This window comes from Haemaphysalis longicornis, unplaced genomic scaffold, assembly GCF_048455015.1.
Source record: "Haemaphysalis longicornis isolate Haplotype H1 unplaced genomic scaffold, Haemaphysalis longicornis Haplotype H1 scaffold_2, whole genome shotgun sequence".
NCBI lineage: Eukaryota > Metazoa > Arthropoda > Arachnida > Ixodida > Ixodidae > Haemaphysalis > Haemaphysalis longicornis.
This window is the reverse complement of record NW_027526295.1, coordinates 75,601,908-75,673,996: the sequence shown is the minus strand read 5'-3', so window position 1 is coordinate 75,673,996 and position 72,089 is coordinate 75,601,908. Positions and strand designations below refer to the sequence as shown.

General features: G+C 47.5%; 1 long non-coding RNA gene across 1 annotated transcript; it reads right to left on the bottom strand.

Annotated features, from left to right (window-relative positions):
• Positions 1-50,929: 50,929 nt before the first annotated feature.
• LOC144167193 (uncharacterized) lies at positions 50,930-55,750 on the bottom strand. Its single transcript, XR_013321877.1, has 3 exons — positions 55,643-55,750; positions 51,710-51,769; positions 50,930-51,034 (listed from the first exon to the last, which is right to left on the bottom strand). It is a non-coding gene; the product is annotated as an uncharacterized LOC144167193 (long non-coding RNA).
• Positions 55,751-72,089: the final 16,339 nt, after the last annotated feature.

The window sequence follows — 72,089 nt, the reverse complement described above, 5'->3', positions numbered from 1 at the left end:
GCTGATCTGATCTTATCTGTCGATCAGAGGCTGATGTACGGACCTCGCCCCGTGAAAGCATCCCAAGGTCGGCATTTCTTGACTTTCGCTGGCATTCCTTGCTCGGGTCACCAGTTTGAGCTGGGTATCCGGGTAGGTGCTGGCAAAGCAATCCCTCCACATCTCGAAGGTAGTGTTGGGAAGTGGGGGAAAGTCTGCAGTGCGCTGACACGTTGTCAGGTTGGGGACAACGAAATTGACTACAAAAAATTTGCGAAGCTTCAACTAGGTCACGGAAGGCTTGAACCATAGCGACGCTGGACGGTTTCTTTCTAAGTAAGCACTAAGGACATGCCACTACACATTGCATTAGATTTGAAATTGTTTATTTACATGTTACGTCGTCGCTTTTCACTGGGGTAGTAGTTATAGTCACATCCACTTATCGTCGTCTTCCTTATTCATGAATGGCGGGCCCGGGTTGTTTTTCCCGCAGGCTTTTACATATCTATGAAAGTGTAAAGCGTCAGCAAGCTCTATAACCTGCGGCAACCGGCTTCGCGAACTGGCCGTCTATAGGGCGAGCTATCTTGTGCTGCCCTCTTGAGGCGCGGATGCATGTGAACTGGTTTGGGTATTTCTTGGTTTAAACCCACGGACATTATTGTCATGCATTAGGCGCATGCATAATTGTTCCAGATGTAAATACACAGGATTGGTACTAAAGGACAATATTCACGAACCGATGAAGGAATGCGAATTGAGTGGGTTATGTGATTGTTAACTTATTAGTGTGGAGTCATGGGCATAACAGATTTGAATATTTCTGGTAATCCGTAATCCTGCATTCACATGCTCTTGAAGACAAAATAGGAATGGGTGACTGACACGATCCAAAGCCTTTTTCAAACCTACGTGTTCTCCGGCTACTTAAGCAGAAGTACCCGAAGCAAACTCAAGTGTAGACTTTGCAATGCCAATTTCAGTTTTTAATATATCGCCTGTGGATGACTTAACTCTAATGGTTACCGACTAGAATCTGAGTGACATTTTTGAAGGCGGTTGGACAAAATGCTAACAAAAAGTTTGTATTCTACAATACATAAAGAAATGGAACTATATCTTTCTCCTCAAACAGTTTATCGGGATCTTTTGGATTAGAACACTGTGGCCATCGTACAGCGTTGGTGGAATATTTACGGTCTTGTAAGGCTCTTGAAGTAAAAATGGAGCCGCCAAAGAACACAATCTCATGTGAAATTCTGCAGTGAGGCGGTCAGGTCTCATCATCTTGCTCTGCGTGAATGATTCAATTCAAGACAATTATTCTAGCAAGCCACTGTTCTGGTCAGTAGAATTGCAATCTTCCGGGTTTAATTTGTGCACAAACCTGAAGAGTTTGTAAATACACTCTTTATCCGCCACATTATTGTGAGTCTATAATAGGGTCTCACCCTAATTCCGCAGGGCCATCACTACCCCCCTAGCGTCATCGGAAATGTTGTCCTTACTTCATACAGTCCGTGACGGCGCTCATCGCCTAGAGATCGGCTACACGGTTTCACTCCTTCAAAGTGCTTTGATCCTAAGCTCATTTGGCTCCTCGGCATTTTTCAGCATCAAAGGCCTGTAAATTTCATGTTCCGAATGTGATTCATATATTGACCAGGATACCGGCTTTAAAATTCACAAATTTCTCGAAACAATTTATTTAAATTACGTATTTTTTATTTTCAAATGCCCTTACTGTAGCCCCTTCGATAATAGCAGTAGCTTTCACTTCTCGCTTGAATGATTTCCAGTCTGCGGGTATAGCAAGATAACACTGGCTGCTTGCTTGTTGCCTAATACAGGCTCAAGATTTAAACAAGGGTAATTGTATAGTGAAGAGTTTTAAATTTCAATAATTTACAGTGGAAGTGACGACTCGGACATCGCTGGCTACAATACATGGCGGAAACAAGGAAATGGTTACCGAAAAATACCGGATGCCCACAGTAGCTTTGAACAAATAGTACGTCAACTGAGGAAACATAATTAACATCTAGGCTAACAACCTAAGCTAGCCCGAAAATCAGTGAAACAATTTGGCAGTCGGGCGTTTTCCTGAATATTAAAAATGAAAGTACCAAGAGATATTATTCACTGCTATTGCAGTGTTGGACAAAGGTTGGGCTCGTCGTTGTTGTTCGTTTCTTTGCGGCTCATACTAGCTTGGGGGATTGGCAAGGAAACAGCCCTGAGAGGCAATGTGTCGGCTTTACAATATTCACAAGACAATAAATTTAAAATGACCAGTTGTAGAATAATGCGTGCCGCGTGAGACCTGAGTGTCATGGCACGGTTGTAGAACAAATGCACCCCAGCCGACCAAACACTGATTTCACGGAAACTGTGGTGTGTTTAGGTTTGCGCACTCAACATTTGCGCCAAAAGACGAAGACAGGAGAGCGAAGAATGAGACGCACACAGTTTGTAAAAGAAAGAAAGATGGTTGAAGCAGTTCGCGCAAGAAAACAAGAAACAAAGGCGGAGAAAGCGATCGAAATGTGGCATTGTCGCAATGAAGTTGTAATACGTATCACCAGATTATCACCTTGAAGGCACGTAAGCAAACATGAGTTCCCAGAGGAATTCTAGTTTAAAGCAAAGCTTTGTACCTCACCAGCCAATGGTTTCCTGTGGCGTGCGCCACAAGAAACTCCCAACACGGCTGGGGAGGTGTAGGGCGCTTTTTGAAGGCGATCAGGTAGTAAGATGAAGAGGGGTACCAACTTCACTCTCTCCGACAGGCCACTAGGTCCCTCACTCATTAAACACAGTGTAAATGGCGCAGCAAATGGCCCTATTTCCCAGCGTTCCCCGTGTGCCGGACCCCGCTAACCCCTGCGGGCGTGACGACGGGTCCAATTCCGTCGGCTTTGCCGCCTTCTTTAGCGATGGTTGTTTTGGGCCTATTCAGGCGCAGCTTCGCGTTCATTATGCGCTTCCTTCGTATGGCTTGATTGGCTTGTTTGACAACACCTCCTGGAAACCGGACCACACGGAACTAAGTGGTCGTACGGCAAAGATAGGTTAGCAATTGGTTTGCAGCGTGGAAAAACAAAATGTACAGACAACATACGGAACCCTGGCCGCTAGAGAAGCGCTACCTTTTGCGCACTGCTTACCACGAATGGGATTGCGTTTCCATAATTCGTGACTTAGAAGTCGGTTGCGTTTTAACAGGTATTACGAAATGTGAAAAGTGCAACTGGTTCTGACATAAAGTTAGGGTATAAAAGTTTCTACATAAAAGTTCTCATACACTCTTTCTGGTATAAAAGTTCCGGCAGCTTTCTGGAAATTCTCAAAGTTACTAAACTAACTAGCTTCAGTCTGTATAAATGGGATTCACTAAGCTCACATGCCGGATTGTTTCGGTGTCTGCGCTTGTGTGGCGTGGTGGTGCTGACCCGATCGAGCACATCAGGATGGGTAGGGTCCGCGGCCTCACCCTTGGAAAGACGCTCCGCTCCATTTTTGTTATGCCGACGCATGGCCCAGCTACAGCGGGGGCGTCCACCGCGCTGGAGCGGCCGTGACCGACGCCCAGGTAACGGCTGCCAGAAGCTCTGGTTTCACTCTTTGTTGAACCACGTGCGTGAATTCAAGTGGCGTCGCACGGACAATTGTTGGGGGTGTCGTTTATAGCTTTGCTTTATAACCACCTTCAGAGCGTGCATTGAAGCCAATTTTTTTAGGGCTGTAAATATCGCTATGTTTATAAGGCATGCACGCAATGTTCGCAGTTTATTTTTTAAATTAGGAGGTGTATATTGGTATGAAAAGCATTATTTTTAGATATTTCTGGTTGGCATGACTTTGCACATTATTAATATATATTTCGTTTTCTTGTTTTTTCTGATCTAGTTTCCTTTATGAGCGCAGCTCTTAAGCGTACGCTTTGTTGTTTCGCCGTGTTCTTCGCCGTCGGCATCGTAACCGTGGGAACAAAGACGACCCAGAAGATACTGCGAGGAGGAAAGCGGTTGACAAGAACATGGCGAAAGTGTGGCACGGAAGATTCTATGCGTAGGGTTGCGCGCGATACATGCCCAGCGGCGGAGACACCTTACAAGATAACGGCAGAGTAGCCGGCGCAATCTTGCCTTCGCTGATAACGCGATGACTTTCTGACACTAGGAAAGTGCTGCCCCAGCCGAGGAACAATACCGCAAACGCCAGAATCCAGATGTGCGCTGCGGAAAGAACAGTTGTACGCCGTCGCACGGCCGACTCTGCACTTTTCGCTGCTCTCAAATATCCCATAAGGGCTATCTTGATTGGCATCCAATTTGTATGCCCTTTTTGGAAAACTTAGTTTCACAGCTAACTACAACCGTAGGACGATCAATTTTTTATGGCTGGATATTCCCCTAATTTGGGTATGTACCCATCGCTATAGTGTATGCTTTAACATTAGAGGTAAGCGTTATATAGGGTACATGAGAGTCAGTGGGTTAATGTACAGTCAGCATCAATTTGAAGGTTGTCGCGGGAGCACCGACCAAGCCAGACGACAGCGCCGTTCCGTGGCACTTTTTTTCATTCGGGTATACGTGATTATGACACCCTCTCACACTCCTTGGCTGTTCCATACAATTTGCTCACCCTCTTCTGCAAGGGCCGACTGCCAGAGTTTTTTTTTATTCCTTTTTGGATGACGTACCCACGTTTAGTTCCTCGGCAATTTGATAACTCCGAAGTTAACGCCACAATGCGGCATTGCGGAAGAAACTTACAAATTTGTTTAGACTACAATGCCCCTGCATGCCGACGTAGTTGCTCTGAGAAAGCTGCGTGTCAGTGTGAAGTATATCGCTGATGGGAGAAAAGCATGAAGAAAACAAAGAAACGAGCGCGGCCGTTATCGTTCCTGACGGCTGTGCGCGCAGTACAGGGAACAGCCAATGGGGAAGCAAACATAGCATAATCTCGCTGTGGCTGATGCTAAGAAGCGTCACGCAAAGGCGCTGTTGTCGCGATCGGTCGGCGCTCCCGCGATAACCTTCAAATTGATCCCGACTGTACAGCCGCGTCCTCGGAAAAGCGGTGACACGCTTGCTTTTCCATTCGAAAATCAGTAAATCTGTACCTCCTGTCATGTTAGCTGCCTATGGCAAAAAACTGCATTAATAATTCCGCAGCCCCGGTTATCAAGAGAAACAGCCCCTTCAACCAAACGAAACAGCTGGAAGTAGGAATGGTATAATCGGGCCGTTCTTAAGCTCGTTCTCCTGGCTTCTCACGCACTCCGTTGAACCGTTTCATGGCCGGTCCAAACTCCGGCTGCCCCCAGTTCTTACAAAAATACGCGGGACGTACAACTCGTAGTACCCGGCCTTTGCGAGGGTAGAAAACAACCTATATTCATATTCTTTACAACACCTTTAAGTGGAAGAAGTGGGGGAGCGGATGAGAACCAAATGAAGGAAGGGTGGATGGGCATTGAGTTTATAGGCACCAAGTGTTGCATTGGGCCCTACGATCAAGCCAGTCGCTCAGCTGTGACCATACTCATCTCTATGGAGGAAAATGTCTCACTTGGAGAGTTGGTTCGTGTAGCAGGGTTTGAAGGACAAAAATCAGTGCCCTTTGACTCTGCGAAGAAGGATGATCAGCGAAGGTGGACGCAGTATAAGAAGTGCACGAAACAAAACAAACTTGTTTGCAATTTACGATTCAGAATAATTCCTACACAATTAGTTTATTCCTTTTTGCATTGATTGATTGATTGATTGATTTATTGATGTTAGGGTTTCACGCGCCGACGCAACGCAGGCGATGAGGCGCGCCGTAGTGGAGGGCTCCGGATTAATTTTGACCACCTGGGGATCTTTAACGTGCGCCGAAATCTCGTACACACGGGCGTTTTTGCTTTTCGCCTCCATCAGAAAAGCGGCCGCCGCGGCCGGGAATCGAACCCGCAACCTTGTGCTCAGCAGCGCAACGCCTTAGCCACTGAGCCACCGCGGCGGGTTATTCCTTCTTGCAAGAGCTACAGCTTCACTCTAGAGGACAATGGTGGGCCTGTCTATTTTCTTCCCGCATCGTAAGCGTCTTACTGTCTGTGCAAGACACCGTCCCAAGCCGCTGGACCACGGAGGACAACAGTCGTGTCGCATGGGGCAATGAGGCATTCACATTTAAATCTCGCACCCGCACAATTACATGTGAATAACGCGAGCAAGTAGCCTTTGTGCTCGTGCTCGCCTCCTCCCGCCAGCCACCTATGCACGCAATAAATGGATACCGGTGATATGCACGGGCGAAGACACGAAACACACCAGCGGGAAATGTGCTTGCGAAAGGCACTCAGGCAGAAAAATAATGATTGGCTCACGTTGGCGTTTCAATCGGGCAAATTGCTTTTCTTTCGGGGGGGATTCACAGCTCCTCGACGTGGTAGAACTACAGACGAACGCGCCAGCTGCACGTCGTCGGGCAGCGGCATTCCACTGTTGTCGTTTACATTTGCGGTTCTTAGCGTGCCGTTCTTCCTGACAACGACACGCATCTATACCATAGGCAGTTAAAAGTGCAACTGCTCATAAACGCGCTAACGGCCCTATCAGCCGCTTTCGCAACTTGCGAAAGAGGAATTGGTGGTGGCCAAGAGAATTAAATTTGTGCAAAGAGAGTCGGCGGTGGGAAGGCGGGAAACAGAAGCCGTGCAAGTAAACCGGTTCCACCAGAATAAGATTTGGATATAGAGGGTTAGACATACCAAGGTTCACTTTAAACATGCCTAATGAAGCCCATAATAGACAAACGAGAATTGAGGTGAGCGTTATCTGTCCATTGCCCACAACAAACGTATAGGCCAGAAGGGCTTGTACAGAGAAAGAAAAATAAAACGAAGAAGAGCAATTTACCAACCTGTTTTTTTTAATCATCGTGCCAGCACAACCAGAAGCGCGGCTGCGTACGCAGAATCTAGGCAAAAAACCAGCCACATGCACTGCTGCAGTTTATAGCCTAATAGCTTTAAATCCTATAGCTACGAAAACACGGTCAACTGACCCGATTTGTGTCCCTCTATTCTACGTTAAAAGCGTCCACTACTTTTCGTAACAAAGTTTGTCTGCTATGGACTACCACCTTTAATCCAAAAAACACAGCAAGTAGTTACATGCCACGATTCTACATGAGCACTGCAACCAGACAAGACAGGAAAACACGCGCAATGCAGTTTGACTGATTGATATTACAACCGAACACATATATAGATAGTCTCTGCCTCATGACTAAAAAAATATACGTGCGCAGGGAAATCCTGTGCTTAAATGTTACACGTTCGACAATAAGTAATAATTTGTTGGCGCGTGTTACATTTGTTGGTTGCAGTTCTAGAAACCGGCTCTAGAAAATTCTTTGTTCGCATGAGCTCTACAGCATTTATCTGAAAAGCTAGAACCAGAAAAATATACTATTCTTCTCTTTGGCGACTTTAATGCCCCCGGTTCTTGGTGGGACCCTGCAGAAAATGTCGGTTGGAATTCGAAAGCATGATGATGATGGTTGGATGTTTATGGCGCAAGGGCAACTGTGGCAAAGAGCGCCAAAACAATAGTCAAATATGAGGGGTGAAACCTTAAACACTAAGTAAAGTCAGCAAAAACAAAAGTAAAATCACAAAACGAGAATGAGCATGGCTTGTGTATAGGGCCAGTTTTGATTATGCGTGATAAGAAATGAGGTTTAAAAACTTAATGTCTGACAAATACTCAAAGACACGTTTCAGAGAAACCATGGCATCGTCACGTAGAAAAAACGATGGATGTAGGGGAATATGTTGTCTGTAGAGTTCTCTGAAGTGTTTGTGTCGTGTTGTGTGAAGTGCCTTGCATGTGATTAGTATGTGCACTACGGATAGGGCCTCTCCGCACCTGCTGCATTGGGGTCTAGATGATCCCGTCAGCAGATACGAGTGCGTCGCATGGGTGTGCCCTATCCGCAGCCTACCCAAGGCGACTTCCGTGTGTCTGTTGTGTGAGTCAGTTGTGTATCGTCCCAAGTGTGGCTTTATTACGTTTAGTTTGTTATCTGTCTGTTCATTCCACTGTGCTTGCCATTTCCTAGGAAGGTGTTGTCGAATTTGTGGCTTAAGGTCCCTCTGTGGTAGTATTGTTATATCTACTGTGTTCCTGAGTGCAGCAACTGCGGCCTTCTGATCCGCAATCTCATTGCCAGCAATCCCAGCATGGCCTGGAACCCAGCACAACACCAGAACAAGTTTTTGGGCATATATTGACATGATAGTGTTGAAAATCATATGGACAATTATGTTTTTGCATGGCTTGTATGATGCCAATGCGCGCACAACGCTCAAGGAATCTGTATATATGATGGACTTCGAGATTTTGTGTTCAAGAATGTGTTGTGCAATGAGTAAGATGCCATATGCTTCAGCTGAGTAAATTGTGGTGTATGTGCTCATGGTTCTGCATGCATCAAAGTTTGGTCCATGAGCAGCGCAAGACACTATGGTTGCAGTTCTTGATGCGTCAGTATAAAACTCTGCGTATTGATACTTGTACTGCAGGAACAAGAAGTGCTGCAAAATTGCAGTTTGTGGTACCCTAGTTTTATCAATATTCGTGAAATACAAGTCACAACAAACAGGTTGAAGCTGCCAGGGTGGTAAAACGTCAGTAAAAGAAGATGTGTAAATGTCTGAAAACGAGATGTTGAAATCCGAAGCTTCCTGTCTCACTCTAAGTGAGAATGGCAAAGGAATAGACGGGCGATTTACAAACACAGGTGATGTGGATGCATCATTAAAAAAAGGTATAAAACGATGGTTGTTCATCGATTAAATTTTGAAAGCGTAGAGCAAGTCCATGTACGTTCGTTGGTCCTCAAGGCACCATTTGTTACATTCAACGTATAGACTCTTTGCCGGGCTAGTGCGGAACGCACCCGACGCAAGGCGGAAGCCTAAGTGGAGTACTGGGTCAAGCATTTTTAGTGCAGTTTTTGATGCCGACACATACACAACGCTGCCGTAGTCTAACTGAGACCCGACTAAGGCGGTAAAGACCCGGAGAAGTAGTTCTTTGTCTACACCTTAGGATTGGTGGGAGAGGACCTTGAGAATGTTTAGTGTTTTGAGGAATTTATGTTTAAGTGCTTTGACGTGAGGTATGAACGTGAGCGTGTCATAAAATATGACACCTAAAAACTTGTGCTCCCTTTTAACAGGAATAGATGCACGGCCAAGAGCAATCTCAGGGTCCGCGTTAAGCCCGCGCTTACGGGAGAACAGAACACAAGTACTTTTGCCCGGGTTCAGTTTAAAACCATTAAGGTCCGCCCATCCAGCAAGCTTCTTAACACCGAGCTGCCCTTGACGTTCGCAAATTGACAGGTTACAGGATTTAAAGGATATCTGAACATCGTCTACATAGATAGAACAGGAAATGGTTGGTGGCAATGCCTTTCGGAGGGAGTTCATCTTCACTATAAACAAGGTGCAGCTAAGATTTTCTCCTTGCGGCACACCATTTTTCTGCACATGTACCCCGGACAGGGATGACCCAACCTTAACACGAAATGTCCTCGTGGACATGTAGCTAGAAATGGTATTTAACATGTTACCTGACACACCAAAGGACTTGAGGTCGCTAAGGATGCCATATCGCCAGGCTGTGTCGTAAGCCTTTTCAAGATCAAAGAATACCGTAAGGCAGAATTGCTTATGAGCAAATGCATCTTTTATGAATGATTCCAACGCAACAAGTTGATCGTTGGCCCCGCACGGGGCACCTTGAGCAATCTTGGTGACGGTACTGGCGATACCGCGGACCCCGAGCCCCCAAACATAAGCTGGATCCAACCGTGGCGATGTGTTTATAGGTGTAGGGTTAGAAACCACGAACGGTGGCCGTCGGAGCCCAGGTCAAGCTCCGGCGGATGGGCTCCCTGTCTGTTCACCAGGCAGGGAGCTCCGGGACCTCTTTGACTACCAGGGTAAGGTCAAGGAAGAAAGTACCCCCGTCTCCCTGCTTTTTCCTATGCTATATGGATAAATCAAACCCCCCCCCCCCCAGACGTGATCGGCCCCCTAAAAGGGGCCGCACCGAAGTATCTTTTCCTTCTTTGCCTTCTATCTCGCTCCCAAAGCAAGATAACTACCCTCGTTTTTTGATCATGGAATCTGTGGACAAATCGAAGCCGGTTTCTTCTCAATCGGTGTTTCTTGTTTCTAAATACCTTGAAGGTATCATCGGCAAAACATATGACGCCAAAAAACTCAGAACTGGTGAAGTGCTAGTTGAAGTTAAAACCAAGCAGCAATCCACAATCCTCCTGAAAAAAACCCGCATGGCAGATCTGGAGATCAGGGTCACAACCCGCCGCAGCCTCAACAGTTGTCAAGGTGTGATCTCTGAGGCAGATCTCCTAACCGAGACAGAGACTGATCTGCTCGAAGGCCTAAAAGAACAAGGCGTGACAGCAGTAAGGGGCATCGTCATCAGGAGAGAGAACAAAGAAATACCCACCAAACATCTGATTCTGACTTTCGACCGCTGCACAGTGCCCGAGCATATCAACGCAGGTTTCATCCGTTGTTCTGTCCGGCCATACATCCCGAACCCGCGGCGCTGTTTCAAGTGCCAGAGGTTCGGGCATGGTACCAACTCCTGTCGTGGCAGAACAACATGTGCCAAATGTGGCCAGCATGATCATCTATCTGACAACTGCACTGCAACCAACCTTACCTGCCCGAATTGCCAGGGTCCACATGCAGCATACTCTCGCGCCTGTGAAAAGTTTCAACAAGAGGAAAAAATCATTAACATAAAGGTAACAGAAAACATCACCTTCCCCGAGACGCGAAAGAGGTTCGCCTCTTTTCCCCTGGGTAGGTACGCCGACGCAGCTCGCCGGGGGGCGGAGCGGCGTCTGGTTTCGGCGGGGACCCAGTACCGCGAGTCGGACTTGGTCCCGCGCCCGCCCCCCCCTGGGTTGCCTCTGGCGGCTCAACCCGCCACCGCACCGCCTGCTAAGTCAGCAGCGGCTGTGATGGCATCCACGTCCATTGGGGATGCCGCTGCACCCTCTGTTTCCTCCTCTCCACCGGCCCAAAGCACACGCAAGGGCACGGAGATGGACACGGAGGCAGTCGCAGCGACCCCCTCCGCCGCCTCACTGCCTGTGCCACCTGTGGTGCTCCCCACGCCTTCGGCACTGGCAGCGCAGGCAAAGAACACCCGAAAGGGTACCACGTCAAGGGGGCCCAGTCCGCTGGCCACCCCTTGCCATCAGATGACGACATGGACGTCGAGCCCTTCCGGCTTTCATCGCAGCGGAAGGAACGGGCTGCGACATCCAGGTCAGTAGAGAAGGTCAGAAAACCCCTTCCAAGAGTGCAAGCCCCGAAAGACCCTACATAAATAATCACACTCCAGTAGCTCTAACACATCATAATGGGAAGAGAAAACATTGTTCAATGGAACTGCAGAGGCCTTCTGAATAATCTTGACGACGTGCATGAGATTCTGCATGCCAATCAGCCAAGTTTAATGTGTGTCCAGGAAACACATCTTAATTCGAAACACACAAATTTCTTGGATAGTTACCTGGTATACAGGAAAGACCGGGATGGCTGCACACACTCTTCTGGCGGTGTGGCCATAATTGCCCGCAAATCCTTAGCATGCCACCCTGCCACCTTGAACACTGTCCTTGAGGCTGTAGCAATTCGAACAATAATATTTAATAGGTTGATAACGGTATGCTCCATATACATTCCTCCTGATGTCTCACTCTCGAGCTCTGACTTCGAGGCGCTGGTTGACCAACTGCCCGAACCATACATCCTTACAGGCGACCTTAATGCTCACAACTCTCTTTGGGGCTCTTCCAGAACGGATGCCCGAGGTCGCCTGATAGAGAAATTCCTTACATCTTCTGGAGCATGCCTTTTCAACAATAAACAGCCTACATACCATAACATAGGACATAACACATACTCATGTCTTGACTTGGCTATTGGTTCTGCAATGCTCTTTCCATGTCTTGAATGGGGCGTGGGCACAGACCCATATGGTAGTGACCATTTCCCCACTTCATTAACGCATATAGGTACAGGCCCGAGCAGTCCATCTTCCCATAAAAGGTTTAATGAAGCAAGAGCTAACTGGAATACATTTACAGAGACATCCAAACTACACCACACATCCATAGGACACCTACACGTTGAAGAAGCTACCCAACTGCTCACGGCGCACATCCTCGACGCCGCCGAAAGGTCCATTCCCCACACCTCTGGTGCCCCGCGCAACCAGCGGAGGCCGTGGTGGAATGAGAACTGTAGGCGGGCGCGAGAGGCCCAGAACAAGGCGTGGGGTATCTTTCGTCGGTACCCCACGTCGAGTAACCTCCTCTTGTTCAAACGGGCCAAGGCATTCGGAAAACGTGTGCGCCGTGAGGCAAAACGCGATAGTTGGCGTACATTCATAACATCAATTAACTCCTACACAGACACACGGAAAGTATGGACGAGAATACGTAAACTCAAAGGACAACAAACACACAGCCTGCCTCTGGTCAGCACAACAGGGGACACACTCGTAGACCAGGCTGACACACTCGCACAACACTTCCAACACGTGTCCAGTTCAGCACACTACACAAACACTTTCATGAAACACAAACAAACGGTCGAAAAGAAGCCTATACTAGATAACAATAGGTCAACATCTTCTTATAACTCAGAGTTTTCACTGTATGAGCTGACGGCTGCTCTGAGCACGTGTAAACCCTCAGCTCCAGGCCCAGACAACATCACATATACAATGATACAATACCTGCACGCAGACACTCTTCTAACACTCTTACACCTATATAACAAGATATGGCTTTCGGGGCACATTCCAAACTCTTGGAAGGAGGCTATAGTTGTAGCTTTCCTGAAGGAGGGAAAGGACCCGTCGTCTCCCTCAAGTTACCGTCCTATTGCCCTGACGAGCTGCCTGTGCAAGCTTCTCGAGAAGATGATCAATCGCAGGCTCGTGTACTTCCTCGAGTACAATGGTCTTCTCGAGAGCTGCCAGGCAGGCTTCAGGGCGGGGCGATCCATGAACGATCAACTCGTATCTCTTGAATCGTATATAAAGGATGCCTTCGTTCATAAACAGTATTGTGTAACTGTGTTTTTCGACCTCGAGAAGGCCTACGACACCGCTTGGCGGTACGGGATCCTCAGTGACCTAAAGTCATTCGGTGTCTCAGGTAACATGTTAAACACTCTTGTCAGTTACCTGTCAGAAAGAACGTTTCGAGTGAGAGTCGGTGGTGCACTCTCAAGGGTTCACGTGCAAGAAAATGGCGTGCCACAAGGTGGTGTGTTAAGCTGCACTCTCTTCATAGTAAAAATGAACTCTCTTGGTAAGGCACTGCCACCCACAATCTTATTCCATGTGTGTAGATGACGTCCAGATATCCTATAAATCATGTAATATGTCAATCTGCGAACGTCAAGTCCAGCTTGGTGTAAAGAAACTTGCCGGCTGGGCAGACAAGAATGGTTTTAAATTGAATCCTGCAAAAAGCTCCTGCGTTGTGTACTCCAGGAAGCGCGGGGTCCATCCGGACCCAGACATTACTCTTAATGGCGTGTCGCTTCCTGTGAATAAGGAGCACAAGTTCTTAGGTGTGGTGTTTGATCACAAACTCTCATTTATTCCCCACATCAAGGAACTTAAAAATAAATGTCTCAAAACAATGAATATACTTAAGGTTCTCTCCCGCCAATCCTATGGTTCCGACAAAGAACTCTTGCTTCGCTTGTATACTGCTTTGGTTGGGTCTCGTTTGGACTATGGCAGTGTGGTGTATGGGTCGGCGACTAAGACAGCCTTGCGAATTCTTGACCCAGTGCTACACTTGGGCCTTCGTCTTTCGGCGGGTGCTTTCCGCACTAGCCCTGCTGAGAGTCTGTATGCCGAGTGTAAAGTGGAGCCTTGAGAACCAACGGACGTACATGGACTTACTTTATGCTTTTAAAATTTCATCGCTGAATAATCATCCTTTTTATCCTGTCTTTAACGATACATCCACATGTCTGCTCTTTGTAAATCGCCCATCCGTTCCTCTGCCCTTTTCACTTAGAGTGAAAGAGCGAGCCTCGGATCTGAGCGCTTCGTTTTTAGACGTGTACAGGTCATCCTCTTTAAACATTTTAACGCCTTGGCAAGTTCGCCCTGTGTCCTGTGACCTTTCTTTTATGAAACTTGACAAAAATCGGGTACCGCGAGCTGCAATACTTCAGCACTTTCTTTCTTTGCAGTTCAAATACCCACGTGCTGAATTCTACAGTGACGCTTCTAAACCCTCCACTATGGTGTCGTGCGCTGCTCATGGTCCGGATTTCAGTGCATCCAGAACCATGAGCGTGCACACAACAATTTTTTCAGCAGAAGCGTACGGAATTTTACTGATTGTACGACATATCCTTGAAAATCAAATTCCCAATTCTATCATCTACACAGATTCCTTGAGTGTTGTTCGCGCACTGTCATCGCATACACCCCCCAAAAACCACATAGTGAATCTTGTATTCAAATCTATCATGTCTGTGTATGCGCAGAAGCATCAGCTGCTCCTCTGCTGGGTCCCAGGACACGCTGGGATCGCTGGAAACGAGTTGGCAGACGAGAGGGCAGCTGCTGCTGCACTCAGGAACACTGTAGACATAACAACCGTACCGTATACAGACCTCAAGCCACACATAAGACAACACTTGCGTAGAACATGGCAAACACACTGGAGTGAACAGACAGATAACAAGTTACACGCTATAAAACCACGCTTGGGACCATACATCACTGACACACGCAACAGACACACAGAAGTCGCCGTGGGTAAGCTGCGGATAGGGCACACCCATGCGACGCACTCGTATCTACTGACGGGATCTTCTAGACCCCAGTGCAGCAGGTGCGGAGAGGCCCTATCCGTAGTGCACATATTAATCACATGCAAGGCACTTCACACAACACGACACAAACACTTCAGAGAACTCTACAGACAACATATTCCCCTACATCCATCGTTTTTCCTAGGTGATGATGCCATTGTTTCCGTGAAACGTGTGTTTGAGTATTTGTCCGACGTCAAGTTTTTAAACCTCATTTCCTATCACGCATCATGAAATCTGGCCCTATACACCAGCCATGCTCATTGTAGTTTTGTGACTTTACTTTTGTTTTGGCTGATTTTACTTAGTGTATAAGGTTTCACCCCTATCATCGACTATTTTTTTGGCGCTCTTTGCCCCAGTTGGCCTTGTGCCATAAACATCCAACGATCAAGTTGATCGTTGGTAGATCGCCCCACCCTAAAGCCTGCCTGGCAGCTCTCGAGAAGACCGTTGTACTCAAGGAATTACATGAGCCTGCGATTTATCATCTTCTCGAGCAGCTTGTCAAAGCGATGGGACGATAACTGGGGGGAGAGGAAGGGTCCTTCCCTTCCTTCAGGAACGCCACTACTATGGCCTCCCTCCAAGAGTGTGGAATCTGCCCCGAAAGCCATATTTTATTGTATAGGTGTAGGAGTGTTTCAAGAGTGTCTGGGTGTAGGTGTTGTATCATGGTGTATGTAATCTTATCTGCCCCTGGAGCTGAAGGTTTACATGTGCTCAGGGCAACCCTCAACTCATAGAGTGTAAATTCAGAATTGTAACCAGATTTTGACCTGTTATTGTCATATAGGGACTTTTTTTCACAAGCGGTTTTATATTTCAGGAAAGTGTTTGTGTAGTGTGCAGAGCTGGAAACGTGTTGGAAGTGTTGTGCAAATGTGTTAGCCTGGTCTTCTAGTATGTCCGCTGTTGGACTGACCAGGGGCAGGCTGTGTGTCTGTTGTCCTTTTAGTTTTCGTATTCGTGTCCAGACTTTGTGTGTGTCTGTGTAAGAGTTTAGGGATGTCAAGAAGGTGTGCCAACTCTCTCGTTTTGCCTCACGGCGCACACGTGGAATTCGAAAGCAGTCCATTTGTTTAATTTCTTTTCTTTCAATGACATCCAGCCAGCTTTTTTGCATCAAAACCCTGCTGGAAATGTTTACGAATATTTACGAACTTCACCTCAGTCGTTGTTGAAAATTTCCCCTATCCTGTTGTTGCCGTTGATGCGTGGCACCCTCCTTTTGCAGTTACAGCTCACGTATGCGTGGCACGCGACAGGAGTGGGACCATTCCAAGGCACTCCTTTGCTCGAGGCGATTACACGTGTCTTTAGCAATCCCTTGACAATGCTGATTGGTCCTCTGTGTACAACGCGCCCTGTGCTGATGCAGCTGTCCGTGAGCTAACCAAAATTGTGCAAAACGCTATGGACCAACACATCCCAAAGCAGCGAAATCGCTCCAGTAAGTTTCCTTTTTGGTTCAGTCACGAGCTGCGTGACGCGCTTCGAAAAAAACGTCATTTCCACCGCTTGTTTAAGGCTCACAATGACCTGTCTGCTCTGGCAAACTTCAAGGAATGGCGGTCCTTAGCGAAGAAGTTACTTGCCCAGGACAAAAAGAACTTTAGTGACTACACCAAAACTTCTCTAACCCACTCCCCTCGTGAGTTCTGGCGGTATATTAAGTTCCGTACACGTCATGTACGCGATAGCTTAACCATTCATGATGGCGACAAGTTTGTGTCTGACCCGGAAGGCATATGCGAACTCCTTTAACGTCATTTTTCTTCTACCTACTCGACGTCGTCTGACAGCGGCAACGAACTACGCTTCCAGTCTCATGGGCCACTATTGCAAATCCCGAACATTATTGAGAGTGATGTCGTGCGCGCTATCCGCAAACTCCCCTCAAAAAAGTCGGCGGGCTGCGACTGCAATCCATGCTTTATTGTGAAAGGCTGTTGCGTCGTCTTTGCACCTCTGCTCTGCCACATCATACGCATGTCACTTCTAGAGCAACATTTTCCGTCACACTGGAAATTAGGCGCTATCGTCCCTTTGCACAAGTCTGGCAGAGCCACTGTCCCCGGAAACTACAGGCCTATCTCTCTATTGCCTTCCTTTGCTAAAGTCTCCGAAACAGTCATGCATGCATGGTTACCTTCTAGCAGCAATGCGTTCATTAATTCATCCCAACCAACATGGCTTTATACCCGGTAGGTCAGTAGAATCAAATCTCGCATGTTTCCTAAACGACATCGGCCCCCCAGTGCTCTCTCGTCAACAGATAGATACCGTATATTTCGACTGCAGCAAAGCCTTCGATGCTGTTAATCACGAGCTACTGCTTCGCAAATTCTCCGCATACGGCTTATCCAGTGAGTTCTTTCAGTGGTTCGGCAGTTACTTAAAAGGCAGGTCTAATTGCGTCTGTTATGAAGGCGTCACCTCCCAGCCTTTCGCCATGATATCTGAGGTACCTCAAGGGTCTACACTGGGGCCTCTCCTCTTCAACATTTTTGTTAATGACATCCACTCTGTCATTAGACACTGTTCGCTCTCTCAGTATGCCGATGATATGAAGCTGTATCGCCCGGTTTCCTCACCGGATGATCGCGTCCTGCAGCAAAATGACATCAATGCAGTTTCGGCATGGTGCGACAGCAACTACTTAAAGCTTAATCTCTCCAAAACTGTTGTGATATCTTACACTCCTAAAACTGCCCCGCTCACCATCCTGTACTCTTTGCTCGGTTTTGCCATAAAACGCGCCACTGTAGCGCGCGATTTGGGTGTATTGGCGGACGCAAAACTACTCTTCAACTCGCACGTGAACCATCTGACGAACTCCTGTCTCCGAACACTTGGCATGATTTCTTGAGCCACCAGTGAATTCACGAACCCATCATGCTTCGCATCCCTTTACCGCGCCCTAATTTTGCCGAAGCTAGACTTTGCAAGCCCAATTTGGAATTGTTTAAGTCCTTCTCCGTCTCTTCGACTAGAAAGGATTCAGAAGCGCTTCACCACAACCGTATTTTATCGATACTCACCAGTGAGCAACTATCTGCACGTTGAGGTTCTCAAGCTCCTGAACCTTGATGAGCTATGTATCAGGCGTTCCAGGCGTGACCTGATTTTTCTTTTCAAGTGCATTCATTATAAGTTTGACTGCCCTTGCCTTGTGAGCTCTGTTCTCCTGCGAGTGCCAAGCAGGCCACTGCGGCCGCATGGCTGCTTTCATGTTGACAAAATTCTGAGCTTGGTACCAGCTAACCAATGCCAACATGCCTTTAACTGTCTTTTTTACCTGCCATTGACATTTTTTGCAACGACATGGTTCTTTTTAAACGCTCTTTGAAAGATTTTTTATCTTGAATGCACATGTTCTACAGCGCGGTCGCACATGCACTTCTCCCTCTGTTCTTGTGTGTCGGAGCGACGAGAATCATCACGATTGTGCTTGTATTTGTCGTTTAGTATAAACACAATCTCCGTGCTCTTGTTGCTCAGAAAATGTCTCTGTCTCTTTGATAACTCGCCTTCTTTGTGTATATATACCCATGTAATTGTACTGTTACTTCCCTTTTCATATTTCTTTTGTCTTTTGTATTTTGTATGCCTTATATGTCTGTATTCTATGCATCACCCAAGACGGCCATTGCGCTGTTGGTGAGCATTTCAAATAAATAAATAAATAATGTCAGAGTAGAACACGCAAAAGTCATGTACGTATATACACACGTCATGTACTTTATTCCCGAAATAAGAACAACGAATGTAGGTCTCCAGATACGAAGACAATACGTGAAACGTAAGCAAGAGGATCTTTGCCATGTTGGGGATTGTTGCGGTTCTGGCGGTTTTCCAGACGTTTTGCATGAAGTTTCTTTAACTAGCTGGCGGAAGACGTCTCTTAGCACGTTATCCTTCTTCCTAAGGGTACTAGCAGTTTTTTCTTTGCAGCCTATTTTGTGATAATCCCGGGCCTACAGGGCTTATAACCCAAACAATATTTCGTACACATTTTGTGCCGCAAAATTCCGCTAAATCGAATTCTCAAAGCAGGCGACTGCCTCGCTATCGGTAAAATCAGAAAAGAGAAATCTCACTGCCGCATAGCTCCACGTAACCTTTATAAAGAAATAAATGGGGTGTGGGTATCATAGAAATCGGCTACCATTCGTCGTAAGCTACCAAAAGCGTCGTAAGCAGGTACACCTTTTGCATACGCAGTAGTGCGGACCTATTTTAGCTTCATGGCTTTGCTGAGCCCAATGCAGTCCACAAATTAACAAAAGAAAGCCAGATTCTTCCGGGAACATGTGTTAATGGTGCTGTTTTGACTACGCCATTGAACTCCAACGACCTGCCTGCAGCCGGCCCACTGTTTTTGTCGGCGCTGTGGTGGGCGTGCCGCAAGTCTACGCAGTAGAGTCCGACGAAAAAAATGGGCGTCATAGGAAACGCCATAAGAAGCCGGCAGGGAGGATGCAGAGAGGGGCAGAGCAATTTCTAATTGATTTTTCTACGAAAAAAGGGCTAACATACACACACTACGACTGGTGAAAGCGTGGCATCAACTGCATAATTTTTAGTCTCCATTGTAATCTCGCACATTTGCGAATCAATGCAGTGTCTCTTTTGGCCAATTGGATGCTACAGCATAATTTCTCATTCAAAAGCTTCTGCTGCCACCAGAATTCCCGCTAGCACACGTCGACTGCCTGCTTGCTTGCTCGGCCAAACCAGTTGATGCACTGTACGTGTGTATGTGTGTGCTTAAGGCACAAGACCATCGAGGCTACAGACCGCCATGTCAGAGTGAGTAGTGTTTATTTCAATAAAACCAATTTCAAAGGACGTGAGGAGGATAAACATTATTAGTATGGGGGTATAAAAGGCCTTCAGTTTAAAACGTTGTCAGAAATTCTCGTAGTCAACAAACACTTGGCAGACAAACACGTGAACATCTAAGCACACCTTATGAAGCAGTTTGGCGAAAGGACAAGTGTCGCATTGCGTAACGTCCGCACGTCCGCACGATGCCTTGATAGACCCGTGGACAATGCTTCTTGAAAAGGCCTCGAACAGCTCACTAATTAGAGGAATAAAGAAGAAAGACGGTCTTTCTTCCATGTGTCCTCGTATTGCTCTTTTTATTCCCATTGAAGTGTGAACTTGCCGTCTAAACATTATCACCATCCGTTATCCGGTGTGTTTCATTTCTTTCGGTTACTATAACTCAGCAAACGCCGGCAATCGCTTCGCCAATCAAACATGCTATTTGATTGAATGGTATTGGCCAATACCCTTCTACGCGTCCAATTCTAACATGTAATTATAATTCCCGCCTGAATTTCCGCTACGTTGCAGGCCACCCACCCTTTATCCGTTTTAACATGCAGCGTGCACGGTCTCGCGAACGTCGCTCACCGGGCGAGAGCGGTTCGCGCATCATTTGGCGCGAACAGTTCTCGCCCGGGTACTGTTCGCGACTGTGGTGCCCTAACTAAGCGGCATTCCCCGAGCGAATTCCTTGCAACCAACCGTGGCCTATTTTGTCCTGAGGAAAACTTGCTTCCTGAATCCTCTCCATTTGTTTATTGACGTGTCAGGCTACGGAAGGAGATATTTTGCCTTTTACCGGAAAATTTGATGCGTATACTTATCGGGTTCCATCCGCATGTGGCGAGTACTTTCCAATGCCTATTTACTTCTTTCTTATTCTTTAATGCGATTGCGGGGGTATTGTCTACACACCGACATTCGCGCCGGTGGGGGAGGCTAATTCTGTGAACGATAGATACAAGCCCGGCGCTTGCAGTACGCATACAGCGCCATTACTGGTTCGCTTGGAACACTGCTTTTATTCTGCCGAGTAACTGAGGACTGCCGCATAGCCAAAAATATCATCGCGTGCTCTACAGCGAACGACTGTGAATCCAGGCCCATCAATGCTACAATTGTTTTTTACGAACATTGATTTCTTTTTAGTATAGAACCTTCCCCCACGACTCACAGGCATTGTTTTCGCAAATAAGGCTGGCTTGACATCTTATAGGTCAGTATGTGGACGCAGCGGGACACATCAACACTGTTATAAGATGTTCTGCATCGCAAACGGATGTTCCTAACTTGTACCTATTTAGACACAATATCGGCGTTGGGTGAAAGGATAAAGGCTTACCGATGTGAAAGCAGCGATCAAAACAGCAATCTAGCATGCGGAATACTTAACGCCACAAGCAGCATGCAGAGATCCAACTGCAACCAATCCGTTAAACAGTCCGTTACCATTTGTTTCTCTCTAACTCATTGTTTCTGAAGAATAAAACACGAATAAAACACAGAATCGTTTATTTCCTAAACACTCGACATGCTTTATAACAATTTAAATGCCTAAATAAATCGTTGTGTTATGTTGCTAACGCACTTTTCAAATTTGCCTGTCCAACTGGACAGTTCCCAGAGCATTTCCAGAAGAGGCATCTCTCGGCAGGATTCATTGGCTTGCCTTCCGCACAGTTGTAAGCAGCTGCGAACTCTGGCATATTCATCAAAGGCACGTTCACCCTGTAAACATGGGCACAAAAAGAGCCGAATGCCATTTACTGGGGGATTGCAGGGATACTGGGCGATAAGATGTCACAATCCCTACTGGGAAAAAGGCCACCGCCATAATGGGTTTTTGTTGGCACTAAAAGTCCCCTAAAAACGCCACAGCAGTTTATTCACCCTGAATAAATTAGAAATAACCCATACACACCGTATACGCTACCATATAATAGCTAACCCGTGCGGCTGGGTCCCTTTATTTTCCAAATCTTCCCCCTACAACATGGCGAGCTTGTCTGACCTCAGAACAGCTGACGAACGAATTCGCGTTGGTAAACTTGGCCCAAGGTATGTTCCTCCTCCGTACAGCTGAGCAAGTAAGTAATTGATTCTGATTTTTACGTTTCTTTTCCTCTATAAAGGACTGTATAGTGCCCTCTTTTCTGGCATGCACCAGTATATTTAAAAAAATTTTAACGAGCCGTTATCTACAGATTTATCTACATATCTAGCCTCCGTTACTGTCCTTTCTTTAGTGTTTATGGGGGTATATTTATGCCTTAAACAGTCCAACATGCATTTTGCACACTGTGAATAACAAAATAAACCAGCCAGCCTACCGAACCAATCTTTGCCCCTATCGCAAAAATGAAATGTGAGAGTGGCAAAGCGGTGTTTCCAAAATTGCCGGCAGGCCAAGAAGAATAAAACCAATGAAAGCCAATTGGCGGCATTGGGGTGTGGAATTCGAACTCAGGAATCCTAACTGATGCAGTGAATACGTGTCGGCTTTTACTTAGAAGCGCACGGCACAAACGCGTAGTGCTGCCTACAAGAGTAATCGAGCATGTTATCTACAGATATAGCAAAGATGGTTTACACGCAAAGCATTTATGTAGGGCTTCAGGAGCGAATTTGAAGAAAGGCATTGAGACGGGGATAGTGGTGGAACGGAAAAACCCCACTGAGGACGCCAATGAGGCGACGGAGTGGCATATGTGGAGGCATTCAGGAATAATTTGTGTATGTGCTAGCTGCACTACAAGCCAAAAACATCTCGTTCCATAGCGCGTATGAGCCTAAAACAATGTGAATGACGAAGCCTAATGGTCATAAAAAATTTGCAAGTGACATGTACCTTTGAGTCTTACGATGTAAGAGGGTATAGCATTCGGCTGCCAGAGAGCGTTTTTGAACGCAGTTTCTGTATTTGCAATCTATGCTTCATGAGCACTGAAGGTAAGCAAAGAGACAAAGACTAGCAGCGAGAGTTTATATGCTCCGTATCCCGGGATACACAAAGGCCCTCTGCGCTTCTGTGGCTTGAGATCTTAGCGTCAAAGATTGCAGTTGTGGGATGTTGGTCAGTTTGGATGAGAAGCTGTCAATGTCTGTGTCGCATAGTGTTCACTATCTCATGTGCATAGTGGACTGCTCCTTTTCGCCTTTTGCGAAGAGAGAAAGAGAGGGGGACAGAAAGAGGTGTCTGCTACAGAATAAATTGCTGGAGTTTAGAAAAAGGGGGTAAAGCCATGGTTGAAGCACAAGGGTGGAAACTGAAGTCTAGGGCGCCGTATTCAGCAGCTCCTTCTCTAGCCCTCTCACCAGTTGGGGTTTATTTTGAGGCAACGAGTTGGCAAAAGCTGCCTCAACACATCGAGAAAAGTGGAATAGTAATGTTTGAGTTGTTCTTCTTTCAGAATCAGAATCAGAATCAGAAAAGGATTCTATTAGGAAATCGATAGATTACAAAATTTTTGTATACAAAAGGAGTTCCCATAGTCAGGGGCTGAAACGGGACCTCCTATAATAGTGAACATAAGAAATATATTTGAAGCAGCAAACAGTAGTAGCGAAAAACCAATAAAATACATCGCAGGCAACACAAGATATTCTACAACAGAACAGCAAAAAAAAGCAAGAATTATACAGGAAAACAAACAAGGGTAATTCAACATTCCAAATTGTGAGATCGATACACACAACAGAACAGCAAAAAAAGAAAAGAAAGAAAGCAGCAAAAATTACTCAGGAAAAAAATAAGAGTAATCAACATTCCAATTGTGATAGCGACACAAGTTGAAAAATTGCAAAAATGATGGCGCAAAAAGAAATCACACTTATTTGCAGCGATACACAACAACCACCAATGAGGTGATTCAGTGGCAGAAGGTTGTGGGAAGGTTGCCATGAAAAAGGGACGGACAGAAAGTAGAAATGTAAAGAACACGAAGAAAAGTAAAAACTATTTAAAATTATGGTGATTGTGGCATGGAAGCATTTACTTGCACATGGCAAGGTTGCGTGGAAGAGGGCAGATGTTTCCACAATTTTAGAAGAATTTTAGGTTAATGCGAGATGTTTCCACCGAACATCTTCGCCCACAGATTGCTGGATGCTTGTGTGGGTTTATACTCCACAAAGTTCGCGATTCTTTGGCATTGAGACCCCATTAAAACAAGGGTAAAAATCGTGTTCCTAGGCGTAGGATGAGGAGATGTTCTTGGCGCTTTTCTTGGAGGGGAGTGCAATGCTCGTGGTCGCAAGAGGCACGGTATGTGGGTTCATATTTGTCTTGGTCGGTGTGTCTTCTATGCTAGGCTCTTGTGTCCGCGTGTCCAGGAGACGTTAACTTTCTGAATTGTGTAAGCGAGTATCTTACGGAAGCGTTTAGGCGTATTCTGCTGGCACAGAACACTCCTTTTGAGTCTGTAATGATGTTCAAGCTTCTATTTGATACTTGCACTATTCGAATTGTCAAGAAGATGTCTCAAACTTCCGTTTCTTTGTTCCATTGCGTTGTACGGCCATGAACGTAGAAAGCCTAAGTGGTCAACTACGACTATTGCTGCCTCGTAGCAATTTTGTATATGCTGGAGTAGGTGCATATTGTGGTCTCATTTTTCAGAACTTCCCTCAAATTAACTTGATCCTGCCATATTGGCTGTTGTTGTGTAGGTTGCAACCCCTGTGTTTGATAAAGGAGAGTTATTATGTAGAGTCGCTGGATCAGGGACATGTCTTTCATGGCACGCAGTCGTTTTTTTTTCAGGAGGACAGCCCCTCCCGATTTTCTTTTACCAGTTCCTCCGTTGGTGCTAGGAGAGTGGTTTCTCTGATTTCTTCAAAAGCGTTATAAATACAAAATTTGAGGGCCTGTTCATCGTCATCATCATCAACATCATATTTAGGTCGACTGCCGGAGAAACGCCTCTCCCATTGACCTTCACCACTTTTGCCCGGCGCTGCCCGAGTCCACTCTTGGTGTCCGAATGTTTTCTATCCCTCCATTGGGGTAATGGGCGTCCCCTGCGTCTAGATCCGTCTCTGGTTGTCCATTTTGTTCCTTTCGTGGTCCCCCTATTGTCAGTTCGTCTCACGGTCAGAATTGCGAGGTTTAGGACTGCCTGATATGCGGCCCTGATGAAGATGATTCTTTAATTTTCTTCCGTGCGATTAAAATTATGGTAGGTAGAGATCAGTAATATCCAGCTTTTGATCAGCGCCTCTATGGATCTTACCGTTTCTTCTTCTTTTTTCCCTGCTCTTCTCTAGGTTAGGCGTCTTATGATGGGGCCAATTGATTAAATGATTTCTCTTTTTTGGCGATTGTTAATTCGGTTCAGCCGCTTGACTCTAGAGCCACGCCGAGCATTCATGGTTGTCCTCTGGTAGGACATCCTCACATGTTTTAGGGTTATTTTTAACTTTGCCGCATGGAGCCCCCTGCGTTTACCAGACGGTGCTTGCAGAGGAGCTACAACCACGGGAGCACTGAAAAGTAGTTTCAAAATTCGTGTGATTACACCTTATATACTGGGTTATCGTAGCTGATCCCTCCATCGAGTCCTCCACTGACGCCAATATTTTTTACGGTTTATTGTCAGCGATAGGGGGTAAATAGGGAGGGAAAAATGGGGAAATTCGTGGGGCGAGTTAGGTAGCACTCGATAAACGTGGCTGGAGATCTTTGGGAAAGGCGTTCGTCCTGCAGTGGGCACAACCAGGCTTATAATGATGATGATTATGACAGGGTTTTACTTCGTTTCTGCTCGTAATCAATGCCATCGTTGATTTCTGAGAGACTGGTGTTAGTCCATTCCCCTTTTTTAGTTGCGTGACTTGTGTTCGTGCCGGCATAACCGGGGACGCCGGGTGGCATTGCGCTACTGTGACCTTGTGCACGGGTTCAATTCCCGACTGGGGCAGCCGTTTTCACGATGGACGCAGAAAACTGAAGCGCCAGTGTGTCGAAATGTTGCTGCACGTTAAAGAGCTTCAGGTAATTGAAATTATTCCGCAGCCTTCCACCACGCCGTGCCTCATAACCCAGTTGTAGCGTCACCAAGGGAATTACGGGAAATTTGTATTTTTATGTTTTGGTGGAAAGCCACTTTTGTGTGATGGCATCGGTTGCGGGCACGGTTAGAGAACGTGTTGTACGAGTATGCTGGGCGGTGGGCGAAATTCGCTGCGCATTCGTGGCACCAGCTGAAAATGTGTGTCCTTTCTTTCTTTTCCGCCGTAGTATCATTGTTCTTCTTTACACACTTCAGTTTTCACTACACTATATTCGCTATATTACAGATTCAGGCCAGCGCCCGAATATTGCTGCTTCAGTCGTAGCTTCCGGGTGGCAGTGGTGACGTATTTTCATAGACGCGTGATGAGCACGGCTGATATCGGCAGGCTAGCAGGCACAGAGAAATCGAAAATTGAGCCTAATAACGCTTTCGCGTTAAAAAAAGAGAATATCAAAAAGGCCTAATTGGGAAAGAATTACGGCGATGATAAGTATAAACGCAATGCGTTTCGGGCAAGAACTCGATAGAGGGATGGACAATAGAAATTCGAGAGAAAGTAATGGAATCAGCACTCGACAGAAGTGGCTGGAGGTCTTTGGAAGATGAATCCATCCGGCAGTGGACACAGGCAGGGTGATGATGATGAAGAATTCAAGAATGCAATCGCACCAGTGGACACGTTTCTCCATGCCTGGGGTGTAGCTACTTCAATGTACTCTCAGGTGTCCTCCTCAGCAGCATCATGTTAACGGTGTCTCCAACGGAAGTACGCCGAAGAGGAAGACCCAAGGGAGGAAAAGTGCCGCATGGTGAAGAAAAATGCACGTTCTTACTGCAGCTAAAGCCACCACCATCTGGCACTCGCGCAGCTCAAGCACCAGTGGTGTACACAACTGATGAAGAAAACACTGTCGCAGTATAAGGTTGCGTACTGACGATCGCCATACATTGAACACACCCGAAGGCATAGCTTGAAAAAGAACGCATTGTTTCTGTGTTTTTACATGGACGCAGCCTACGCAGTCACCCTGTATTTGTTTATTCCTTGTGCAGTTTCTTCTATATTAGAAACAAGAAAGAACGCAGTCCTTCTGTAGCCATTGCAATAAGCCCTTTTCCCGGCACAGGCAACCATAAGGCAAGTAAATAACGCGTAATACCATGAAAGTGGCCTTTCAAATGTGCACTAATTAGACTTATGTTCTATAATCCCGTGCCTAAACCGTGAAAGCTTACTACAGTTCTTACAATAAAGCATAACGCTTGAATACTGTTGATTTCCCTACGTGGCCCCATATGTCGCTAAGTATTTGGTGAAAGGAACAAAACGGATCCCTTTCACCACCGGGATCCTTCCTAAAGTGGCAAGAGTAGTCAAAAAAGGAAGGTACTGGTTAGTGTTACTGAAAGTATTCAAAGCGTGCCACAAAACCTCAGATAAATCGCGGGTAGGTGTGGCGTGAACCAATTTCTCTCGACAAGCTGTAAAGGTAGCTAAAGACTGTAAACTTCACAGCAAAGTAGGATACTCAGTGCGCGAAGAAACACGGTGACAGTCACGTCGCTCGTATTGAGAGCAGCTGTCTTCCTTTCCCTTCTATATGCAAGAAACCATGTTGAGTAAGCAAGCCGTTCAACAAGCGAAGAAGACAGTTTCCCTAAAAAGTATCCTCGATGATGTACGGTCCCCTTCCCTTTAGTGCAGTAATGGTAGGTGCGCTTCAAAATTTCATGTCAGTGTGTTAATTTACCCTGACACCAAATGGCACGTAAACATCTTGAGGATTTTGAAGTACCGAGAGTCAGAACCATTTTTGCTCGGAAGCACTACTCCGCCTAACACGGAGGTTAATATCCTTCTGTCCTTGCTTTCCTTGGTTTGCGTGCTTCCTCTTCAACTCTATATACGAAGGCTTCATTTATTTTTATCTTGGGAAAGTTCTACAAGGAATTAGATAAAGTCGCCCACGGGAATACAAACTTTTGCAGCGGTAAAATAAATCAGTTGAACGATAACTACGTTTCTGGTTTTACGGTGCCCAAGCCCCATGCACATCAAAATATTCTTTACATCAAATTACTCGTTATGATAGATAAATTGGCCTCGAGCTACAGAAACTATTTTATGACAACTAATTTTCCCAGAAATTTTTGTACTAGCACATCTATAATCTTGTAAATGGTATTTAGTACACCGCCAAAGCACACAGCGCATGCCTAGATCGCCAATGCCAAACTCTCATGGTTTTCTTAAATTTTAGAGAAAGCTATAAAGATCTTTTTCTTATCCAACTCTGTATGTTCGTACTTGGGACGACATGAGAGACATTATTTGCAGAAGTTAGTATAAAAACAAGAAATTAGACAATGTTAGAGCTCAATTCCCAAATTGCCGTTTTTGGCCATTAACACGCCGGAGCTACAGGTGGGCTATCATGCGCGCCGTAGTGCAGGGCTCCGAATCGTTAATTTTGACCACCTGGGGGTGTCTAATATGCACCAAAATATCGAACCATGAGCGTTGATGGTTTTCGCCTCAATCACTAAGCGCCCGCCGCGTCCAGGAACCAAACCATCGTGCTTAGGCTCAAGAGAACGCCTTAGCTAATGAGCTACGCACTCCCTGTAAAGTTCACGTTTGGGTTATGAACTAAAACTCACGTAGCAGTTAAAGTTAAGGTGATTGGTATACATTGAAATGCTTGCTTTCATCAAGAGTTGTGCGTCGTCTAGATTAGCCCGTGAACACAGCAGCATGTACTCCTTCCCCCCCCCCCCCATAGCACTGCCGCAAACAGGAGACGTGGTTTAGAAAGCTGGTGTACTTAAATGCAGGATTGGCGATCCATATCGCAAACCACGATGCTTGACTGGAGTTTCCTTTTGTCAGCGTTCTTTATTTATACCTTGCCTCAGACACATACACTTACATGCGCGACCACAACAATCTTTTCCACCTCAACTTCTTTTCGTCTTTTCTGTTCGGCGTCTCGCAAGCGCCTGTCTACAAGACATAAACAAGCAAGTGCCTTTGTACAAGACAAACATATACAAGAGCCCATTCAAGAGCACGATACCTGTTCTCGGCAAATGCCTTGACGTCAGGGTTTGCTTGCGAAGCACTTGCACAGTAGCTCTGAAAAAAATTGTAAAATCGTAGAGTCATTTACCATAGAAAAACCCCTCGATGTATTATCAAAAGTGAAGAGTGACAGCAAGTATCCTAGTCTGCGTCAACTAGCATGGCACGAAATGAGCGCCGCAGTAAACAGCAAATAAATAAAAAAACATGCCCTAGTTCGAAGTGGAGTTGACCGCTTGTAGCAGGTGCCGCAGCAAAGTGGCCTAACCATAGCACTAAACTAGGATTAGCGTGATGCGTGCCCCGCGACAGATAAACTCGACGACATGTGCGCAGAAAGCGGCACGCGGGTAAAACCTCTCAGTCTCGGGATGAGACCGCATGTATTGCGGCCAGTCTGCTAGCCGGATGGTATGCATCAAAAGACGAAGCAACGAATGCTGAGAAAGTGTCGCGAACACGCGCTATAGTGGCAATATTTTTCATAATCGCTAGCTTTCGCCTTCTGGTCACGTGAGCAGTGCTTTGTGCGCGACACACAGTGTTTTGTGCGCGACAAAAACTTTTCAGTTTTTATTAGGTAAACTTCGAATGCATGGACATTTATTGTGCATAAAAGACATACGGGATGCCAGTTCGGTTTGTTTTGCCCCGTAAAACATAAAATTACGGTCTCCAGAGCGTCTCCTGGTCAAAGTAATATGTTCTCGCCCAGTGAGCAGCATACCTAAAGCTAGCTTAGTGGCTGCGGTTTCACAATTGTCGTATTTTTTGTAGATATTGCAATCTCACGCCTTTGCGCAGCCTCTTAAGCTACTGTGCGCAGCATGCACCAAGTAACGTTCGTTGGCACTCCGCGCGTACTTTGGAATCTCGTTTTCTACCAAACGGGAATTTCGTATAATTTTGCCAGCTCCAAAGGAACAAATACAATATGAATGAACACTGCCCCATATCATACAGTAGTGAAAGGTACGGAAACATCTACGAGCAGCGTACATTCACAACCATTTCCTTCATGCTATAATGTGAACATGAACCGGCTAATTGGCAATTTTCAAAAACATTATTTCGTGAGAAATGCCCATGCTAAACAACAAAAAACAATAATGATGATGAGTAATAGGTTGCTACTGCGCAAGGCCGAATAAGGGCGAATAGCGCCACAGAAAAGCTAGCTTATGAGGGTGTAGTAACAGTACATATGAAGCAATTACACAAAAATAAACATGAAATGAGATGGGGGCGATGAAGAAGACTAGTGTAAAGGGTCAGGTTGTATCAATGCACGATAAGTAATGAGGTGTAACAACTTGACAGTGCTAAAAACAAAAGAGTGGAATGGGTTCTTTGTGTATTTGCGGGAAATGTTTGCATCTCGTTGTGTCAAGTGTTTTAAAGCAAAGCTTTTTACCTCTACCCCCGAATGGTCCTTTCACGACCGTTGGTGTCAAACGAAAACTCCCGCGAACAAATAAAAGAATTTAATGGCACCGCTAGGACTCCAACTTGGAACTAATAGAGTAATAAAGCGAGAGCCCGTTGTCTTACGGATTTATCTACAAGCCAAAGCTGGGACGGGGAAGACAGGGGGTGCACTCACCAACACATCTACGGGTTTACCCCCTGACTTCTCACTGAATGCCACGTAATAGCATTACGCCACCTATCGCGATGCTGTTCGCTCCACCTCCGGCACGCCTAGTGGCACTGTGTGTGTTTGTGCGTGTGGTAGGGGTTAAAAAAATTAATGGAAGCTCCCACCAACGCATGGAATCTCACCTCTGGTGCGCCAATGGGTTACAGCCTGTGGCCTCCAGTGTTGACGTCAATAATCACAGCTCCTTGTCGCCCGCCCTCACGCCAAACGACACATCAAGCAACACATTCAAATACTCACTGAAGGCCAGGCCATCACTCCAAGCACCAGCTTCAAGACCCTGGGCTTACATCTCCAGGCCAATAGCAAGAGTGACGTATTCTTGCAGCGCCTCAAACACAGCATCAATCAAATCATGCACATGATCAGGCGAGGTGCCACCAAGAAGTGAGCCCTCCAGGAATCCGATACCGTTCGATTAATTGAAGCTTTTGTCCTCTCAAGAATAACTGAAGTCAACCCCTGTCTTTTTCTCGGCAAGGAAGACATAAACATGCTTTATATAATGATTAGAAAGGCGGTTGAAAAGGCGATTATTCTTCCTATGGGTGCGTCCACAGCGGGGCTGCTTAGCACAGGGCAACACAACACGGTGGAAGAGCTGGTAGAGAAGCATCTTTCTAACCAGAAGCTCTCAATGAGCAGAACTGCAGTAGATCGCCGTATCCTTCACCAGATTGGCTGGGCAGCACAGAATGTCACTCCGCTTGATGTACACTTGCTTAGAAATATGAACCCCTCACATGACGAGGGTCGCCGACAAGCACGGGCTGAAGCGCTCAAAAGCACCTTTGGTGGTGATCATGCAGTTACCTACACCTATGCCACCCAACATCAACATCGAGGGCAGCACTACACCATCATCGTGGCTACCTTCAGAACTAACCTCCTTGCGTATGCCTCACTCAAGACCCAAGACATGACGGCAGCAGAAGAGGCAGCCATCGCCTTAGTTCTGAGTTGGGAAGGTAGTCACCGATTCCCCACAAGCTTACCGGAATTACAGTTCGAGTTTGGTGTCCCGACCTGCAATGAGTGTGCTCAAAAACCACTCCCCGAACGGTTCCATTCAGCTCATAAGGACCCCCCCTCACGTTTCCATGGAGGGCAACGAATACGCCCACCAACAAGCCTGCGCTTTTAGCCCCCGTACAATGAAGCTGCACGACGACAGTCACCCGCTTGTCTTGTTCAGGGACATAACCCAGCATTATCGCCTTCAGAGACAGACCCTACCCTCGCCTTGCCCTTACCCATGGAGCAAGACCAATATAGGAGGGGAAACGAGGCTCCCTATTGCGGCCAGATAATGTTACAAGCGATCGTCATACGTTCAGCTAGCGGCACTAGCGGCATCTGCCGCCGGCGAAGAAACTGCGGGGTTGCGGCTTTCAGCATTGCAAAGCACAGCCACGGAAAGACGTACGGCCGCTATCATTTCGTCCATGAGGTGCCGTTACCCTCTCCTTCATTGTCGCGGCGGCGAAGCTTTGCAGTCCGCCTTCGTTTTCGTTGTGACATTATCGGGTCGCTCGCCCGCGCTTATCGCAATGGGCCGTGTCGCCTCCTATATATTCTTGCTCCGTGCCCTGACCTTTTCAGAGAACAACTAATTATCCTACGGCTCATACAATCCGGCTCCTTCCCACACCCGACGCGTCTTCACTTAATGCACCCGAATCGCTCCACGCTGAATGTAACTTTCGCTCAGAAGTAGGAACAATCCGCCACATCATCGGGGTGTGCGACTTACCCCTGATCACCCTCTTGTCTTTCCGTCAACTACCAAACAAGAGCAATGAAAAATGCTGCTGTCCAGCCCCTTTCTGCCTACCCAGCTTCAGCTGGTGGACAGAGCACAGTCGGCGCGGACAGCATACGGGCTCCTGTGAAGAACGTACTACTCCCCTAGGCCCCACTCAGGACCGTTCAGAGATCTCAATAGGAGCATTTCCTCCTCCTTCTTCTTCTTTTCTTCTTCTTCTTCTTCTGCTTCTTCTTCTCCTTCTTCTTCTCCTCCTCCCCGGCGTGCCCCTCCTCCTCCGACTACTCCTACTCCCCCGTCTCGGTCTCCGATTTCGTCGCCTCCGTCCGCAGCAGCAGAGACGGAGACGTCAGACAGTCTGACACCGAATTTGAGCCTCCTTTAATTTTATATATAAAAAAATATTTTGCACTAGTGTGCTACACCAATACAACTCAACCACAACCGTTCATGCATGATGCATCGATTTAACCTTACCAAAAATATCTCTTTGAAGTAATAAAGGGCATTTCACTTCTTTGTGGTTTCACTATTTGTAGAGCGACCTGAATTAATTTAAGTGACGTCTCATGAGTAATCGTGGTGGGTGCCGTTTAGAGCTTTGCTTTCCAACCACATTGCCAGGGTGGATTGGCGCGAACCTTTTTCTTGTAATTAGGATGTGAACTGTGGATACGCCCTCCCCACACCTGCTACACAGAGGTCTTGGAGATCGAGTGAGTAGGTGGGTTTGTGTCGCTTGTTTGTAGGCTATCCGTAATCTAGCTATGGCAACTTCAATTAATGTGTTGTGTGAGTCAGTAGTGTGTCGTCCTAAGTGTAGTTTTATTCATTTACAGAACTTTTTGTCTGTCTGTTTGCTGCATTCAGCTTGAAATGTTTCACGGTGTTGTCTGATGTAGGGCTTGAAATCGGTGTAGTGTATTGCTGTTATATCCACTGCATTTCTACTGCAGCAGCGGGGGCCATTTGATACGATGTCTCCCTCCCTGCAATTCCAGCATGACCTGGAACCCAGCCCAGGAATATTTGGAAATATGCAGCATATAAAGATATACTGGCATTTAAAATCAGATTGACAATGTTGTTTTCTCTGGGTCTGTGGGATACAACCCACACATACAACACTGAAAGAACCTGTAAAGGTGATGAACTTCGGACCTTCATTCCGAAGAATGCTCTCTACGATCAGTGAAATATCAAATGCTTGTGCAGAGAAGATATTGGTGTGTACGCTTATTGTTCTGGAAGAATAAAAAGTTTGGACCATGAGCGGCACACGGCACCACAGTTGAAGTCGTCGAGGCATCACTGTAAAATTCAGAAAATTGGTATTTAACCTGCAAAGACAAGTAGTGCTGCAGAATCCCTCTTCTCCTAACCCTGCTTTATCTATTTCAAAAAAAAATCCTTTGGCACAAGTTGAAGCTGCAATGGTGGCAATGAATTGTCACGGGTCAGTTGAACAATGCCCCATGGCGCCGCATCCCGGAGTCGATGATGACGAGGAAAAGGCGGGCGTGTAGATTGAGCGGACTCTGCCATGGCCGCTTGTAAATAGTGTAAAAAGATCTTTCATAATATTTGATTGTTCATGCCCTGCCTCGTGGCTTGGAAGGGAGCCGCTGCGGTTCCCTCCACTGTCCTCCCCTCAGCGGCCTCAGGTATACTGTGGGCCAAGGTTGCAAAGATGGCAAGGGCTCTCTCATCTGTGCATCTTTCCACCACAATCGCTACGGACTTCCCCGGCACGTGGTGACAGGCTGGACTGCCGGAGTCATCGCAGTGGGGGGAGGGCGCGTTACCAGATCAATGTCGCTGACGTGGGTAGCCGCCGATACCGGATGCCGCCCCACCCGCCGGCGAGCTGCGTCGGCGCACGTTTCCAGAAGGAAAGAGGCAAAGCTATTTCGTGCTTAGAGAACGGGATGTTCTCAGTTTCAAATTTATTCTTACCTTCCCAGTTTGAACTTTTCACAGGTCCTGGAGTAGGCTGCCTGTGAGCCGTGGCAGTTTATGTAAAAGAATTGTTGCGTGTTACAGATATCTGTCGAGTGAGCATGTAGGACGCACTTCGCACAGGGTGATTGGCACGGACGACATTTAGTACCATGCCCAATGCGCCTGCACTTGAAACAGCACCGCAAATTCGGGATGCAGTGACAGAAGGAGCAGCGGATGAAGTTGATGTTCATGTGGTCCGGAAGAGCGGAACAGCCAAATATCAGTATGGTGTGTCTAGTGGGCACTCCCTTATTCTCTCTTCTTATGGGATGACAACTGCCTGCCGTCACACCCTAATTTACACAGCCTTCAAGATCGCTCTGTCTCGCCTGCTGGATCTGGCTCTGAGATCACACCCTGAGAGCTGTTAAGGCTTCGGTGGTGTGTGACCTTAATCTTCAGACCCCGCATGTGGCATTCAGTGAAAACCTTCGTGGCGTGTTGCTGTTTACTGCGACCAAGAGCTCTCGGGTTCGTTGTTTCTCAGCATTTATAGGATTTACCTTTAATTCTGTCTAGAAACTTCGCGATCAGTAACACGAGTTGTGAGGCAATTGGCTTTTCTTGTTCAACAAAATCGTAGTATTAAGAAGTGACGGTAGTTGACAGGTTTTGTGAAGGCCATTGTTGGAGGTGTTGGGACATCGGTGCGGTCCCTCGTCAGGGTTTGATCATGGAGGGATCTTTTCGATTTACCATGTGGCATAGAAGAAAGCCGGGGTGGGTGGTTCTTTCTTCTGGAGCCTTACCCTGACAGCGGGAGAGGTCCCCAAGCTCCCTGCTCGGTAAATAGACAGGGAGCCCGTCTTACTACAAAGAACAAGCGGGTTTTTATATTTTATTGCTGCTATTACTACAGTTACCAGAAGCTATTTGCAGTGCTTTCATGAATATAACAAATTTGTCATAGCTTTTACGTACTTTAAGCACTGTGTTCAATGGCAGATACTGTGCCGTAATTGACCATGTTACGCCCTAATTCACACTGAGTGCGCCTATCCTCCTATCCCAAAATGATATCCCCAACACAAATATATAAAGTATGTGTGTTTATGGGAGAGGCAGTAACAGCAGTGTTCATAGCTCTTTGAAACGCTTGCAGAGTGACCCGAATTTGTTGGTTCGTTAAACGCAATATTTTAGAACTGATAGGAAGCTTGTAAGGGAAATTTGCTTCAACAGCGCCCAACGGGCGAACGCACTGTTAGGATACAAATGGTTTCTCTGGAAGGTCTCACGATGCATGTTTTCGGGATTTAAAGTGGTGTTATATGGCTGAAATATGTGCACAAGAAGTTTTTATTCATCGCATACATCAGAAATATGGCCGCCGCGGCCTCTCCAAAAACCGCGTCTTTGGTCTTCTCAGTGCAGTGCAGCGCCTTAAATACTAAGCCACAGTGGGCTTAATCTGCCACTTGACTGCCACTTTCACTTTCTATTTTGTGTAAATATATTACTCTTGGGAATACAGCGATTTCGCACCTCCGTAAGGTATCTGTTTCCCCCATGGCGCTGCCGCAGCAGTTCCTGTTTGAATATTCAAAGTTGTAAAACAAATGTCCCAGTTCACAAATAATTGCACCGATATTTCTGCTCTTGCAGCCAAACAAAAACTTTGAGGAATCAGCTTTGTTTGCGTCCGTACATGCGAACACCGATAAAATTATGCTTTATTGGAAAAAAACAAATTACTGTTTAGGTTACCGGGCTGTCACGTGAACGGATGGTGATGTTGTCATGGCCAACTCAGAGAGACGGTCGCAGAAATGTCGTTTAAGTGTTTAACAAATACACGCTCGAAAATCCCAAACGCAAGGCACTCAAGACATCAATTTCACACAACCAATACACAATAAAACATGGCAATAAATATACCGAAATACAATTCACAGCAAATCCAAAAGTCTCTACCATAAAGTGCTACACAATTATTTGAAGCCCACTCATTGAATCAACGCCTACTAAATTACTTGCCTACCACAACGCCATAGTTGTTTATTACGACTGTGTCCTTAATGGACTGCTAACCCCGGTGTCGTCGGCACTCACGTGTCATACCTGTTGCGTGGCCGCGACTCGATGGTAGCCATCCTCCTTTTGCTTCGATGCACGCGTTCGAACTGCTCGGTCGTTCCTTGGACGGCGTGGGCTGTGCGCGTCCTGTCTTTTCCTCTGTGGATACCCCTGGTAGCCGCTGCCACTGCAGGTCCTCGATGACGGCGCTCTATGCCTGCAGTTGTTCTTTTCACGGCGTGTTTCCTCGGTGGTTACTCCCTGGTAGCTGTTGCTTCTGGAGGTGCAGGTAGTCTCGGCACAAACGTAGCCCTTCTGGGCCGCTGTACGAAGGTCGACGGAGCGTGGACGTTGGCCACACGTACCCTACCATCACCTCTGGGGCCACGAATACACCGGTCCGTAGTGCGCCTAGGATGCCGCAGCCGATGCGAAGTCGCTCGCTCCTGCCCAGGCTTGGTAGGCATAGTAGTTCGCCTGGCAACGTTCACCTAGCTCGCTCCTTCCGGCTCTCGAGCTGCTACCGCCTCCTGGTTTGTTACCTGCCCCTGCTCCTTGTGCGCTCGGATTTTTACCCCTCTGGGCTGAACCCGGCAAACTGTAATTATCTCCTTGGCTTTTTGTCCCCATATTTCGTCATCATGCCGCTTCCTTCCTTCGCGACATTCCCTGATTGACTGGCCAGTGTGATGCCACATTTGACCATGATGCCTCAGGGTTTCCACGCGGCGTTCGTTCATTCAGGCGCTTCTGGTGCACACTTCAAATTGCCGTTTCTTTGTTCTTTCTATTTTTTCTCTTTCGACACATGACATATGACAATTACTCCCTGCTCTAAGAGTTTTTCTCAAAAAATGCTTCATCATGGCCGCCGATGTCCACTTGCTTCACCACCACTGCTCACTTTTAATGTCACACTTCACTCTTCATTTTGTTTTCATTTTGTATCACTTGTTTGTAGTTCACCCTTTCCAGAGAACACGCACACTTGGTTCACACCACGTCCCCCTTTCTATAACCAACAAATCACCTCTCCCACAAATCAAATACAATATGTTTCGAACACACACTGCAATCAAGCACTTTCATATTTCCCACATTTAAAACCACTCTTAATCCACACTTCACAACTACCTCATGTATGTATACACTGCATGCACGTACACCAGCCTACCCGTACGATCTGCTCTAACATATCACCGAAATTAAATACTTCACTAAATGTGATACTTGAGACCACTATTTTTCAATCTGAACTTCATCCCTAACTTATCCGTTTCTCTAGCCATGCATTTTCACTATACTACAATATTTATGCTGCACCACCATAGACAAACCATTGGCCGCTGTTATGGGTCCTACTCCTGTCCAAGTCAACTCCGTGATTACTATCAGGTTTGTTGGCCTATGGCTTCATCTTCACCTTCTTCCACCTCTTCCATTCAGCACCCTTGGCTGCAGTATCAGCTCGGTTAAGACAACCACCTTCCCCCTTCCGCCGTGCCTCCCCTCTCTGCAACAAGTTCCGCGACTCCGCCACCTCAAAGAAGTGTGCCGAAGTATCGACCGGCCCCCTTCCCAAGGACAACATAAAAATCGTCATCCGACCTCAAAATGGGCTCAACGTCGCCAGCTATACGGGGACTACCATGTTCAATGCCCTACCTCAGGCTGCTGGTCTTGCGCTTCAGGAGACGCTGGAAGACCACCTCAGAGTCCACACGGTGCAGACCCTTCTCGTCCTGGATTCTGCAGGCCCTGACAGAGCACAAAAGTACGCTCGCATCACCTCCATCCCAGGCGGCACAGAAAGTGTGTCCTAAGACCGGCCCGTCTATGGTCGTTTTCTGGCATGTCCGGCCAGCACACAGGTTCTGGCAGCCACTGATCATACGATGAACGGCCCAAATTCGGCAACCAGCCCTTCGGTATTTCTCCAACCGCCTGTGTTCAGGCGCACAACGGCACCTACCCGGCTGCCAAATGTTCATTTCCCTTTCGGCTGCCCATGTTGAGAAAGAAAACGGCCGAAGTACGGCTTTAGGACATTCTTTTCCTTCGGGAAGCGGTGTTCAGCCGAAGCACGGCAAGCGACCGGCCACAGAATATCCGTATTCTTGTGGCAGTTGGTGTTCGAAAGGGGACCGGCGGGAGCGCGGCTGCCGCGCATTCGCTCTTTTAACGGTGAACCGCGCGTCCGGCGGCAGAATATTCGTTTTCTTCCGGCAGCCGGTGTTATGGAAACCGGCCGACTTACGGCCCCAGAATGTACGTTTTTCATTCGGTCAGCGATCCTCGGCCGAATTACGGCAAGCAAACGGCCGCAGAATTTTCGGCAACCGGTGTTCAAGAGGAGACCAGCCTTCGTAAGGTATCAGGTTATACGTCATTATGCCAACAACGGCGGGCGTCTGGGCGCCGAGAATTCATGCACAGACGTGTTTGGAAGAAGACCCGCCGATGTAGGACCGGTTTTTCCCTGGGTGAAGAAAGAGTCGTTAGGGAGCCGAAAGGCGCAGACACGTTTTTCATCCGCTCGGTGTTCCTACGTTTTAAATGAACGAACTACGTTTGTCAAACAGTAATGAGTGTTCTAGGTGAACGGGCAAGGTGCAAGGACTCACTGGACATTACCAAAGAAAGTTTGAGGTCATCGAAATGCCATTTATTGCCACAAGAAGACTGTGCCACGCTGACAGGTGAGCTAAGCCTCGCCAGTCATAGCCGCTACAACGCCTCGCCCGTGAGCTTCGTAGACGCATCAGCTCGAGGCTATTCACCCCCTCAAGAAATGGATACCATTGGATACATCGACCCGGCAGTGATGTCCGACCCGAGATGGCGGTGGTTCACCAAAATAAGTGGCCTTAAAGGGCGTATAGCAAGCGGCCCCCCGCAGGAGCTCAACCGGCGCCATGTCAAGAACTCCCACCAAAGAAAGGCAACGGCTCGCAAAAGCGCAAGTTTCCGGCTATTCTTCTTAGAATATTACTGCGAAAAACAATGTTGCACTATATTGTTAGTGATAAACGTAGAAGAGGCAAAAGCTCGTGCATTGGTAGGCTCAACTTCGTGCCCTCCACTCTGTTACTTCATGGGATTTTATGACTGCCTATTTAGAAACAAGTGTTATTTTGAATTTGCCATAACAACAGAGCCTTGTGAATGACGAAGCCTGGATATTAATTTAGTTGCGGTGTTTGAAATTGAGATTAGCTACACTTGGGATATGACTCATTTGGTTAAACATAATCACCAGCATCCTAGCAGACACCGTTTTCGTCAGGTTTTAGGGGCGAAGCTCCTTAAGGCGTGGGTCTGTCCATCCTCGACGTATGTATGTAGCCACCTCTAGTTTAGTTCTTGGATTGTTTACTAGATGGCGTGGCTACCTCTAGTTTAGTTCTTGGATTGTTTACTAGATGGCGGTACTTGTATATGATGAAAAGATGCGCTTGGATTGTTTACTAGATGGCGGGGAGCGTTGTAATAAAATCCGTTCGCTGTTGGCGCGCGCTCGGAGCCGCCCGATGGATAAGGCTGCAGATGTGCGAGCCCGCGAGGCAGAAGCGCTCCGTGAAGCTGCGCGACGCCGCCGCCAAGATCCTGCCGTACCAGAGCGGGAGGCCGAAGCGTGTCGTCTGGCTGCGCGACGACGCCGCCAAGATCCCAGCGTTCGAGAACGAGAGGCCCAAGCGTCATGGCAACGGTGCGAGGACCCTGCCGTACGCGAAGCGGCACGGCTGCGGCGCGAAGAGGATCTCCAAAACGTCAGAGAACAGGAAGCGGCGAGAAAGCGCGCGTATCGGCAGGCAGACCCCGATGCAGTGAGAGCTCGTGAGGCGTCTGCAAAACACATCAGGCGAGCTCAGCCCCAAGGTGCCGACGCGCGGTTTAAGCGAGTCTTTCTAGACGTTACGTTCGGACACAGATGTAGTGGGCGAACTTTAACTGAAGAGTCACGGTTTTACCGATGATTTCCCCTCAGGAGCTTCGCCCACTCATCAGCATTCACCCCGTGGATATGCTGTGAATTTTTTCTCTTGCTCAACGCAGCTTGTTGCGTTCACGCACGATTTGGCTTTAGCAATAGATAAGCTTAAAGTAGCTGACTATTTTTTTTGTACGGCTAAAAAGCATTTGACGGTGTTTCATATCACCTTCTGTTAGTACATTGCGGACAATAAACTGAATGAATCGGTTATTGCATGGATAGCCGAGTATATCTCTCTAAGACAGCAGTTGGTCGCTCTCAATGGTTGCTCGTCCGGATATATTCCCACGACCTCAGGAATTCCCCAAGGCTCAGTTGCGGGCACTCTTTTGTTTCTGTTATATATAAATGTTGTTACTAGTGGCCTCAAATCTTTGTTCAGAATGTTCGCGAGTGACTGTGCAATTTACAGGACTATGGCAAATGAACGTGATTCAGAATACTTGAAGCATGATTCAAATTTAATACCATCGTGGAGTGCTGATTCAGAAAAGTCGTTGAATCTTAAAAAGTGTGTTAACGTCAACTTTACAAGAAAGCCTTCATTCCAATTGAATGCGTATAGAGGAAATTACACGGCTTTAAGAACGGCCGGGGAAAATAAATAACTAGGAGTTTGTTTAACGAGTTTTTATAGAAATAAGCACGTTCACAACATAAAAGTTACGGATGCACGTGTTTTTGGCTTTCCGAGATAAAATTTCAGCGAACCTCCACTTAACTTAAAAGAACAACCGTATTTCACTCATGTGCGCTCAATGTAGGAGTCCGCATGTGTTTTCTGGGATCCCTACAGCAAAGAGCTGGTTGATACGCTAAAAAACATACAGAATAGGGCAGTGCGATTCCTATTACGTAATTGGCACTCTCAACTTAGCATGAAGGACAGTAAAAGTGAACTTAAAGTGGTAAGACGGCATAGATCACATACGAAAGCTGAAGTTGAAATATTTTCGTAATATCTATCGTTCGAAAACTGGAATAGAAGGGGAGAAGTATATCCGAGCGCCATTCGATATATCCCAAAGTGAGACCGCTAGCTTGAAGCAAATTATTAACTTTTCTTTAAAGGTGACGCCTTGCGCGATTCATTTTATTTTAGATCAATGTGAAAGCGTAATTATCTTCCACGTATAATTGTATCTACTGTTTATAATGACGATTTTCACCACGCTTTGTAGAATTATTTTGTTATTTTGTCTCATATTTGATGCTTAGTGTTATGTATCTCCCTGCTGTAACGTATGCAAAGGCAAGAAGGTATCAAATAAATAAATAAATAAATAAATAAATAAACAAACAAACAAATAAATAAATAAATTAGCTTGCGGAGCCGCAAGCTCGCCTCCGACATATTGAGAACGCATTCAAACTTGACCAATAAATTAATTATTTCTTTATTCGTTGCAGTATGCAAGGTTTGCTGAATGAATACAACCATTGCTAAGTTATTTGCTTGAAACAAAATATGAAACTCTAGTCTTACTCCTTTCCTTGCGTGAACACAGAGGGATACAACTGCAGCCAACTGAAGCAGGGCGTCATTCGCAACACGTTTGGAATTTTAACTCAAGAAAACAACATAAAAAATTGATTTGAAATGAAAGTACTTCTTTGATCTCTCCTAGGATGAGCCCTGTGAAAGATCGTCAGAAAAGTTGATCGAGTAGAAAATTTGCTAATTCGTGTCTCACGTTTCGTGTGTCCTTCTCTCTTTTATGCTGTGGTCGTCGTGCAAAATTCAGTGCCGTATGTTCCATGATGTCTAGACGCCAAGGGAAATACTGGACATACTTTTTGTGTGAAGGAAATTATATTGAATGCTGCTGAGTGTTTTGTGGAGTACCGAACCGCTTCGTAAAGGCATTTGCACCGGTTTTATATACAAAAAAAAACTGTTGAAGCAGCTGTTGTAGAAATAGTTGATTTAGTCAGAGCACGAAAGTATTGTCTTAAAAGAAATTGCCTTAAAGCGGCACTTTCATCTGTGTAAAATTCAACCCACTAAAGTATGCGCCTTCGCCCACCCCCCCTCCTTCATTGTTTATTACGGGTAAGCCGCCCCACAGAAGATATCAGGAGCTGGACGATACATCTATTCCAGCTCTGCTAAGAAACGAATATTTGCTGTATTCGACAGTAAAAGAGGCACAGCAATTAAAGGAACGACTATTTGTGAGCATTGTTGAATAAATTAATTTTGGTATACACTGACGCTGATAATTAAGCAAGGCTGCGCTGAAGGCTGGACGGCTGGTGGTTGCTTGCGGGCTCACTTTGATGTAGGTGCATTGGACCCAAAATGGTGGGTTTGTGCTGCTGCACAGCGTGATTGCGTGATCTGCTTGCGCTGCATGCAGTGGTCGTCCACCGGCCTCAGCACAGTTAACGTAGGACGGCCGAATTTCCGGCAGCTTTATTCCGGCTGGAGTCCGACGACCGCATCTCGGCTGTCCTCCGGTGGCCATACTTCGGCCGCACACGGGTAACTTTGTGATGGCCGGAGCCCTACGGCTAGAATCTGGCCGTATGAACGTTAGCCGGTCGACTGGCCGACGGACACTGGCCGTTGGACAGTAATGGGAGTACGGCCGTATACGGCCAAAAGGCCCACATTTGGACACGGGCCGAACATGGTTGCCGGAGAAAGGCCGGGCAGAAATCACCGGCCAAAGTAGACCGGCCTGAGTTAGGCCGAACAGTCCTGTGCTGCCTGGGATCACTTCGGAAGACGCGGTGTTCTCGGCTTGTGGATAGATCGCTGGACCAGAAAACACGGTGAAGGGAGTTATTCACGGGATCCCGCCTGACCACTAAGCTGCAGACATCCAAGATGCAGTGGTGCAGCCCTGCAACCCCACCGATCTACACGCTCATAGCATGGGCAAGACCAACACGGTGCTCGTCTCTTTTTCGGGCAGCCGGGTACTTCACTATATCGACTCCCAGGGCACGATCACTAAGTGGTACATCCACAAGCGCAAGCACGAATTTTTTTCCGCCTGTGCAAGCTGAACTGTCGAGCCAATGTGTGTCCGTACCCTGACAAAGCCTACTGTGTCGCCTGCGGCCTCGCCAACCCCATGGGCGGGTTGAAGTGCCTCATCAAGTGTGCACTCTCCAGCATAGCTCATCCAACTGGAGATGCAGTCTGCCAGTAGAAGTACCACACCCCCTTCGTTCTTGGACAGCGACAGCAACAAAGTGCCCGCACCCGAAAGCGCCAGCACAAGGAACAGCGCAACCGTGATCGGACTGGCTCCTTCCCAAGGCTCCCAGGTGACTCCTCTGCGCCTGACATCAAGCCGGCCACCCCATCGACTGTGCAGCGGCATCGATACCGGTCGAAGTCGAAGCGCCGTGGTTCCCAGCCACCCCCTCCGGCTAAGAATGCACGCAGTGACCAGCGACCATCGTCTCAGGTGAGCTGGGCAGCAGTATCCTCCCCTAACCTTGAGCAGCATTCCCATTCCCCTGCTTTGCCCGTCTGTCACATCTCGTCCAGCCCACCCTCTCAACTATCCCTCCTAGCTCGGAACTTGCCTACCTTCGCACTTAGCTTGGGAGTGTTGTCGCCACTCAGCGTCAGCTTCAGGCCGACGTAATAGAACTGCAGCAGGCCATCCGTACTCCTCCCGCCTCCCACGGCTACTCTCAACCCACGGCTCCCCGTGTAATGAGCGCATCTCATCTTACCCTCCCGCCTCCCCCTAAACGTCGGTCTGCTGACACCACCACTGAAACCTACTCAACGGTGGCCAATCTTCGTGCTTCAAATTTCGACAGTGCAAACGCTACCCGTTGAAAGGACCTTACTGCTCCAGCCAATCAATTTGCTGACATTAAAGCAACGGTTGCCTCCACCCAAAATACGGTTGCACCTTGAATAGGCACTTAGCTAAAGTCCTCCCCAAAGACGCACGTGTCCGCACCAAAACCGCAGCCCCAGGTCCGACGCGTCAGACTATATACACTCTCATTCAGGTCACCTCCTTAGTCAATGGTTCCGTTAACCATGGTGACTCCTCTTCCGCAGTCTCATCGTCTCCGGCTACCCCCTTGCCCTCCAAGCCCGTTTAGGGTCTGACAGTGGTATTGTCGCGGTTTTTTGGTCGAAGCCCGGCAATCTGCAACAGCATCTTAATCACCTGGAACTGATCCATCACAGCCCCTGAAGTGATTACCCTGCAACAGATAGAGGTTTCTGCAAAGTTACAACGATATCGAGTTTTTCACTGTCAACATACAGAAACAGATGCCCCTCCATTGAGGGGTGTGACTACCCTGGTGCGACGTAACATCCCGGCATGCCAAGAAAACCTCATCGCTTTGGGCCCGGAATATGTTTTTGTCAAAATCTTACCTGCCCCCAAGAAGAAAAAGCAACAATGCCTCCACATACTGAACATTTATAGTGCCGTCAAGCAGTCGCAGAATCTCAGGCCCAGGGCCAGCCGTATCCGCATGTGTCACGAAACGCGGTAGGGTGCTCTCTGCTATCCTCTCATATCAGATGAGCCTCCTCACGGACCCGGCACACCCTACTCTACATGGCAACAGCGTCCAGAGAGACACCACTCCCGATCTGACCATCATACATAACATCGCCAACTCAGTGTTGCGCAACACTGTTCATGATTTGGGCAGTGACCACTATGCTGTTGAAACCCTCGTTCAAGACGGACTGCCACTGCCGAGAACCCGTTCCCACAAGCTGGTTGACCGAGACTTCTTCCGATCTCTCTCTGATGACAACTTACCTGACCACTTTGATGATTTAAATGACTAGACTGCCAAACTGCTCGAAGAACGTGATGGTGCAACCAAAACTGTCCCTGAACAACCTCACCTTGATGTGGTTGATTCTTCTCTCCTCCACTTATGGGAACCAAGGAGACCCTATAGGGTGTTCATTTCAGAGGCCGAAGCATAGCAGTCCTCTCCGTCGCCGTTTGGCTAAGCTCAACCAGCACATTAGCAAGCATCCAACAATCCGGACCAACCAGCATTGGAATGCCCTTTGTGACCGCATGGAGGGTGACATGAATAATCCACACATCTGGAAAATTCTATGTGGCCTGCTAAATCCGGAGAAGGAAAGAGAGCACACCAAGAATGAGATGATCACCCTCCTCCACAAGTCGTTGGGTTCCGAGCATGGAGCTTCTTCGAGAGCTTCAGGACCTCTATATTCCGTCTGCTGCATTTGTTCCTCCCCTGGATTACACCGGCGGCACCAACGAGACCTTAAATCACCCCATCACGGTTTCTGAAGTACGGGCTGCCTTACGCCTTACTCGTGTCAACGTTCGATCAGCCCCGGGTCCTGAAGGCATCACCAACAAGCTTCTTCGGAACCTCACTGGAGCTGCAGTGAGGTTCCGAAGTGAGCTCACTCACTACATGAACACAGTGTGGACATCGGTCCTTCTTCCCGCCTCCTGGAAAACAGCGAAAAACTCGCCTATACCCAAACAAGGCAAGGAATTGGCTATAGCCCATCTAAGGCCCATTTCCCTAGCCTCTTGTTTGGGCAAGTTACTTGAACATGTCATCCTGGCCCGTCTCTAAACCCACATGGATGACCAGGGTCTGTGCCCTCACACCATGTTGGGCTTTCGTCCTAAACTGTCATCCGAGGACGTTATGCTGCAGCTTCAGCATCAAATGTTGGATAACCCCATTTTCTCCCGGCAATACACTAAAGTCCTCATGAGCATTGATTTGACTGAGGCATTTCATAATGTCACTCATAAACGTATACTGACTGGGCTTAACCGACCTCACGTGGGACTCCGCACCTACCAGTACATTGCCAACTTTCTGACTGGTCGCAAAGCATCCCTCTAGGTCCAAGACCTTCAATCAGACCCAATGTCTTTGGGCAGTAAAGGCACACCTCAGGGGTCAGTCATTTCCCTTTTTCTATTCAACGTGGCTATGCTCCAGCTCCCTACTCTCTTGTAATGCATCCCGGGCCTGCACCACAGCATCTACGTGGATGCCATCACAGTTTTACAGCTGGGGGCCAGCGATAGTGACATTCAGGACCGTTTTCCGACGCTGCCGAAGGCGGTCACGAAAGCGGCCACTTATGCCAGCGAACGGGGGCTCAGTTGCTCACCGCAGAAGTCTGAGCTCTTCTACCACTCGAGAAAGCGTCGCCATCGTGATGTCTGTGCCCCTGATAATAAGGTCACGCTACAAGGCAACCTAATTGCGTACGTGCCCTCAATTCGTATTCTCGGACTCCGAATTCAAGAAAATGGGTTTAACACCGAAATTATCCGCACCATCGAAAACACCGCCGAACAGATTGGAAGACTTATCGCCCGCATAGCAAAACGCAACCATGGTCTCAAAGAAGGTACCCTCCTTTGGTTGGGGCAAGCATTCATTACCAGTCGCATCACATATGCCACCCCCTTTCTGAGGTTTACCCAGACCAAAACTGGACGTCTCCAATGCGTCATCCGCAAGGCAGTCTAGGTGGTCATGGGTCGCCCCCGTCACACCTCCACTGAAAAACTTCTCAACACCAGCACATACAATACTCTCGAAGAGCTGGTTGAAGCCCAGCGTGTCAGCCAACTCCGTGTGTCCTCCACTCTGACGGATCGGTCCATGCTAACGAAACTGGGCATCTCGTTTCCTACGCAGCACAGGGGTAAGGTCAGCTTACGTGACTCTCTTCGAACCCGTTACAGTGTGGCCCACATCACACGGAACATTAACTCTTTCTTCCAGGAAGAGCACCGCCTTGCTCGGGCCAAGTCCTTACACAAAGCCCACGCTTCGCCTCCCGCTACACTGAACGTCGGCGCAGCTGAATATTCCGACCGTGCATCCTGCGTCGCCGTAGTGGTCAACTCCAGAGGAGAGACTGTTGCTTCTTACTCGGTGTCCACGCCTCACCCTGAAGTGGGTGAAAAAGTCGCCTGTGCCCTGGCCCTTACATCTGCCCCGGCCACCGCAATAATCTCCGGCTCGCAGACGGCTCTTCTGAACTTTGCAACGGGTCCTGTATCACCCATCACTGCACGGATCCTGCAGACAGCACCGACTCCGCCTGCACATCGCCCACGCCTGGTATGGACACCGGCCCATTCGTCCCTTCCGGGTAAGGCGCTGGCTAACGAAATAGCCCGAGATTTCTGCTGCAGGGGTGTCTCGGATGCTACCTCTCCACCTCGGGCGGAAGGGAGGGATCGCCTGGTTAGGTATCGGGACATCACGCAGCACTACCGCCTTATTCGGATGCACTTCCCCGGCCCCACTCCTACTGTAAACCGCAGGCAGTCCGTTTAGCGGTGTCGACTCCGCATGAACACTTTCTCGCATCCTGCTTTTTGCCACCTCGTCTTCCCCACGCGATACTCCGACAGGTACACATGTTGCGGCGCGCCCTTCGCTTCCCTTCACCACACGGTGAGCGCGTTCCCCTCCAAACCCCCCTCCATCCTTTTGTGTCCCTGCCCCTTTATACCACGCTACAGCAATAGGAGGCTACGCTGCTCAGCTCCGTCCCACAAGTGCAGGAGTGTGTAATACAGCTGGCCGAACTCACCGCTAGGGCACACGGGCTCCTGGCCGTCGATTAGGGGACTCTAGTGTGCCGGTGCTACCACCTGGCGCCTCGTTCTATACAGCTTTGGGTGAATAAAGTTTTTACCACCACCATCATTTTTGCTTACTTGCTTTTGCTTGGGTGTCGCTGGCATGGAGCTTGACCCAATGGTTTCACTAGACAGGAAATTTCACCCACCACTGTGCCTTGAGCGCAGTTGTTCGCCCACAGCTAGCATACAAGCCTCTTAGGGCGTCACATCCATGTCCTGAGATACACTTCTTCCCATGCTCATTCCGGAACTTCCTATAACCATGTCTCGTACTAGCAATCGTCTGATAATCTTTCTAGCTGTGGCTGTTAGCTGGGCCAATTTTCTTCTTAGCCTCCTTTTCTCAGCAGAGCTACGTTCACACTCTCTAGCCCGTCCACGCCTCACGCAGTTTTCCTCCCTTTGCTTCGAACACTGACCTGGGGATGCATGCTCTTTCTTGCTCATGTAAGTGCGAGATCGCTTACTCGCTTGGAAGGCTTCTCTAACCCTTTTCTCTGCGCCTACTTGTTCCTTCACGGAACCCCTATCAAATTCCTTTTTTCGCTTGCTTTGGTCGGCTGCAAAGCCTTCGGTCTCGGGGCGCTGTCCGGGTTGGTCTGGAATACCGGTAGTTTGCTGCGCTCTAGTGTCAACATTGACAATCTCTGACGCTCGGCTTCCTGCTTCATTGTCTGACCACATTGCACTGGCCTTGTCTGGGATGAGGCTACTCTCACTACTCATACGTATTTTTAACGGGTCAGTACTAACGCTTCAGTCCTGGTGCTATTCCTACCGGTCAACACAGTGGCAGGTGCCTCAGTATCAACTATTTCTCTTTCGGAGACCGTAAACCCAACTGAAAACACAGAGCTACTCGGCGGCAGGAAGCTGTCCTTGTCTGGCGTGTTCTCGGAGAACTCATCTCCAAGCGCCTGGCTTGCGGTTGAGCCACGCACGGCCAGTTCACTGCCTCGCTTATCGAACGCGCCTTTCGACACAGCGGTCCGTTGCGACAACCCTTCATTTATTTTTTCATGGCCATCACATCGGTATGCAAACCGCGTTCTTTCAACCGCATGTGCCGCTTCTCTGCTGGCCATCTGCGCGCTTTCTTTATCACGGGTCTTATAGAGGTGAGTGACCCGCGTGCCTTAAGTCTAGCGTGCGGCACGTTCACCGTTCTTTTTCGGACCCTTTTCCTCAAGTCGGAAGTTTAATTCTGCATGCTCTCGTTGCAAATCTACTGTTTGAATTTTCAACTCTCCTTTCACAACCTCCAAACTTATTTCCTGCACCTCAAGCCTTTCCCTTCCTTGGCGAGATTCTTCAGTCTTTGCATCCAACCTCTTTTGCACTTTGCGCCACTCTTCATCGAACAATGCAAAAAACTGCTGTTTGTTCAAACCTCACGTTTGAACCAACGTCAACACTTTCATGAATTCATTCTCACAGCTGGTAATACACGTGACTGGGCCTGATAGAAATATCCTTTTTGAGGGTAAATCTATCGTGGCACGCTCGGCAATTCTTTTTATTGTCACGTGAACGGATGGTAAGGTTGTCTTGCCCGGATCACAGAGATGGAGGCAGGAAAGTCGTTGACATATTTAACGAAACACACATCTCATACACACTAGATAAACCCTAACGCAAGACACCCAATACATGAATTGCACACAACCGATAAACCATCAATCCTCAAAATAAATATCCCGAAATACAGTTCACAGCAAAACCCAAAAGTGTCTACGATAAAGTTCTACACAAATAGATGAAATCCCCTCATTGAACCAAGTCCTAGTAAATTCCTTTCCTACCACAACTCCCTAGTTGTGTCCTACGACTGTATCCCTAATGGTCTGGCCACCCCGCTGTCCTCTGCGCTAGCGTGTCGCACTCGTTGCATGTCCGTGACTCGACATGTAGCCGTCCTCGTTTTGCTTCAATGCCGGCATTCGATGCGCTCGGTCATTCCTTGGACGGCGTGGTCATCGCGCGTCCTGACGTTTCCTCTGTCGCTACCTCCTGGTAGCCGCTGTCGCTGGAGTTCCTCGATGCCGGCGTTTGATGTGCGCGGTCGTTTCTTGGATGGCGTGTTTCCGCGGTGGCTACCGCCTGGCTGCCGATGCCACTGGAGGTCAAAGGTAGGCTGGACCCTTCAGGGCCGTCGAAACGAAGGTCGATGGAGCGTGGACGTTGGCCGCAGCTGCCCTATTGCCGGCGCTGGAGTCACGAATACACAATACACCGGTTTGTGGTGCGCCTAGGATGCCGCAGCTGATGCGAAGACGCACCGGTTCCACCCAGGCTTGGTAGGCATAGTCGTTGGCTTGGGCACATCCCCCTGGCTCGCTCCTTGAGGCTCACGTGCTCCTACCGCCTCCTGGTTTTTCGCCTCCCCCTGCTCCTTGTGCGCCCATCTTTTAACCACCCTGGGCTTGAACGCGGCTCTCTCTAATTGACTCCTTGCCTTTTCGTGCCCATATTTGGTCATAACGCCACTTGCCTCCTGCGCGAGGTACTGTGATCGACAAAACAGAGCGCTGCCATATTTGACCATGATGCCTCGTGGTTTCGGCGCGGCATTAGTTCACTGGGGCGCTCCTGGCGCGCACTTCAAATTTCCGTTGCTTTGTTCTTTCTGTTTTTTTTTCAGTTTTCGGGGGGTTTTCATCCATCCCCTCTCAGGTGGTGGCCTTGACACATGACATCGGGCACGTTCCTCTGGTAGGTGTAAGGTGTTGCAACCTCTTCAATGGTGTGTACAGATTTGATTGCTACAAAATGGAGGACTAAATTCCAATGCTTTTAGTTCACAAGGTGGTAAACTATGGTATGCTTGTACTTCATCCCGAGAATTGTTAGCCAGGGCCCAAAATAGTTCCAACATTCGTGCTTCCTCACTGCTGTAGGGTTCAGTTTTAGTGCAAAAAATAGCGAGCATAGAAATGGCTAAATTTACCTTGGTGTTGGACATACGCAAGAACACGCCAATTTTACTCACCAGAGCGTAATAAGTGAAGAACAGCTGATCTGCTGACAGATCTGTTCCGGAAATATGGTAGTTTTTCCCCAGGTACTTCTTTGCGAAAAGTAGTTGCTGAAAGTCCTGAAATGAGGATATAAGGATGCAAATGCACCCGACATGCAACCCCAAATGTGCTGAGGTTGGTCTCGTGTTATTTCATTTTCTTGTGAGAAATAGCACGCATATTGCCAGAAATTGCTCCAACAATAAGTATTTGCAAAATGTGTTCCTATTTATTGCATGCTGCGTGGAGGTTGCATACCAGGTTAAGTAGAAATTTAGTTGTTGTCTGCCTCATACCACTGTACTCTCCCTTCACGATGGCTAATGAGAGTGCTCCTATAACCAAACTGCTAGTAATATTTTCAAGACAAAAAAGTCGCCGATCTTTCTACCTGATCCTTCAGCTGAGATGGTAAAAAGCAAGTACTGCAAAAACGATTGCTTGCAAGCTTCCGTAAAAAGTCTAATCTTATTTTACCAGAGATGGATACATTTTAGAATTACTACATTAGTACTTAAGGCTTCTCTGGCTAAATATTTCAAAGCAACTCCACCTGTAATTGCAAAAAACGGTACAGTATTTCGCCTTTTTCTGGGTTTTTCATTCGTATTTTTCTTTTTAGTTGTTTCGAGTTCATATGAGCGCGACCCTCGCAGGTAAATTCTGCTAGACGGCAGAGATGCGCGTAATATTTCATTGACTGGTGAGATGGGTTGGCACTGCACCAATCCTAAAGATGGCAGCGTGCTTACCTCATAGGCTACGCGAAGTCCAGCGTTGTCTCCGATTCTTGTAAATATTGAAACGGGTGGCTAAAAGCATAAATGCCACAATTTAGAAAGTGCCAGGATATATCAACTTTCGCTTGCGTCCACGAAAGTAGCAAAGGAGTACAAAGGACATTTACCACGCTAGTCTCGCTCAGATGCTGTCACCTAAATTAAAAGTATCCAGTATATCCCCCCCCCAAACAAAAAGCTTCTCATAGGTGCTTCCCAACATTATGTTGTTTGTTTTGACTATCGACTACTTCAAAGTTAACTTCATGTCGATCAAACGCAAGGCGAATACGGAAACGCGTTGCTACTGTTCCCCCATTCTCCCGAAGTCCTTATTTCTAACTTACGTCTTCGAAAATACATTTCCTCACAGTATCGTACTGGAGGGGATCGAGTAATTCCAATTACCATGTTCCTTATCTTGCGCCTAATGCTCGAACACAAGGTTGGTTTTCGTCTATCGCATGCGTTTTCGCACAGCACGTATTGCAGCTTGGTGGGCATTTATTAAAATGTGGAACTGGTTACCACGTGAAATAGTAAAGGTGGTTTGTGGCGAGGTTTTTGCTCAGGAAGTCAAAATACTGTGGGGACACACCGGTACATAAATATACATCATGTTTCTTTCAATATATGTTGGCCTCGCATTAGTTGTGTGTAAACTCTGCATTAGTTGCACCTTTACTCATTTGTGCATTCAGCTCTACAACAGTGTATGTTTTTTATGTATGAGCTCTGAAAAGTTTTGAAGGTCACTCTTGTGTTTTCTTTTTGATAGCTACTCCTGTATGAGCCTGATAAATGCTCACACTATAAATAACTAAATAAAAAAATAAAAAAAGAATAAATAAAAATAAAAGTAATACTAAAAATGTCATTGCCAAATGACAAGGAAAATGCGTATGTGGGTATTTCCTAACCAGTTGCCCAATGCGTATTTTATGCAGCTTCGCTGGTCACCAAACATCGCGTGGATAGGCTGATGATTGCTTTTCGTAATATTGTTATTTTTGTTCATTTCTTTCTCTTTGTGTTCTTTCCGGTGAAAAAAGCTACTTGAGAAGAGCAAACGAACTTTTCCAGAAGTATACAAAGAGAGGATGTACGGGCTGGCGCTCTCAGATCCTTGCCGAACAAGCTAAACAAAATCACCATTTGTATGTGTCTTCACAACACGAAGCATTGCTGAACTTTTAAGCGGTTTGCAGGATTTGTTGAGTGCCAGGAACAAACTCGGTAGCTCTCATCGGAATGTACTCCACAGAATGCTTTTTGTAGCCGCCTCCCGCATGGACTTTGCCTTACATAATTAGCGCATTTGGAACAGGCTATCGCGGATGAAGATAGTAGGTCTGCGTGAAGCTATTTTAGTCATTGCAGAAAACATTTGTGTCCCATCCCTTTGCTTTTTGGGTCAAAACCCGATCTTTTTGTTGGTGTGACTTCTCTGCGACAACTTTTTCTACGTGTTTTTCGTCGTGTCCTACCACATTTCATGTCTGCAACGTAATTAGTCGAGCACGAAACAAAGCGAATTTAAGGAAGTATGCTTTTTTGAACGAAAGAGGCCTGGGACATCAGTGCGGTCCCAAAAAACAGGTGTGAATAAATATAAGTTACAGAGACAGTTACAGCTGAACGCGCAATAACAAAATCTTATTATTTGCTCCTTTTAACAAACCACTCGATAAAAATATTGATATTCTTTTTCTTGGAGCTAAGCTTGAGCGTGTAAAAACGGAAAAATTCCTAGGCGTGTGGTTTCAGGACAACTTGAGTTGAAGCACTTATGTTGATAAACTAGCTGTACAACTTAGCAAATCGATTGGTTGCTTATACAAATTGTAGCGAATGATTCCTTTATGGGTAAAGATAGTTGCGTATTACACGCTATTCTGTTCTATGTTACTGCTCGCTAGTATTGGGAACCACGACCTGCAGAAACTACAACAGATAACTACACTCCACGAAAAGATTTTATGACTACTCTAAGGATATACAAGCCCACGTCGACTTCTTCAAACCATTCCACTGTTGAAAAAACATGATATAATTGCGAACAACCGAAATTTAATACCTAAAATTATTACATTACATTAATAGCCACAAATTGTACGTTAGCGACACTTCTACTTTAAGTCCGCATTATACTTTCTGTAAACCGCAAGTAAAGAGACCACTTATTAAAAGTAATTATTGCAAGCAACACGTAACCTAACACGTTCCCAACCTTCTTATTAAAGTGGGCCACCTCATGGACCTAGTGATATAAGATAAAAGATGAAATATAAAACACTGCTTACAAAAAATTACAGATATTTCTCGTAATGTCTTAGATTGTGTTTGTAAATAGCATGCTCGAACTTGTTTTTTTTTTTCAATATATTCACTTTTGGGCAAAATTTGTATTTTTTGTTTGCTTACATGTACCGTGCTGACATTGTAGATTTTGATTTATTACGGGATGTATGCTTTTTCAGGGACTTTGTTTTGTGCATGTGTGTGCAATTCTGAAATAGTCTTTTGGTGTACATCAAAGATGTGGGCTATGTAACTTTTCTTATCATGTTCATCATGTAAATGCATTGCCATGCAAGACTGCTTTCCGGGGAACAGCCTCGGTCAGGCTTCTAGCCTTTAGCTTTGCCCTATTTATTTCCGTCATTTCGCCGTGTATGCGGAAAGGAAAAAAATACACTTCAACTGCAACAACTTTAATAAAATGAAAATTACTATTATATTCATTCACCAGAACAAAAATTTCTGCGGCCATTTTAAACAAATCTTAACCACAACTAGTACATTAGAAAAAATATGACTATTAAAAGGTACTACAGGGGCACAGAAACCAATATAGGTAGCATGTGAGGTTGAAGCTTGATTCAAGCATATCTCCCGCCATCTGGAGCGCTATTAAATAAGCAGCTATAATGGCAGCGAAAACGCTTTGACATTGTAAGCAGTAAACGCCAGCAAAGGGAAGGCTTTATTCTTCCCCACTCCACGTAGCAATCGTTATTTGTATTCTCTGGTTAGCAACTAAAGGCGAATAAATATTATTCCGGGTCCTGGCCATAGACACCTTTCTAGCCACTGCTCTTTATGGCTGAACCGAAATGTGCATGTTGCACCAGCTGCAATTCTGCAGATACCACCAGACCCAAGATTTCACTACAATATTTACTAGAAATATTTCTCTACACCGAGGAACATAAGCTATTGGACCTATGAAAAAAGATTTCCTTTTCCGTATCCTTTTGGGTTGAACTTCTTATACAGATCATATTTTGGTATTAGCACTCAGACCTTGAGTTCGAACTGGATTTAGATGCTTCGTTAGTTTGTCGCAAAGCATTACCCTTGCTGTGAAGTCTTTTTGAACAGCCTCTAACTGACAATGCCTGAGATTTGTTAGCACAATTGAAGCGCCTTCACACGCATGAGGTGCCATGCAAAGTTTTTATCGGTTGTTTATAGGACGTATATCGCTACAAAATACTGCAGGTCCTCCTAGTCTATCAATATTGTTTACCCTCGACAAGAATAGTTTCATTACATGAAAATTCCCTCCAAACATAGAGCCCGTTGCAGACTAACAGCACAATTTTATGAGGAACTGTTTACCTAACGCAAGGTAAGAATGAGAAACGTGAATCAAAACAAGGTGATTCTGTGGCTTTCCACACGCCACTTATATACCCACTTACGGAAAAGCCTAAATCTGCAAGTTTAATCCTCTTAGAAGCAGTGTCCTAGAGCGTAAAGGGCCCCAAGCAATTTTCGGTGAAACTGTCGAAGCAACAGCACCTTAACCGAGTCCTAAAAATCTACTGTAGTTACACCGGAAACCAATACACAGGCGTGAACACAACGCAAAATAATATATAATTAGTGCATAGCCCTTACGTATTTTACAGCTTGGTACTGTTTCTCGTAGCATTCTGCCTTCGCCTTCAGGGCAGCCAACGCTTCCGTAGTCCAGTAAATGCGGTAGGGTATGTAGAAGTTCTCTGTAGATAGAGGAATGAAGTGTTCTTTAGTTGATGCAACAAAACAGAAGCAATGGATAGTAGTGTGCCTAATAATATAATTATGTCTATTATTAGGAGTCTATTAAGTATCGGCTACCGTACAAGTAGGAATACTATTCCAGCGAGTATGTAGCTCGACCCCGTCAACTTGCCGCCGAGAAATGGGAAAAATTAGATACATATAATCATTTTATTGCGGCTATTAGCACTTGTTTTGTCCAAGGTTACTCATTATAACTTCTCAAATCTTGCTGGACTACTGCTTCTGCCTGTCCTCCACGCAGCAGGCCATGCTTGATGCATTTTCAGGGACCGCTTATGGAACACTTCAATAGCCACACGACCATGTAGTCAGGAGGCGCGCGCAAAGCATGGGATACCCATGTGCAGACCGCTGCGAAAGACGCTCGGTGCAGGCGCCCAGCAGACGTCTTGGGGTTGTCGCCAACCATACAATCATAGAGACGACGCACTATGAGCGCGGATAAAAGTCGACACCTTGTTCTTTAATTAACGAAACGAAGTCTTCGTAACATTCTATACCAAGAAGTGCGCTTTGAGCTTAAGCTAGTGGCGTCCACTCTTCTCGCTGGCACTGAACTGGCGCTAGGCGGACATGTTAATGTCGGCTTGGGCATACTAAATCACGTTTCTTTGAACTGTGTTGAACTGGTGCAAAGTGCCTGTACTGATCTTGAGTAAAAAGAAAATAGCAAGCCCACGTTCACTGACAGTAAGAGAAGCAGCAAACAAAACGTGGCGGCGCGTCAAAATTGATGTCGGTAGCGATGGTGCCTCTGCAGTTTCAATGGGCGCGATGGTCTGCCTGGTTACCAGATGACAACTAACATTGTGGAATGAATGGAATGTAAGTCTAGAGGTCACTTTTCGACAAATGTTTGGTACAAAATCGACCTATATTCCAGCAAACGGTATGTTTCTGCGATCTCACGAAAGCGATGAATTTAAATAGGTATTTGGAGCGTTCAAGTATGTTCCAAGGTTAAAAAAAAAGGACGCTTCTACGAACATTTTTCCCTGGACTCTGAATGGTGGTGAAAGTGTAGCACCCGCAGGTAAAAGTTCTGGATTTGGAAGAACAACTACCTTTTCTAGCATTTAGCAACGCCTATTTCTCTTTTTGAAACTTGCAATTATAAGATTTATCACTAAAGTGTTCATGAGAACATTGCTGAGCGCAAACAAAGCATGCATCAGGTGGTTTATTTACGATGCCACTCACATACATTCCATTTTTCGGGGCGGGGGGCGGGGGAGGGGTATGGCCGAATGTGAAAGCTTCGACGGTCTTTGCGAAACACAAAATAAATTGATTAAATATTGGGTGGCGGACCTTCTGGAATTTGTGAGTATTTATACACTCTCCATTGTGCAGTGCCCTCCATTATGCGTTGCTCTGACTTGCATCTACGCAAGGGTAACGCTCGACCGAATGCAACTTATCAGCTTGCGAAAAAAGCAAAAGTACAAAAAAAAAGACTGAGCTAATGCGTCTTACCTATTTTTTTTCGAACTTTGCTTTTCTCAGGTTTTCCTGTATCGCCGACTCAGCTTTTACCCAGCCAACCAAACACTCCGCTCATACGGAAAATATGCATTTTTTGCAGACATTTCGAGGACTCGCATTGTACTTTTCTCCATTTTGAACATTTTATGTGGTCTAAAGGGCTATTTATGCTTGACTCATAAATGACAACTTTAAAAACGCTTTGGTTTGTGTCCGCTGATATCAGAACACCTAAAAATGCCGTAAAACCAGACGCCTAGAATACCTTTTCGCTGCACATTCCTTCGAAAAAACATTCCAGACATCGTGGTTAGTCATAGCGGCATCTGCGGCAACATGCCTTGATCCCCTTGGCCACAACTAACGGTACTGCAGATGTCCCTGTTTGAGTGTAGTGCAATGTCATGTGGTAAGAAGAGCCCATACCCGAAGGGGGATTGTCCAGAGAAGACGATGGAAGAAAAGACGAAGAAAAGAAGCATCAAAGTACGATATGACGAGAAGAATGTGGAAGTGTCCAATGAAGAACATACACAGAGTATAAGAGGAGGAGGAGGTAAGGAGGACCAGCAAATGGGAGGCTCACTCGGTAGAATGCGAGGTGAAGAGGAGTAGGACGAAGTGGAGTGAAAAGAGTGGAACGAGGTCTTGGGAGGAACGGTGGAAAGTTCGGGCCGTGCCGCACAACGCACCAGTGGCATCGCACCATTTGGCAGCGGGCAGCTCGGATTCACCTATTACCAGCAGCTTCGCTCTGCTGGCCTCCTGCTGACCGGCGGCGTAGCACCGCCGGCGACCCGTCGAGCCGTGCCCCACAACGCACCAGCGGCATCGCACCGTCTGGCAGCGGGCTGCTCGGCACCACCGATTACCAGCAGCTTCGCACTGCTGGCCGCCTGCTGAGCTGCGCTGCTCAGCAAAGCGTGGCATCGCACCGCGGTCATCTGGACCACTGACGACCAGCACGGGGCATCGCGACGTGCTGCTACGTTCGGCAACGCCGAAGCCTACCCACTGGGCCACGTCATCGGCATTGCACCTGGTTCATCGTGGTACCAGCGGTAGGATGTGTTTTAATTTGGCATAGGCAGTTAATGTGTTGTAGTGACTTTAGGAGTAGATTTTTGATAGTGTGAGGTTTTGCTTCTTTTTTTGTGTATAGTGTGATATGCTTGTGAGTTTGTTATGATGGCGGTCGTTTGAGGTTTTGGTGTTGTAAATATATTGTGTGGTAATCGAATGCTTCAAACCGAGCCTCATTTCTCTGCCGCGTGAGACGCGTGACAACATTTGGTGAGCCTGCCAGGATCTATCCTTGGCCCAACCACTCGTCTCACCTGGCGGAGAGATGGATCTCGCGAAGATTTTAACCTTGGCTAGTACATGAGGTTTAGACAAAGAGCAGTTTTTTTACTTGTTAGACGAAGAGTGGCGCAAAGAGCGCGAGAGGTTGTATGCCGAGATAGAAGAGTTGGACCGAGAAAAGGCAGAGTTAACGCGGCGCCTCGAGGAAAGGGAACGCATAAAGATCCGTGAACGCGCCGCACGTGAGCCTGAAGGCACGCGGGTCGCCGATCTCTGTGAGGCACGTGAGAAAGAAAGTACGCAGCTAGCTGACAGCGAAGAAGCACGTGCTTTTGAAAGAACGCGGTTTGCGCACCGCTATGATGGCAATGAAAAATAAAAGGAAACGGGTTCTCGCAAAATAATACTGAGGAGAAAGTCGCGGTCTAAGCGCAAGGAGATGAATGAGCCGGGTATAGCAGAACCGAAGGCCAGGCGCTTGGAGATCGCAGTCGAAACATGCCAGGCGAGGAAAGCTTAGTGTGTAAGATGGAAAACGGCATCGCCAGTGCGCAACCACGTCAGCGGATTTCAGAGCAGCTAGGGCAACTCCCTCAGACCAAGCGTCTTGTGGTCGATGAAGAGTCCCGACTCGAGAAATTCAGGTTGGGCACTGGGCACGGGCTGCTCCCGGAAAAATGCCATTTGCCAGCACCCGGTAACGGGGCTGAGAAGCAAGGGGGCGAGAAAAAGTGCCCGCGTTTTTCTAAGCGTGGGAAGCAGCAGAGGAAAAAGGAGTTGGGTATTAGGAAGGTTCGAGTGCATGAGCGGAGCTGTGAGAAAAGTCATAGGGTAGCTGGGACGTTCGCAGAGTTAGCGCACGCTACGAAGAGGCCGAGCAGACAACCAACAAAGGCCCGTAAGACAAACGGCTGGCGTGGTAGTCGATACCCGAGACGAGGTGGCGTCGGCCAAAAGACGTGCAGTGAGTGCTCCGGGAGTGAACAAATTACCAACGTCAGAGGAGAGGAAAAGCGCAGACGCGCAAAGAAGACGAAAACGAAGAGATTGTGCGACTCATGCACAATCGAGAGAAAGCTGAAAGTAGAGGACTTCGCACAGGTCAGGGGTCCTAGGACAGTGAGTCAAGTGAACATTGATGGTGGCTCAAACAGAGACGATAGTGTAGTGAAAAGCGCTGAATGGTTGAGGCGCAAGAAGGTGAAGATGAAGTCAAGCTAAAAAAAGCCGGTTGAAATCATTAAGTTGACTGGAAAGACATGGGACTCATAGTGAATATGACAAATAGGATGTGTATTAACGTAAAGCATAAATGTTGTGGTATGGTGCAGACGACAAGGTGTTGTAGAAGTATGAAGTGTACACGGAAATGTAGTTGAGAAATGTAGATTGATTAAGAGATGTTGCAAGGTTGAGATTAATTGATGGGTTTTATTTTGGTAATGTTAGAGCAGATTGCATGAGTATATTAGTGTACGAGGATGAGGAAGAGTTGTCTTTTAGTGTTATGTGTTTTTATGAGTGGAGGAATTGAACTTGGTTTTTATAAAGAGTGAAATTGGTGCGTCATAAATATTAGTAGTTTAGTAGGACTGATGTAGTAGTTTAATAGGAGTGATACTGTTGTGACATGTGGCCTGCGCACTTTGTTCAATGAATAGGCATGATGTATAGCAGTTTTTGTTTTAAAAAAAGACTTCAATTTCGGGGAGTAATGTCATGTGGTAAGAAGAGCCCATAGCCGAAGGGGGATTGTCCAGAGAACACGATGGAAGAAAAGATGAAGAAAAGAAGCATCAAAGTACGAGATGACGAGAAGAATGTGGAAGTGTCCAATGAAGAACATACACAGAGTAATTAATAGGAGGAGGAGGTAAGGAGGACCAGCAAATGGGAGGCTCACTCGGTAGAGTGCGAGGTGAAGGGCAGGAGGACGAAGTGGAGTGAAAAGAGTGAAACGAGGTCTTGGGAGGAACGGTGGAAAGTTCGGGCCGTGCCCCACAACGCACCAGCGGCGTCGCACCGTTTGGCAGCGGGCAGCTCGGGACCACCGATTACCAGCAGCTTCGCACTGCTGGCCTCCTGCTGACCGGCGGCATCGCACCGCAGGCGACCCGTCGAGCCGTGCCCCACAACGTACCAGCGGCATCGCACCGTCTGGCAGCGGGCAGCTCGGGACCACCGATTACCAGCAGCTTCGCACTGCTGGCCGCCTGCTGAGCTGCGCTGCTCAGCAAAGCCGTGGCGTCGCACCGCGGTCATCTGGACCACTGACGACCAGCACGGGCCATCGCGACGTGCTGCGGCGTTCGGCAACGCCGAAGCGTACCCACTGGGCCACGGTATCGGCATCGCACCTGGTTCATCGTGGTACCAGCGGTAGGATGTGTTTAAATTTGGCATAGACAGTTAATGTGTTATAGTGACTTTAGGAGTAGTTTTGATAGTGCGAGGTTTTGCTTCTTTTTTTGTGTATAGTGTGATATGCTTGTGAGTTTGTTATGATCGCGTTCGTTTGAGGTTTTCTTGTTGTAAATATATTGTGTTGTAATCGAATGCTTCAAACCGAGCCTCATTTCTCTGCCGCGTGAGACGCGTGTCAATAACTGAAAACAATTCAAGCACAGTCCAGTTGACGACTTCGTTACGATAAGAAGCCTTATGGCCGTATTCTGATTCCATCCTTCTCGAAGTTTGTTTGCTCGACTAGGCAGATTGGAGGATAGCCCAATGTCTTTACTTGCGAAAATCATTTTTAAGAATCAAAATCATTTTTAAGAATCTCCTCGACTGAAGGCTAGAGTGGATGGGATGTTCGGAATATCGTACTCGGATTGATATGAGGTTGAAAGTAAGATTTGTGGATCGAGGACACGTTTGGAGATCCTGTCACAGTCCCTACAAAAGTCCCCGAAGAGGTGAAGTGCCTCACGAAGCGCACGTTTGCACAGCATAAGGAAAATGCCTCTGATCAACCGATTCGCTGCCTCTCGCTGGCCTCTGGCCGCTGCTAGTGAGAGCGTGCTGTTCTCGCGGCGTTAGAGCGCCTTTTCATTCGTTTAAGATCTCACATTGCTTCATCTATGGCAGTGCGATACAGGATAGCTTTCTCACATTCTCAGCTCGCTTACCTGGCGCTTCTTGGACTTTACCTGGGTGATCAGCTTTCCCCAGAGGGTCACTTTGATCGGAGAATGTGAAAGAAATGGTGATTACGATGAGAGGGCTTGTTCGGGGATTGGGCACCAATGCGTTCGATTTAGCTAGATCATAAAAAGTGCATTGGAGAACGTGCACTTTTTGTACTCGTTGTTCTCGAGAAGGGAACATTTTTATAATATTATGGTGCTTCGTTGTGTGGTGAATTTATGGGTATAATTCCCACGCCCTTGCGCTAGAGCCGGCGGTGTTTTCAGCTTGAAAACCACTGAAACTCACCCGTGATAGTGGCAGTGATGAGACAGGAGGCAAGGCGCGGTCCAACTCTCGGGACGTGGAGCATTCTGGGAAAACGAGCAGTGCAAAGAAAAGAAATGGAATTGCATGTGACGGAAGGCGCAAAGTTGCAACATTGGAATAAGAGAAACACTACACGCAAGATAGAACTTATCAGAAACCTCGAAACAGTTCTATGATTATAAAACTATCTTGAGAAGACCAGCGAGAGTAACTTTTAATTCGCACAATCTCGATTTTCACTCTAAGTGGTTATTGAAGTAACCTCCCAAATAATATAGCTTTATTATAATGAACATTTAAAAGGGGTAATCGGTTCAGTTTTTTTTAATTTTTAAACAAAGTGCCCTTTTTTTTAACAATGCATTAGCCTGATCTGTAGCCGCTAACTTGCTTTGATTGAAATTAGTAAATACTGCCGCATGCCGGGAGAATGTTCATGGGGTCTTCAGCCAGAAACCGCATCCGGGACTTGAGGCGCGCAGTAGTAAAGACATGCGAATTGGCTTACGCCATAGGCCACTTGGGTACTTCGATTGACAAATAGCGTAACGCAGTTGTTTACGCTTCCCGCTTTTCTGGAAAAAAATAGCTGCCGTTCCCTTGAGCTGAACCCTTGACCGTCTCAGTGGCATTCCCCCTCACCCACTCGGCTGTGCTCGAAGAAAGCAATTTTGTAAACAGGGGTCTTGCGTGCATAATTGAAAAGAATAGTTTGCAGTATCCGTTTGAATTTAACCAACGTCAGGTCATCCAACCCGTCCACAGCTAGAGTGTCTGCTAAAATGCGCAGCTTTGTTGGTCGAATGATGTTCGGTCAATTTGAACTCTATTAGTGTAGGAAACTAATTCTGCAAGATCAACTCTGTTATAAGGTAATAAAAATTAAAACAACCATAATTCAAATACCTCAAAGTTTTCGCAACCCGGTTGTCACTAAGAGTATATGATGGATGTTGAAAGCTACTTAGGGATGCAGAGTTGATCTGCTGACAGCGGTTTTATAAGTGTATGAAATATTGCTTCCCTGTTAACTGAGCGTTAGCGGAGTCAACACACAGAAAGTCTTACCGCGAAAGCACAAAACGTCCCTCCAAGTGGTTCCATGAAGTACAGCTTTGTCAAAATTTCTAGACCATGGCGGAACTACTTAAGACCCAGAAACTTGAAATTGCAAGCTCACCTCTCGAGCGCGGCTAAACTGTTTTACATCCGAAAGCTACGAAAACACTTTCTACCGTACTGTCATGACATATTTTGGTCACAGTTGAACGCTAAGCACTCGTTTTTAAATATTTGTGGCTCAGAAAGTTTTCGCGTGGCCTAGAAAATTTTCACAAAGACTACACCTGTATGGTGATTACACTAGTGACCTGATAAAGGAGGTACCACATTTAGCAGCCTCGAGCACGACTTAAAGAAATAAGACTTGGTGGCCCCTTTACGAATGGTAGTGACACTTGTTTCTACAGTGAAGAGGGGACGTTGTAGCTCCGATGTGCTAGAAAAATCTCAACACCCGTTATCTGACGGTACGTCGGTGGACCCCCGCCCAGCTGTCACTTGAATCAGCGGCCCCCTGACAAAGAAGGCGGCTTCGTAGTTTCACCCCAACTGCCAAATAGCCAAACAAACTTCGGCCATCCCCTCTCAATTTCACTACCGGGAGTAGGCGATAGCTCCACTGCTTTAATAACGGAGGCTTTTTCCCTTCGTCCCTAGGCTGACACAGTCGGTGACAGACCTTCGAGTACTACTGCACGCCGATCCTGTGTGTGGCGACAGTTAAGTCCCTGTAGAGAAAAGCTCGTTCACACAGGTTTCCTGCGTTGATGGCGCCGGGTTCAAACACTGTCACATTGCTGCCGAAGTGTGATGATAACATTGACTCTCTTGTCTTACTCGAACACACTTCGCGCTTCCAATTACTATCTGATGGTTGACGCTTATCACTCCAGTGTGCTTACATGTATCCTTTTCCTGTTCCTTTCTGTCCCGCCTTATATGCTATACTGCATTGTCCTTTCCCCTGCATTGCCTTGGACCTCAGCGGGCCCAACTGCGTGAATCACCAAAAAGCACGTGATTTACACAGCACAGATGAATTCAACATGGCCTTAATCTCCAGTCTGTACTGTTCAGCTCCCTGTTGAGCATGAAATAAATGGGATATACATGCCTAATGCAAAGTTGAAAAGACGTACCTCTCCAACACTGTCGTCGGAAGAGAGAAGTTGAAGAAGCCCAGTGGAATTACTGTAAAACATGAGCGTAGTGTAAAGTAAGCTACTTTTATTACGACAATGTTTGTTTGTCCACGTGCTAAACAGTGGAATTACGCAGATCTGTTTGCAGCGCACTTCAGCGAAATTTCAAACACTCGTCGGTCACTCATAAAGTAATACCTCCAGCAGATACGTTTCCCAGCAATGTATGTTTCACGCAATGGTGCACCTCATGCAGTTTAGAACCAAATTTTGCTCCTCGTACTACTGTCCTGTTAGGAGCGAGAAAAGGCCGAGCGCTCCTGTGAGCGTGCCTCGGAGCGACCGTAGAGTTCCGAGTCCAATGCTCTGCCTAATCAATTTTGGGCGTGAACACGACGACTTTCACCTTGAATGCCGGCTACTGGAACACTTCGCCGAGCGCTGACTGGCTTGGCCAGTTTCAGGGATGATGGGCGCCCCGAAAGATTCTTTCTGCAGTATTGATATTTATTTATTTATTTATTTATTTATTTATTTATTTATTTATTTATTTATTTATTTATTTATTTATTTATTTATTTATTTATTTATTTATTTATTTATTTTGTAAGGATGCCCGTCGCCAGCGCAATTCACGAAGGAGCAACCCGAGTATAGGAAGCACTGTCCACTCGCCATGAGAGGGTACGTGCCGAAACAGAGCATGATCATCGCAGTCAAGTGACAACAATAGACGGCAGCCGCATCGCGAACGCTTGGAAGGAAGAAGAAGCTGCCTCTCGCTTTTGCTCTCGGCCAACACTGCAGAGCGGACTTCGTGCTCCTGACTCATAGAGCTGACTTTGAGCTCACCAGTCCTTTGGCCTTGGAATAAATCCTCCTTACAATTTTGGTGGAGTGTGCGGGTTCCTCCCCGTCCTGGCCCCAGCTTCCCACCTCATCGGCCTTCGCACAATCGTCGAGAGGGCGTGACCCGCGTTGACAGTCGTTTTCTTACCCTGGAGCTCCGCAATCGGACACTTCAACCTCCTACAATGCCTCGCGACGATAACCCGCCGCCTAGGCCAACACCCATCGTCTGCTCTGGTGCGATCCGTAAGCGGGACCCTCCCAAGTACAACGGCACCGATGAGCAGGACGTCGACGACTGGCTTGCCGCGTTTGAACGGGTGAGCACTCGTAACAATTGGGACAACCGCCTCAAGCTCAATAACGTGGAATATTCTTTGACTGGGCTCGCGGAGAAATGGTTCCTGAACAATGCAGCCCGTCTTGAAACGTGGCCAGAATTTAAAGCCGACTTCCAAGCAGTATTTGGACGCCCCGCTGTGCGAAAATTCCGGTCGGAGCAGCGTTTGCGCGAGCGTGCACAGAAAAGTGGTGAAAACTTCATTTCGTACATCGAGGACGTCGTAGATCTGTGCAGGAGGATCGACAGCGCCATGCCCGAAACGGACAAGATCAAGCACATCCTGAAAGGCATCGAAGACGATGCCTTCCAAATGCTCCTCGCGAAAAACCCCCAAACTGTGGCAGAGGTCGTTACCATTTGCCAGAGTTTCGACGATCTGCGTAGGCAGCGGGCTCTCACTCGGCGACCCGTCGTACAAGATCAGTTTATGTCCAGCTTGGCTGCTAACGACAGCGATGGTACATTATTTCAGCGAATCCAGCAGTTTGTGCGCGAGGAAGTGGCTCGTCAATTGTCCCTAATGCCAAACGTTCCGGAGCGTAAATCTTCCCTCAGCCCTGACCTCCGGACCATTGTCCAACAACAAGTTGCTCAGTCCCTTCCAACTGCACTGCAGTCAACTCCTGTTGTTGTCGCCCCCGTGCCCTATTCCGACGCTACGCCGACAGCCCCAGTCACCACAACTCTGGCTTATGCCGATTCTATACCCTCCATGCCGATGGCCGCTCCACCGACCTTTCTTGACTCTGTCCCACGGCGACCTTATGCTGAAGTCGCAGCCAGGTACATACATCAAAGCCCCGTCTTTCTGCAACCCCGCGTACCTGTACGCCCCCCGGTATGCTCTGGTCCGCAACTCACTAACCCTTGGAGGACGCTGGACAATCGTCCAATTTGCTTTGCATGCAGGGCTCCTGGCCATGTGGCCCGCTATTGCCGCCGCAGTATGACAACTGGACGCAACCCTGCCACGGCTTATTCCTACGCCCCATCGCAACTCATTCAGGAGGGCGCCGCGTATTCGCCGGTGACAACTATGCCCTCCGAAAGCCGTGACTTCGCCGGCCGCCGATCTTCGTCCCCGCGACGACGCTCGCTGTCGCCCATGCGTCGTCGTCCTACCCCAACGCAAGCGGAAAACTAGGCGCCGCAGTTCCGGAGGCAAGAACTGCGTCGTCGTCGATCTGCCCAAGACCTCCTCCCTCTCCCGCAAACATCATTAGTATTGTCATAGATGGCGCCGAAATCTTAGCCCTTGTCGACATTGGAGCCGCCGTTTCTGTCATGGACGCCAAACTCTGCCGCCGCTTAAAGAAGGTCACGACGCCGCACCTCGGGTTCTTATTGCGGACTGCTACGGCTCATCCCATAGATCCACTCGGCGTGTGCACTGCCCGTGCCGTTATTCGAGACCTCCTATACGTTATCGAGTTCGTTGTCCTGCCTTCGTGCTCCCACGATGTAATACTGGGGTGGGACTTCCTTTCCCAACATGGAGCTGTAATCGACTGTGGCCGTGCCGAAGTAGAGCTCTTCCCGCCCATAGATCCTACCGCTGATGACCCGCCCGCTTGTTCTGCCGTAAAACTGGTCCTCGCGGAAGAAGTTAGCATTCCTCCTCATTCCGCCGTCCTTGCTTCTTTATCGTGCCCCTCTCTGTCCAATGCGACAGTACTCTTTAAGCCTTCTACCCTGTTCTACCAGCGCCGAAATCTTCCGCTTCCTTTCTCCCTGCTTCCAATCCGCAACAGCGAAGCTACACTTCTCCTTTCTAACTACGGCTCATGTCCCTGCACCTTGCAACGCGGAGAGTGCGTCGGCCACGTCGAGACCGTAGCTTCTGTTGTGGCTGTGGATTTTCCAGATGATTTAACAACCCCTGACGTCAGTGGACTCTGCGCTCCTGCAGCAGCGACACCCCAACCGTCTGCAGATGTCTTTCTTCGCGCCGTTGATGACAAGCTTTCGTCGTCCGAACGAGACCAACTTCTTGCATTGCTGCACCGATTTCGGACGTCTTTTGATTCTGTCCAGACTGGCCTGGGGCGTACCACCACTGTTGAACACACCATCGACACTGGGAGTCACGCACCCTTACGACAACGTCCCTACCGTGTTTCTCCTACTGAACGCCGCGCAATTGACGAACAAGTCAAGGACATGCTCCAACGTGGTGTGATTCGACCATCCACGAGTCCATGGACGTCACCGGTAGTGCTTGTCAAGAAGAAGGACGGTTCTATTCGGTTTTGCGTCGATTACCGACGGCTTAACAAGATAACCCGCAAAGACGTATATCCTTTGCCAAGAATCGATGACGCCCTCGATTGTCTTCAAGGCGCAGAGTTTTTTTCTTCAATTGACTTACGCTCAGGATATTGGCAGGTCACCATGGCGGAGGCTGATCGTGCAAAAACGGCCTTTGTTACTCCAGATGGCCTCTATGAGTTTAACGTCATGCCGTTTGGCCTCTGCAATGCGCCTGCAACCTTCGAGCGAATGATGGACAACATTCTCCGTGGACTCAAATGGCAGACATGCCTTTGTTACCTGGATGATATTGTGGTCTTTTCTCCAGATTTTTCAACACATCTCATCCGACTTGAGCAAATTTTGACGTGCTTAACTACCGCAGGACTGCAGCTAAACCTCAAGAAGTGCCGTTTTGCTGCCCGACAGCTGACCATCCTCGGCCACGTTGTCTCTAAAGCGGGGGTGCTGCCGGATCCTGCCAAGTTGAGTGCTGTGGCAGAGTTCCCGAAGCCGACATCAGTGAAGGCCCTTCGCAGCTTCATTGGGCTGTGTTCGTATTTTCGCCGCTTCGTACGGAACTTTGCATCCCTCATCGCGCCACTGACACAGCTCCTCAGCAAGGAAGGCAGTATCTCTGAGTGGTCAACGGCTTGCGACGACGCTTTTCCTAAACTGCGTCATCTCCTCACATCTCCGCCAATCCTGCGCCATTTCGATCCCGACGCCCCTACCGAGATTCACACCGATGCGAGCGGAGTCGGTTTGGGGGCAGTTCTCGCACAACGGAAGGCAGGTTATGAAGAGTATGTGGTCTCCTACGCAAGTCGTAAGCTAACAAAAGCCGAGACCAACTATTCTGTGACAGAGCGAGAATGCTTAGCTGTTGTTTGGGCGCTTGCAAAGTTCCGCCAGTATCTCTACGGCCGCCCTGTCGAGGTTGTTACGGACCACCACTCGCTTTGCTGGCTTTCCTCACTAAAAGATCCGTCCGGTCGCCTAGCACGCTGGGCTTTGCGACTCCAGGAATATGATATTCGCGTTACCTATAGGTCAGGCCGGAAGCACCATGACGCTGATGCCCTTTCTCGCTCCCCATTGCCGCATGAAAGTGAGCGACTCTCAACTACCGATTGTTACCTCTCACCACTGGAGATACAGTCCATGTCATCCGAGCAAAAGCAAGACGCCTGGATTTCCTCCATCTTCAAACTCCTGTCAGGCTCATCGGCGAAAGGTGCATCTTGAAATCTACGCCGGCAAGCGTCGCACTTTGCCATTCGTGACGGTCTGCTGTTTCGACGCAACTACCAACCCGAAGGTCGCAAGTGGCTCCTAGTAATTCCACGCCACCTACGTGCACAAATATGCGCATATTTTCACGACGAGCCGCACTGCGCCCATGCTGGTGTACCCAAAACCTACCAACGTTTGCGCCTGCGGTACTACTGGCGCGGCATGTACCGTTTTGTTCGTCAGTTCGTTCGTTCCTGTGTTCACTGCCAACGCCGCAAATCTCCGCCTCGCCAAGGAATTGGACCTCGACAACCTTTACCATGTCCAGAACGACCCTTCGACCGCGTCGGCATCGACATCTATGGGCCTCTCCCTTGCACGGCAGCTGGAAACAGGTGGGTTGTTGTGGCTGTTGACCACCTGACCCGATATGCAGAGACGGCAGCACTGCCGGCTGCAACTGCGCCTGAAGTTGCCTCTTTCCTCCTTCGGCACTTCATTCTACGACATGGAGCGCCTAGAGAACTACTCAGTGACAGAGGAAGGGTTTTTCTGTCTGAAGTTATAGAAGCCCTCCTCACAGCCTGCCGAACCATCCATCGCACCACAACAGCGTACCACCCACAGACCAATGGTCTCACCGAACGTTTCAACCGGATGCTAGGGGATATGCTCGCAATGTACGTGGCATCTGATCATTCTAATTGGGACACCATCCTTCCATTTGTCACATATGCGTATAACAACGCCAAGCAAGCCACGACTGGCTTCTCTCCGTTTTTCCTTTTGTATGGACGCGAGCCCTCTTGTACGCTGGACACAATACTTCCTTATAGCCCTGATGACTCAGAGTGCACGCCCATCTCATACGTTGCGAAACACGCCGAAGAATGCCGCCAACTGGCACGTTCACTAACCAAGGAAGACCAACAACGACAGAAGACACAGCATGACGAAAAGACCTCTGCACCAAGCTTCTTACCCGGATCACTTGTTTGGCTGTGGGTGCCAACGACTGCTCCTGGATTGAGCAGTAAGCTCATTTCGCGATACGATGGTCCCTACCGTGTCATCAAACGCACCTCCCCTGTCAATTACATTGTCGAGCCTGTTGCCCCATCACCCGACCACCGACGCCGCGGCCGTGATATAGTACATGTCCAGCGCCTCAAGCCTTACGTTGAGCCCCTCACCATTTCGACTCCCTGATCGCCAGGATGGCTCTTTTTCCCCGGGGGCAATTGTAAGGATGCCCGTCGCCAGCGCAATTCACGAAGGAGCAACCCGAGTATAGGAAGCACTGTCCACTCGCCATGAGAGGGTACGTGCCGAAACAGAGCATGATCATCGCAGTCAAGTGACAACAATAGACGGCAGCCGCATCGCGAACGCTTGGAAGGAAGAAGAAGCTGCCTCTCGCTTTTGCTCTCGGCCAACACTGCAGAGCGGACTTCGTGCTCCTGACTCCTAGAGCTGACTTTGAGCTGACCAGTCCTTTGGCCTTGGAATAAATCTTCCTTACAATTTATTTATTTATTTATTTATTTGTTTGTTTGTTTGTTTGTTTGTTTATTTATTTGTTTATTTATTTATTTATTTCCTTGTTTATTTAATGACACAACTATAATCGTCTCAAGACATTGTTTGGCGGGGGGGTTATACATTAAACAAATACTCGTTAATAACGTCGGAATAAAGTGTCTCAACTGCGGAAACGCTTTTGCTCGGCGACATTGCAGAGTTTTAGCACAGCGGCTACCGGCGGCTCACGCTACGGCGGAGGGTTACCGAGACCCGGCTGCGCAGGCGCCCGCGTGGAAGGCGAGGAGTTTGCCGCTCAGCGGAGCGAATGCGCGGGATAAGGTGTCGACACCACACGTCAGACAGTTTTTTACCTATCTATCCCCTATCTTTTACCTATCTTTTACCTACCCTACCTATCTTTTACCCTATTTACCTATCTATCCCCTCCCAAAAACCTCATAGCATAGCATAGCTCGGGCATGGAGAGAGCCGGCCCGCCGAACAAATCCACCCTACCCGAACGAATGTGCACCTGAACAGTCGGGCCCCCTCCCGCAGCTGTACCGTTAGCGGATGATTCCCGCTATGCTTAAACTCTCCTTATACCCGACACATTCGGGTAAATGGAAAGTTTAAACCCGGCCCATTTTATCACATCAGAGTAATGAGTCACAGCGCCGTAAAAGGTGCACCACCCACGTGATGCAGCTCTAGCAGGGTTCTCATTCCTCTCAGTATGGCCTTTTTCAGATGTCTTCTTACACACGGATGGTGCGCACATCCCGCCTACTATTAGAGTAATGTTGGTGCTGGAGGAGAGAAACACGTAAGGACCTTACATGGATAACTTCGACAATTTTGCCTTATTGTGCAAATGCAGGCAGCTGCACAGATGTTAAGTTTTGATTATTTTGCGTTCGCTTTGTTGTTCGTCTGTGCGGGAATCGTTATCTTGGATGTCCTAATGAGGGCGGTGTATCAGGTATCTATTTCCGATGTCGTCTGTTCAATTCTATAGTTATTTAATTTCATATTTTTATACTGTTCTAATTATCTTCAACCAACCACCTCTCTTTGGGCCAATTAAATAACTAAAGCAGTTAACCCTGCAAATGAACATTTTTTTGCACAAGCACGGGGTTACGTGGTTGGTGCACTTTCATGGCTTTAGCTGTGTTTTTTATTATTGTTTCTCTGAGCCTATACTAAGGTGACCGTGTGGCCCTGAAACAGATTGTAGTCGTTAAAAGTGACTGTGTATGCCAAAATATTTAGTAAAGCATGTTCTATCTGTCGTGCAAATACTTTTTGTTGCTTCGTATTCGGGCACGCCCAAGTACTCCACAATTTCGAACATAAAAAAAATTATTTTCAACATTTTGGGACTGTACGCCCGTATTTTGGTCCCGTATAAGGACCACCCAGTGGTCCTTAACTCGAGCGGAAATCTCGACGCGCCAGCGCGTGGGCTTCGGGCTCTCCAAGCACTGGTCACCACTTGTCGTTGAACCATACGAATCCAGAATAAAGTTTGTTTTAAATGCAGAGCATTTCAGTAACTCACGATGTCACCCGCGCTGACGTCCGTAGTCCGCACCGCACCCCTCCCTACTATATAAAAAAA